Raw genomic sequence first — 60948 nt, forward strand, 5'->3', positions numbered from 1 at the left:
CGTAGTACTATTTTTGTAACGAGTATTACATGTAATTATCGGAGGGTATTTTAGTGGAACAAAATTGAAATGATCATTTCAGCAATTGGTTGTTACGGCAGAGATACATTACATATCAAATGTATTTGCCATGTTTTTAGTTTCTAACCATTATTATTATTATTATTATTATAGGAAAGGCTGTACTCGGCCACACGTTGCTGTGATTCAATCTGGTTAAATAGAAAAGAAAAAAATTAAAGCACCCTCTTCTGATATGTATCATTTCACAATACTTATGAAGCAAATTTAATTTTATAAATCTATGAAACAACAATGCAACCGAAAACATTGAAAATGTTAAGTGACAGCAACTGTCACGAAACCCGCTGTTTATCATGAAATTTCTTAGTATTGTGAGTGTTGCTGTAACATGGTGCTTAACAGATGGTGCTGCCATTGCGTTTTTTTTGTTTTTTTTTTTTTTTTTAAATCAGAAAATACATATTTTACCTCTTAAAGTGTATGTAAACACGGACGTATTCGAATACAACGTTCTGTCAAAATTTCAAAGCAATCGGTGAATAGGTTTATGACCTGTCATAGGCTGGTTGAGTTATCACTTTAAATCCAACATAGATGGCTCTTATGAACTTATATGTACAGCGTTATGAGATCAATGATGTATGTAGAAGTCCAAAAAAATTGAGTAGTGTGGTTGACAATCAGGGGTAGAATGTTGAATGTTGCAAATTCTTAATATTTATTCTTCCATCTTCATCCATGTTGAGATGTTTGAAAACAATGTAAAAATTAATGATGAATATTTACGTACAAATATAAGGTGTATGTTATTTTCCGTAAAATATATTTCAAGGAATTGGTTCGTCCAGTCCTGTTTTCAGTAAAAAGACGATACGTCGCGTCACGTGGCCAAGAATGCTCCTGATGTCGACTTTTTTGATTGGCCAAAAATTTATTGCACGGAAATTCCGAAATGTCCGTAATATTTCCGCTCCTTTATTCGCCTTTTCCTCCATCCCTTACAATTCCGATAGTCCTTTTTTATTTTATCATTTTGTATTGATCAAAAAGAGCATCTCTGCTATAAAAGCAGCTCGGATTAAAACACAATATGAAATATACATTGTGTTTCTTTTTTCACATTTTTAAGGATGATAACTAAGTGTGAATGAGATAAAAAAATGGAGTCAAGTTTTTATGACCTACTCAGATAAATAAATATAAATGTAGGTGTTCGTTTTTTATGGTCTGTTGTATTAAATGACATTGTTCGTTTGTTTAGATTCCTTAATGCTTCATGTTTTATTTTACAGACTTTTTTATTATTATTTGAATTTAATTACATTTTTAAAAATTTTGATAATACTTAAATTTTAATATAAATTTGATTAATCCTTAAAAATAAAAACTTAATTGTTCACAACATTTTGAGTGTGTCCAAATACTTGTTCACAAAATCTGGATTATCTCCAATTACAGGAGTTACTTTCATATTATTTTTTGATATCTCATCAAAGATGAAGAAGAATATGGAAGTCTGGGCATTTACGTTGTTGAAAAGTTAGTTGAAAAAATAATATGAAAGTAACTCCTGTAATTGGAGATAATCCAGATTTTGTGAACAAGTATTTGGACACACTCAAAATGTTGTAAATAAATTATCTGGTCAAATTATAAGCTTAATAATAAAAATGAAAATGGTATTTTCTGGCGTTTCTCATGTGTGTGATTATAATCCAGGATTCGGATCTCACATACTAATATAAGAGTTTCTGCTTTATAAAAAGCTTCTTTACATCTCACCAATAGATGTCTCTAGTGAAGTTCTAGTGATTCATGAACAAGGTTTCTAAATTGGTTCATATATATGGAACTTCCAAGAATTTGAGTAGTGTGGTTGTCAATAATGGGTAGAATTGGTGAATGTTACACGTGTGTAAAGTGATCACTCAAACCAGCCTATGACGGTCGTAAGCCCCGTAAATGCCCAGACTTCCATATTCTTCTTCATCTTTGATGAGATATCAAAAAATAATACTTAATTGTTCGTTAATTCAAAATGTTAAACCTCTACATTTGACTTGATGATGGAATGATTATTCCGAAACTGATAGTCATGAAGTAGTGTCTTTAAGTGGTATTACACAAATTATGTAAGTGAACAAAGTATTATAAGAAGAGTGTAATACTGCTTTTTAGAGTTTTTTTATTTGTTAAAAATATGGGCATACAAATACATACATTCATATGAGTACGACTCCTAACCTGACCACATTCAAGTATTTGGCATCGTGCCATGTTTTTCTCGGTCTTCCTGTGCTCTTTTTTCCACTTACATTCGCCTCATAAATTTGTTTTACCGTTCTATTCTCTCTGCCTACCCCTGTGGAGAAGCGGCGTGATGGTTAGTTAGTTAGTTAGTTATATGAGTACATATATGTACATATATTTTTTTGCGAAGGCCAACCAAACCACCTTATGTACCTCTCTGATGAAGTTCTTTTATCCATACTTTTTCATTATTTTGCATCTATTTTAACGCAAAATATACACAAGAGAAGTTTAAAAAGTATAAATATAAACTTATTATACAATTTTCGCCACATATATGTTCTTACTGCCTACCCTTGCGGGGAAATGGCTTAATTGTAGAAGTAGAAGTAGTCTTACAATTTTTTTAAACATTTTTCGATTACGCGTTCCTTATTTGCCTTTGTTCCATATTATCGTTTGCCCTTTTACCTGCTTATCAACTGTTTTAAAATACTAGAAAAGAATTACTTTCATTAGTTCACAATTTATCGTAAGACTTATTTTATAGTTATTTTATTTTATTTTTTCTTAATAAAATACGGCCAATTAAATATAGGTGACCTAATATACTTATTGATAAACTTAAATCATTATCATCTATGATAGAAATAACGCAAGATACATGTACATTAATATAAAAAATACAGATCCGAATTAAACGATTTTTTAATGTTTTTTTTTCAGTCTTTAATTTTTTATTTAAGTTTTATATTTGGTAATACCTAAGGACATTAATATGTCACTTATTCAATAAAAATGAGAAAAAAATATTTAATGAAAAGACAATATTGGACAGTGGGCGTTCATTTATTTTTTTAAAAGAGATTTATATATTAATAGATTTGAACAATATATAATTCAGCACTGCCTGAATGAACAACTATTTACACCTTCGATAAATGGAAAATTATACTTTTGTTATCTATGAAAATAAAAACTATCGGATACGGACTAATCTACTACAATATTTGTATTAATGTTTATCTGCTAGTTTATCTGTAACGTACCTGCAAGTGATCGATATACCACATGTGTAGATAACAGTGCAATAAATAAAAATTAAAACTATTTACTGTAGATACTACTGTTTACGTACAGTCGTGAAAAGGTCTGGACATGTAGAACGAATGAGTGAGGAAAGAACGGTAAAACAAATTTATGAGGCGAATGTAATTGGAAAAAGGAGCAGAGAAAGACCGAGAAAAACTTGGCACGATCAAGTATGCAAAATACTTGAATGTGGTCAGGTTAGGAGTCGAAACAGTCGATCATACCGCGCAACAATCGATAAAAATGCGTAGTCAAATACACATTCCTTCTAGTCCAATGATACTCAACCTTTTTTTTCTTCGGGCCGCATACATATATTTGTAAAGCTACGCGGGCCGCAACACTATACTGGTATGACAAAAAATATCATGAAACCCACCACCCCCGTTTTTTTGGAAAACCATTTGAGATTTATAAAAATATGACCAAAACAGAATAATAATAGCGCGCATATTTGTCTGTCAAATGTTTGTTTTTTGGGAATAAATCTAGCGTGTGCAGTAGCAACACTCTTATACCAGATCTGATATTGACACGACAACGACCATCCTCTTCGGGTTTCCATGTCTGTACGTCAAAGTCGAAATAAATCTCAAGATATACGATTCTATATTTATAGAATGCCAGATTTTGTAAATCATGTTCCTGATTATAAATGTGTTGGGGGCCGCACAAAAAAGCTTGGCGGGCCGCAGGTTCAGTATGGCTGTTCTAGTCTCTAAACTATTGTAGCCAAGCATACCCTGGAGAAACGCGGTCGGGTAGCGCCAAGGATAATACCCGTGCTCTCTCATATAGAGATAACTCAAAAACCTCTAGTTTTTTCAGGCAAAAGTGCGGAATAACGATGAATAATAAATGTTCAAATGGTGAAATAAGGGAAAAAATGCAAGCCTAAAATAAGTATATCGATAAAATAAATAAAGGAGTGATGTGATGGTTTGGACATGTGGAGCGAATGAGTTGGGAAAGAACGGTAAAAAAATTATAAGTCGAGAGTAGTTGCAATTAGAAGCAGAGGAAGACTGAGGAAAACTTGTCATTATTAAGTATTTTAAATACTTAAAAGTGATCAGGTCAGGAGTCGAAATAGTCGGCGGATATTCATAAATGTGAAAGAAGAGAAGATTGTTTGTAAAGACAGATTGAAGTGGAATTCTTTTCACTTTGCCTTCCCCTGAAAATAAAAGGTGTAGAGGTGAGTTAGTTTTTTTTCATTAAAGGAATAATCTTTGGTTTTACAATATTCTATAAAATTTTATACTTGCGTGTTTAAACACATCGGTCGTAAGTACTAAAAGTAAAAAATATATCGTCTGTAAATATGTTAAAGTTCATTTGTTGGTATTGTTTGTTTTAAAATGTTAATCATTTTTTTGTACTGATATTCTACTGCTGAAAAATAAATCCATAAATATTGATTCTGTATTAAATAAACTAACCATCACGCCGCTTCACTGTAGGGGTAGGCAGAGATAATAGAACGCCACACCACTCTGTCTTTGCAAACATTCTTCGCCTCTTCCACGTTCATGCATCTCCTCATACATACCCGCCGATTATTACGACTCCTAACCTGACCACTTTCAACTATTTGGCATACCTGATCGTAGCATGTTTTTCTCGGTCTTCCTCTGCTCCTTTTTCCAATTACATTCGCCTCATAAATTTGTTTTACCGTTCTTTCCTCTCTCATGCGTTCTACAAGTCTAAACCATCTCAACACACCTTTCTTAATTTTATCGATAATGCTTATCACACCTTTGCATTCCTTCCTTATTTCACTATTCGAACATCTATCATACATCGTTTTGTCACACATTATTCTGTGAGATCGCATTAAATATCTCTGATTATATTAAAGATCTGTATTAAATAACGAATACAAATGTGATGTGCCAATGAAAAACCTTTTCACGATTTAAGTCAGATCATTCTAGATTTTCCTTAAAATTTTGTTCATCTGTAATCGATTGCACTAAAGCTAAATGCATCTGCTTTCTGTAACTGCTATTAGTACCTTGATAATAAAGCATCTACCTACACAAGGAAACCTTTATAAATATACCAAGTATTGAGCTATACCTTATACCACCCGCATGCGCCAATTTCCCTTTCTATTATTACATTGTCTATGAACTCTTTTATTGAACCTGCGGGTAAACCATGGACCACTTCTATACAATACAATCGATTGCCATTTAACGTTCAATGACAATGTTTTGGCGCGCTGTCAAAACACCCCGTAAGTCATGGATTTACTTTAATTTTCGTGGCCCTTTTATGAACAAGCTTAATGTTGGTTTATGGAACTGTTATGAACGCAGCCGCCGGAAGTGTGTCATGCGCTGACCGCAGCGATTGAGATGTCAAATTTGAACGCATTCGAAATTTAAATTATGGCTTCCGCGCTTTTGTCTATGCTCAAATCGTCAAATATGGCTGACCACAATGCGAAGTTTGGAGCGGAATTAGTGCATATTGTCACGAGAGAATACCACCAATAAATCGATGACACGCTTTAATACTTGAGCTTTATTTGCTTTGGAAAATTTGATCTTTCTAAAGGATAATTTCAGACTTTGCGATGTGGGTGTTCTTGGCAATATGTGGGTATTATTTGGATTTTATTGTCAAGTCTTATATTTGTTTGTATATTTCCCATAATACGTATGTTATTTTGTAATATGTGTGGTATTACAAATTAGAATTATGGTACGTATAACGAAAGCAATCCCGTACATTGTTTACAGTATAGATGATTTCAAATATTAGTTTTGAAAATTGACTTTTAGATAAGTTCTGTATTTAAAAACATTTCGCTCACTCCTTTCAAGAACGTCATAAATAAAAAATCGACAATTTTCAGTTGTGCATGTTTTCGAAATGCCCAGAAAATGTACTATATCCCAGCAAAAGAAGCATATTTTTAACTTAATATATACCCGCTACAAAGCAGAAAATGTTTTTTTTGCATTTTGAAGAAAAGGTATTTTTCAAATGGAGAAAAAACCTTCAGATTTTACCTAAAAAATCTGTTGCACAGTAAAAAGTTCAATAAGTTGCTTGATATTTATTTTTAAAACATTGTGTTATATTTTTAAACTTTAAAAACGTTCTCCTGAAAAATCAAGTTTTTTGATTTATGACGTTCTTGAAAGGAGTGAGCGATTTGTCTGTTGGGGCCAAGGCCACTCAAATTCAAAACGGCAGCGCTAGAGATTTTTACGAGCCAGAGAGAACGTATTTTTACGAGCCATTTTTTAAAAACATATATTACTATCAGACTATTTTTTAAATATGTATTGAAAAAATATATTATTTTTTAACTCCTTTCCTTTCAATAACTCTTAATTATAAATTATTAATTTTATTTATTGCATTGTAATATTTTTATTAATAAAGTAATCTCTATTTTATTTCTTAGCGATGAAGATTATTCGATTTTAAGGATAATTCGAGTTGTATTAAATACCACACTACAAATATGTATTCTATTTTGAGAAGGTGAATCTTCAGTAAACAACAACATAGAACGCAGGTGGAAATTTAATTCGGTTAGTAACGGTAGTAAATCTTTACTTATTACTTACCAAATTTTAAGGAGGTGAATCATTTCGTGATTCAGACCGTGATCTGATTATTCTATTTTAAAAGCGATGAGATTTGAGACACCGTATGTTCCAAAAGAAACACGAAATGAATATATGCATATACACACACACACATATATATATATATATATATATATATATATATATATATATATATATATATATATATATATATATATATATATATATTTACATGATTTATTGAATACCACTTAGCAAGCTGTGATAAACATTATCGATAAAATTAAGAAGGGTGTGTTGAGATGGTTTGGATATGTGGAACGAATGAATGAGGAAAGACCGGTAAAACAAATTTATGAATTTATTGGGCGAATGTAGTTGGAAAAATAAGGAGAGGAAGACCGAGAAAAACTTGGCACGATCAGGTATATCAAATACTTGAAAGTGGTCAGGTCAGAAGTCGAAATAATCTGTATAATGAGTTGTATGAATGTTGAAGAGAAGAAAAAAATATGCACAGGCAGAGTGGAGTGGCATTATATTCTCTCTTCCTACCCCTGCGGGATGCGGCGTGATGGTTAGGTGGTTAGTTAAAAACAGCTCAAATATCACCTTTGTTTTTTTATGAATTAATTCAAATATAAACATTTGAACTAAACATATTTTTAAATCGGGCATAACTTTTTTTTTAATTGACTGTTTTGAATAAATTATACTGCTCTAGAATTGTAATAAATATTTTAAAGTATCACAACGATTTTATTTATTTATGAAATATTTTCTGACTACCCGGTTACTTGCTCACAAGGTGAGCTTCAGGTATGAACTCCAAATAGCACTAACTGACAGAAGACCATCTCGAAATAACCAAAAATACAGGGTGAATCATAACCAATGTTGTCTTTCTGGCGACCTTTCGTGTATAAATTCCCCACGCTCATATTGAATAGTGACCTGCGCACCTCGCACTGCGCATTGCACGTTGCACATGACTTCATCGGCATCTCAATGATGTGACTCTTCTAAATATAAAAACATATTTCACAAAATAAATACCAAGTGTAATGCTCCTTTATGCTTCTCAAATCGTGATAAAAAATATTCCTTCTTTTTTCCAATTACATTTCCCTACATCGCTCACTCCTTTCAAGAACGTCATAAAAAACCTGATTTTTCAAGAACGTCATAAATAAAAAAACTTGATTTTTCAGGAGAACGTTTTTAAAGTTTAAAAATATAATACAATATATTAAAAATAAATATCAAGCCACTTATTGAAGTATTAAATGTGCAACATATCTTTTTAGGTAAAACGTGAAGGTTTTTTCTCCATTTGAAAAATATTTAGTATATTTAAAAAAAATAATTAAACAAAACTTTTTCTTCAAAATGCAAACAAAACACTTTCTGCCCTGTAGTGGGTAAATATTAAGTTAAAAATATGCCGCCTTTGCTGGGATATAGTACATTTTCTGGGCATTCCGAAAACATGCACAACTGAAAAATAACGATTTTTGATATATGACGTTGTTAACAGGAGTGAACGATATATTTATTTTCTTTTACTGAGTTTCTCTGTAACGCGGAACTCTCAATGGCAAATTTTATTTGCCTCACCCGTATGAAAAATATTTTCCAAACTTGTGTTTTGGATTGAGAAGCTTCAGTTTGTATTATTTCAGGTTGACAAAACTGTAATAGCGTCCGGCTGCCAACTGACCGGGCCAAGTAACGCAACAGAAAAGCTAATTATGTAAGCTATGTCGCTCTTTGCGACACTTCAGCGTACTATCCAAGAATCGGCCAATCAAGACTACTCCTGGCTGCCGATATTAGAACCGATTGGTGAATGCAAACTACACCAGGTGGATTCATATTATTTATTGATTCGGCATTAACTTTTTGGAATGACATATTGTTTGAATGTTTTTCGCTGATACTTTGTGGCACATTTTAACACCAGTTGGATAAAGTGTACCAATAAAAAAATGGGCTTACGACCGCCTTAGGCTGGTTTAAATGATCACTTTACACGAGGTGTAACATTCACCGATTCTACCCATGATTGAAAAACACACTACTCAAATTCTTGGAACTCCTAAATATATTGATAAAATTTGAAACATATTGTTGAATTCACTATAATTTCACTAAAGACATCTATAGTGAGATGAGAGAAGCTTTTTATTTAGCAGAAGATCTTTCATTTGAAAACTCATGCATAAACTCGTATTGACCACTTATTGAGTTTTATTTCATTACACGCTACTAGTTTCAGTTTTACTAACCACCTGTCGATGTCAACATCTGTAGTTTTCGAAACTAGTAGAGTGTAATGAAATAATACTCAATAAGTGGTATTTAACTAGTGTTTTTTTTAAATAATTAGGTGGATTCATCGCTAACTCCTAATTTGATGACATGGTTTCAGAAATTGATTCGGCAGTCACTTTGTGGTAAAATCTATCCATTTTTAGTTCTACATCGTAAATACCACTATTTCTTTAAATTTATTGTGATAAGTATTAAAAATGATGCGGAATGCATCGAAACACATGTCACAATAGATTTTAAGAAATATTGGTACTTTCTATGTGAAACTTAAATTAAAAATAATGATATGGCATTAAAAAAACAGCTCCTTTGATCTGTAATTAAAATTGATCTATGTACTAAACTTATGAAGATGAGATTGATGTATAATTTGAATAGATTAAAAATAAATATGCCACTCTAAGTCCAAATCCTTGTTCACAAGTCTGGGTTTCTCCGCTTAGGAATAATTTTTACATCTTTGACATCTCAACGTCGATGAAAAGAATACAGAAGTTTGGTTATTTACATAGCTTATGACCTATCATAGGCTAGTTTAAGTGATTTTTAATGATTACTTTTGAGCCTATTAATGTAATGTAATTAATAATAAAACTAAAAATATTCCCTTCAATAGGTAATAATACAAGTAAAATTTGTATTGTATGTAATTTGTAACACTGGAAGCGTTTACAATGCAATTTTTAATTGTCAGTTTGCCACAGTGTAATACACTGCAAATTCTATTGAACGTCATACTTAAAACACGTTTTTTAAACTTTTGGCACCCTTGAAGTAAAGATGCCATATATGTATATCAATTGCGGAAAATCTGTGTTGAAAAGTCGAATGGTGAGCGTATTGTCCCCTCAGGATCTTTAAAAACTATGCTTCTCTGCATTGTATGTATGTCCCTACTAGAACCAACATCACACACACACACACATACACACACACACACACACACACACACACACACACACACACACACACACACACACACACACACACACACACACACACACAAACACACAAACACACACGCACTACCTCTTACACACTTCACACATGCACATTTTCTCTCATAAATACGTGTTCATTTGCTAGATCTACACTAAATATTTTGTACTAATCTTTATGTTTCTCTGGTAAGCTATGATTGGCATATGTTGGCATATATTGGCATATGTTTTACATATGTTGCTGCTGTTAACCCAAATAACTAAATGTACTTATAAAACGACTTTGTAATTCTCACACAGCCCTTTCAATTGTTCTACATAACATTTAAATTGGATATACAATAAATAAATTTGGCAAGTTATTTGTAATGAGTAAGCATTTAATTAGGAATTCTAAGATCTAATAATATACTTACACAATGACATTCCTCTCATTCAATTAAATGTGACGGTAACGCAATTACTCTCCGTCGTGAATATTTGGGCAGCTGCATTTCTTTAATATAAATGAGCAGTCATCAGAAAACACTAACGTATGTCTCTGCATTTATACTAATAATAATAAATTTGGATAATTTACATAGAACCATTTTCAAAACATACTACCTCAAAGGCATTCGTAACATAGAACATTGTTTGAAAATATCATAGAAATTACGACAAACATGAAATTACATTTGTTCATAATTAAAAATACGTTAATAAATAATGATGCATATTAGTTTATGAATATAAAATTCTGGATTGAAATATTTGTAAACAATTATTTGGACACACTCAATGTGTTGTGAGCTTATCCAAATTTTTAAGCACATTAACCTTTGGAAAAAGGTTCCAGTTCTTGTTATATTCAAATATAAAAAACGGTGTTTATCAAAGTTCACTAAACTTTAGAATTCATTATTCGGTTATAAATTGATAATATAAAACCCCGACTGTAATGAACGTCATAAAATCTCTAAAAAGAGCCCATCACACGTCAATCTTAAGAATAATTATTTTTTATTCATTTTCTAAGTGATTTGATTCATCTCCTGGGTGGTTTATTTGAAATTGATTACGAGTCAGAAGCTCTCAAATATATTTCAACTAGCACCTCCGACAAAATATTCTATTCGACCTCCATTACGCCATATTATTTTTATTTTTAGATTAAGCAAATATTAAATACATATTTAATCATGTATATTTATCAATATCACCATGAATTTTCCCCAGTAAAACATCCAGAGGAAAACCGAATAATTCATGGATGATCCAGAAAGAAAACATGGTTCGAAGTGACGTTGTCCATGACAGAGGGACCCACAACCTGAAGACAAGGAGAGCTGACTCCAACAGTCTCGAAAGACGATAAGTTAGAATGGAGCCAGAAAGAAAAAGATTTGTCAATATAATGTTGGATGGAACAAATGAGGGAGGAAAAGAAAAACATAACTTTTATGAAAACATTTTTTTTCAATTGTCGTTTACAAATAGCAATAACGTAATAAACTATGCACTTTTTTTTATAACTTTGTGCATACTGAGCACTTTGTTTTAGCATACTGTTTAAGCTCATAAACGTGTAGTTATAACAAAAAAGCAACTGTTAAAATACCCATAGTATTTATTGATTCGGCATTAGCTGTTTGTAGTTTTCGAAACTAGTCGTGGTTATTAATAAATCTAAATTTGTATAATACCACTAAATAAAACCTATTATGTGGTTTTATACATACAAATGTTAATTTTAAATAGTTAAAATATTCCACATTTAATGATTTATAACAGGTTTTTTGTACCAGACATTTTTAAGTCAATATGTGTTACGCATCAATCTCACAGAAAGAGCGGTTGATGAGTTTTTTTTATTATCTTTTGGAAATTATACCATTTAAAACATTAATTTTTTGGGATTATTACGATATTTTCATAGAATGCTAAGTATTTAAGTTATTTATTAATTATCATAAATTTAATGCATAAAATATCTAACTTTACTCAGGCTTACATTTAAAAATGAGTAAAAAAAATATCATAGTTTATGGAAACCTGTTCATATAGGCGCGCACCACAATTTGGAAGACATTGGATCACGTCTAAGTAGCTGAAGAACGTTATTCCAAAGCCACGCTCTCAATGGGTAGGCCACACATGGTTGTGCCTTTAATACCTGTGATTCTCTCACCATTTTATGCTTAATGTGTTTCTAAGTGCTTAACAATTCATCAAAATCTCTACAGTATGCATCAACAGGCTTATTGTACCGAGGTTGTTGGACCACTGTGAAATACTCCAGAATTTAAACTGATTTATATCGAAACATTTAATGGATCTCCTACTTTTTATCCTACTTTTTCTTTAATTCAATGTCGATCATCTATGATATTACATACGTATAAATTTTGTTTCAAATTATTCAAACACTTTTTTCTAAGCATTTAATTTTTTTTAATTATATAGATACATTATATATTTTATATTAAATATATTTACATCTTTTTACAGTAAACAAAACATTTATTTTTAAACTCTTTCGTCTCTTTTCATTATTCATACATTCAGGCATCTCATCACACATTCATATATTCAAACCCTTATAAATTATTCATTTTTGAGACTTTGTTTTTTTTTTAATGACAGTCTTATTTTATCCTTATTTCTAGTACTATATTTTTGATTTTTTTTTATTATTTGAAACTATTATTATTTAAGTGTATAAAGTGATCATTGAAGCCGCCAGCCAAATGCCAGATAGTGAGCTCTAGAATGATCAATCTTCCATTTTCTTTCATATTAAGGATAGATTCTCCGTCGTAAGTTGAGCTACTAAAACTACTACTACTACTACTACTACTACCATCACGCCGTTTCCCAACAGGGGTAGGCAGAAAGGATGGAACGCCACACTCTTCTGTCCTGACATACACTCCTCGCCTCCTTCACATCCAGAAATCTAGTCATACATGCCCTCCGATTACGCAGACTTTTGACACCGCCAGATTTTTGGTACTGATTGATCTGATCGTGTCAAGTCTTTTTCGGTCGTCCTACATATTAATATAGTATCCGTAGGGTGTATACTCCAGTATCCGATAAAATAAGTTATTAATATCCAAAATACATCACGATTTTTAATGTTAGACTTGTAATATGTTGAATTGAGTAACACTGGTATAGGTGTTTCGTATAAACTAGAGTCCATAATGATCGTAACAGCTAACACCTCATACAATGCTACTGAATGTACAAAGAAATGCATTCAATTTGGCGTGATTGATTGTTTATACGTAACTACCTACTTAGGTCATGGAAAAAATATCTACAATAAATATATATGTATTATATGTGCACACACACATACGACTTAATTTCTAACTGTCTAAATTAAATAAAATCCATTATTTTAAAATACAGTCGGTTTAATAAGTTTAGAACATTCAGTGGTTATCGATGTTGTTAAAATCTATATTCTCATTCAAGCTACCATAAAGAATGTTAGAAATGTGCTTCTTTAGAATTCAATATTTTTGGTGTGTCCAAATACTTGTTCACACTCAAAATGTCAAATAATAAGCTTAAATAATAAAAATAAAAATGATCTTATCTAGCGTTTCTCGTGTGTGTAATTATAATCCAGGATTCGGACCTCACATACTAATAAAAGAGTTTCTGCTAAATAAAAAGCTTATTTTCATCTCACCAATAAATGTCTGTAGTGAAGTTCTAGTGATTCAAGAACAATGTTTCAAAATTGGTTCATATATATAGAACTTCCAAGAATTTGAGTAGTGTGGTTATCAATAATGGATAGAATTGGTGAATGTTACACGTGTGTAAAGTTATCACTTAAACCAGCCTATGACGGTCGTCAGCCCCGTAAATGCCCAGACTTCCATATTCATCTTCATCTTTGATGAGTTGTCAAAAATAATACTTCTTTAGAATAATGCTCAACATATCATGGGATAAAAAATATGATAAAAAACAGAGCCCAGGTCTGTGTTCTGGTGCCTTGTTGAGGATAACAGGAAGCCAGGCAGATGAGAAGGTGGCTTGCCCCTTGAACTTGCCTTCAAAGGCTTTCTGAATATCCTCTGTCATCAATGTGCAAATGCGGATCTCATGAGGCCTGCCAAGGCTGTATTGAAGGCTCCATAAAAGTGGGAATCGTCCCTGGGTATTTTTTATATATTCTCTGTTGGTCAAAGAAAAAAATCAATAATCATAAAATAAAATAAAATCAGTTATTAGGAAAAAATAACTATCATTACTTTTTCTACTTTGTTAGAAAAGAATAATAGGAAATTATACGTTTTCAAGAAAAAAAAATTGTTTTTGTTTTCAAGGAAATTATACGGTAGGTATAAGAGAGAGGCATTGAAAATGTATCAAATAGAGAAAATCCGTATCCAAGCTTAAGAACTTAAGCACTAACTTAATTTTGCCATTATACCTGGAAACCTTCAAAAATACACTAGGTATAATTAAGACTAAATAAACTAAATTAAAAACAACAAAAAAGAGTTTATCAATATATACGAGTATATTTTTTCACTATTAGTTTCATTGTCTTTGATTACACACAACGGCAGAAAGGAAAAATATTGTTGTGAATATATGTATCGCAATAAACGTGTGAAAAATATGCCGAGAGAAGATATTTGGTAACTACTGTCTTCTGTAATAAACAAATTTATGAGGCAAATGTACATAGCTGGAAAAAGAAGCAGAGGACGACCGAGGAAAACTTGGTACAATCAGGTATGTAAAATACTTGAAAGCGGCCGGGTCAGGAGTCGTAATAATCATCGGGTATGTATGAGGAGATGCATGAATGTAGAAGAGGCAAAGAATGTTTGCAAAGGCAGAGTGGTGTGGCGTTCGATTCTCTCTGCCTACCCCTGCGGGGAAGCGGCGTGATGGTTAGTTAGTTAGTTATTAAATTGTAATATTATGTGGTGTTGAATATTTAATTTAAAAAAACAGCTTCATCACACACCGTATGAATTCAATCAAACATTTAATTAATATTTAAATTGAAATTTGCATATCCACACACTTTAATTTCTTTCCGATTAAAGATTAGCTACATTTTGCAAAATATCGAAAATAATAATAATAAAATAAAACAGAAAATATTCTAAATTAATGTATTAGTTTTTTGGTGTTATTTTTGAAAAGCATATTTAAATCATCCCTCTTAATTTCGAAAAGGTCTTTGGAAAAAATATAAATATTTTTTTGTAATACTCACTTTCCCAACAAAATATGTGTATATATTTGTATGTGACCCTATGTTTCCAGTAAAAAGTTGGGTATTCTATCTTGGCGTAACAATTATTTTGCAGGCACATTTCGTGACCCTGTTGAAGACAGCTGAACTGATGGTCATCCCTTAGTTCTATTTTTAAAATGTCCCATTCCCATCTCGTATCCTGTATCGTCTATCTTCCATCTTATTTATTATTTGACCACCCCCTACTGTGACCTAATAAAGCACAGCCCTTCGCGACGACCCTTACACACAGGAAAGAATTTGTCCTCTTTTTACTAAATGCTTTATTTCCAGATGTTTTTTTAGATCTTTTATTTCTTTATTGAATATAGTAATTTTTATTTCCTAAAAAGATTTATACCTTTTAATAAAATATATGAAAGTCATCCAAGCTCTGTTTACTACTAAATCACTCGCATGACAACAGTTACAGATACGAAATATACATATATGTGGACAATATATATATTTAATGTTTTATTCCGATTTCTACATCACTATCATTGGCGAAATTAAATAAAAATAGTATGATCTGTATAGTTGTTGTTTTACTATATAAAAATGAGTTCGACCAATAAATGTAAGAACAAAACTTAAATCTAATAATCTCTTATCACAAAAAGCATTTAAATATAACGCCATATTGGTATCTTACCATTTAATTATATTAGTTACCACATTTCAGCTGTTGAATTTCACTTGTAATATTATATTATAAATATTATAAAAATGTGTTTATAATATTTATAATACAATACATATTTTTTTAAATAAAAGTTATTAATTATTTATTCAACGTTTTTCAGTTCCCCAATATTCCCATTATACCTTGTTCCTTCAAACATGCTTTTAAAAACTTTTTTAAATGGTTGTTAACTCGTTTTGTTAGTGAATCTTAGTGCGGGGACTTTATTTAAAATTTAATCTTAAAATATAAAACAATAATATGAAATTTAATCTTCGTATCTCTAGGATTCATTTGCTAAAGTATGAATGATAGTTTACATACAATACTTCAATTATTTGTTTAATTGTTATATCTGAAAGTGATGGTGTTAATTAAGTTTAAAGTTAATTTAAAGGATTTGAAAAAAAAGTAATAAAAATTATACAATTATCATTCACATTTCAGCAAATACAAATATATTCTTTTTTTGTAATCTTTTATATGTTCACTTTTTTTTATTCTCTCACATTAGAATATAAATTTATACCAAACATCAATTTTGTAATTTCTAAAGAAAAAACGAACCCACTTGTATCTCCAACTTGTTTAGCGGAATAACGAATTATCTGGTCAAATGAACGATTCTACTTTCTTCACTCAATCGACCATATCACGCACTTGTGCACATGGTCGAATTTCACGATTTCAGCAAAACTTGGACATTCTCGGACATTCATGTATCACAATACATCACAATACCTTCACTTACGGTCATCCTTACAAAGTGTTCCGGGACACAGGACAACTATACATTGTACAAACAGGGAAGCACAGGTAACAGGCGTGAAATTAGGGACGTGCGTAGTAATAATAGACGTGAAGAACACTTCTCAAATGCCTCTTCATTCATAAATTCAGAAATATACCTGGAATTCGTTTCATTCATAAAATGCACTTGTATAGTAATAGTACTTTTTTTTATTTACAACTTGTGCAATGACGTCAGATGTGATGTGAAATTTTTTTTTAAATTAAAATGTTTTAAGTATTATGAAGATTTTTTATGCTATCTAAACTAAAGCGAAGAAGTTGTAGGGATAATAATATAATACTCTGGGCACATACAGGGTTTATGACCTACCATTAGGTGGTTTAAGTGGTCATTTTACAAACTGTAAAACATTTTCTAATAATAACCATATTATTGAAATTTGAAAAGTTGTATGTGAATTTAATATATATAGCAGGAACGTTACACATAACACACACATTTAAATGCTGCAATCTATCTGTTAAAATATAACTGATGTAGTGCTGAAAAACTAATATTTAAAAAAAATATTGCCATAACTTTATTGTCTTTCTTGGGATATCAAAAAACCCTTGTAACAACCTTTTGTCTGGTCAAATCCAATATTTGTGCACAAATATTTCAAAACATATTTGGTATATTGTTATACGATCATTTAATATATGTATTAATATACCATTTTGATGCGATGCCCTATGCACAATCTGGGTTCGAATAATGATTGAAAAGAGAGAAAGAGATAAATGTATATCATAAAAAAAAAACAATTTTTATACTCTTAAATCACTTTATATATATACATATAAAAAAAAAATTATACACAAAGTGATTAACTACTAATTTTAGGAAATTCCAAGACTTAAAAAAATATGTATATTTATCGTGTATTGACATAAATCGTGGTAAAAAATAAGTGAAATAGGTTAGAAATTGGTATTTTTTATACAACGCTGTTACCAACCACCAATAAATGTCAGTAGAATTTATTAGAACTATTTTACAAGAACTATTTTATCGCTTATTAAACACTTAAAATATCTTGTTTTAAAATAAAAATAAAAACTTTCAATCTTCGAAATTCCTTGATACAACCGTCTTTGTTCGCATCCAGAAAGGATTCGATTTGCAAGGAAGAAAAAAAATACAATTTCCACCTTTAGAACGTTCCTTCCTTCGGAGTGGCGGCGACAGGCTGTCTGGTCGGCGCGTTTTTTTACCTGAAAACTTTAAGTTTCCGTTAAAACCTTTTGTGAAGAAATTACATTTTGTATAGAAAAGTGTCAAAGGCACCCCTAAAGCTTGCCGCCCCTGGAGATTGAATGAAGGGGAAGATTCTGAATGAAATCGATTATTTGTAGGAGATTTGGGTTTTTATGTCTCCGCGATTGACGAAAATAATTATTAAACGGTTGCAACCCATTTTTTTTGATTTTTGTATTTAATGCAATTTGCGACGATTAAAAATGTGCATGTAATTTATTTTCAATGCAATTTTCCCATAATATCTTGTAACCATATCATTCATTCATTCAAACCCTTTTCTGCACCCCAATGGTGCATAGGTCACTGCATCATGTAAACGCAGTGTTATCTTGATCATTAACATATGAAGGAAAAGTGATCAGCCCCCCGCTTCAGGTACCAGTCCAGGGTAATATTGAGTAAATATAAGAGTGAAAAAATCACTTATATTTAATAGACCCTCCCTGGGAATCGAACCCGGGTCCTCATAAATATAAAGTAATGAAAATAAAAAAGATTTAAAAAAAATATTTGTTTCAGACAAAAGGTATTCTAAAAAAATCAAATCCCAATATATATTCATATATATATATATATATATATATATATATATATATATATATATATATATATATATATATATATATATATATATATATATATATATATATATATATATATATATATATATATATATATATATATATATATATATATATATATATATATATATATATATATATATATATATATATATATATATATATATATATAAATGTTTATATATAAATACTTCCTATTTTTAGTTTGACAACAATGTGAGGACACCTCTTTAAAAAAAAAATTCATCATAATTATTATTTCGTAGGCTTTATGTTATCTTGTATAGTAATATTTTTACAAGTATCGGCCAGATGTCCTGTGCGCATGTCCGGATGGGTATTTATTTGTCCAATTGTTATCCACGTGGTTTCATCGGAAACCACTTCCGGAAGCCCCGTCCTGGGTGGTCACTCGGCCACGTATTGTGGGTTACCGAGTTAAGCCTCTCAGCGGCCGTCAATACAACATGCTTTAATATAAACTAGTCCTTCGGAGATCCTGCTCAACATATTAGAGAAAAATCCTACCTACACATGTACCTTTAAATATATTTGTTGATTTATTTAAGCCAAATTAACAGTTTATAATGTTATAGTTTAATAATAATAAAAAAAACGATTTACTAGATTTATATTATCCACTGACACTTCGTGATGGAATTGCATTTTTAATTTATTATTAGATTAAAACCAATATTTTTAGCTTTTCCACTTTTTTATTTGACCAGCGACCGGGTTTTGTCGTTACCGACATCATCAGACTGGTCAGACCAGTCTGATGATGTCGGTAACGACGAAACCCGGTCGCTGGTCAAATAAAAAAGTGGAAAAGCTAAAAATATTGGTTTTAATCTAATAATAAATTAAAAACGATTTACGTTAAATTGTATCCGCTAAATGCCCATAACGTAACAAATAACTATTTACCTGTATGCCTAATATAAAATAAATCAGTTTAGTAACTCGATTGAATTATACGATACAATTGTTCTATTTTGTTTGGAAAATATTCATATTGGGCAAAATGTTGTAAACAAAAACGAAATTTTTATAAAAAGAAATTAAAGCATAGAGCTTTATAAAAACTTAAATTTGACCTTGGCAGAAATATTCTCTAACTGGGCGATTGCCAAATATTAATAAAAAATTAAAAATCATGTATTTTTGGAATTTAAAATTAATGTAATATTTATTTTGCCTTCTAATTGTTTCAAACATATTTTCATATTTCAAACGCACGAATAGTACAAACATACTATTTATATTAATGCAAAAATTATGTGATTTATTTCTTTAGAATTTCACTTTGTGGCGAGACACGATTAAATTATAAATAAAACACTTGTTTTTTACCACTTGAGTATTATATTATTACAACTAGTTTTGGAAGCTTCAGATGCTTCTATCTACGTGTATGAAAATAAATTTTATGTTCTATCTACGGGTTTATATTTAAACCCGTAGATGGAAGCATCTGTAGCTTCTAAAACTAGTCGTAACAAAATAATACTCAAGTGGTAAAAAAAGTGTTTTATTTATAATTTAATGCAAGAGATCATTACAAATGTATCATGATCAATTTAAATTCAGTAAGAATACTGTATCCTAGTAATACCTAGATTCGGCGTAGTGTGTTTGTGAGAACTAGTTTAGAAAAAACACAACCCATTTTTTCCTAGTGTTGCAAAATTATCTATCAAAGTTATACATACCTATGTTATATTTGTAGGTTTTAAAAAAAAACACTTTATATAGATTTCCTTGGCTACAATAATATCTTAGAATAGCATATCGTTAAGTTAAGATTTTATTAAATGAATTTTATTGAAAAATAACTATTGCGGAGACATATTGTCAGTCACAGTCACATATTGTCAAGATTTGTCTTTTCAATTCTCTCAAAATATTTATTCAAATATTTCTTAGAAATTGTAAAGAATCAGAATATAAATGGCATAAGTAGGAAAAATCATGTTTGTTATTTATCGACATTAGGTGCAACCGTTCATAGTCAAAACCAACAAAAGAGTAAAATATTTCATAAAATCCACAAAGTACGCAGTTCATTTATGACGAGCACAAAACACGAGCTTTGCGAATAAAGGGAGTGATTCTAAATAATCGGTATTTAAAGAAAGTGAAAAAAAACACTACTCGGTCAATATTTGGCCGGTCTATTTGTTATGGGCGAGACCGCAAAATGTTCATCAATGGTTCTCAATACCAACAATGGAGGAGCCTCCGCGAGTACAATGGACCACCGAGTAAATGGGCGGGATGCGGGACAGAACTCACAATTACTAGTAAAACTTCTCGTTATGATACTCGAATTCAATGGACCTACTTAATATGTCACACATTGTCTAGCATAAAAACAGAATCTCACACCCACTCGGAGGCGAATTTCGAGAATCGGACCCTCTAAATACAGGGGATTCTTAAACTTACTTATCGACGACATGCTGCCAACTCGGTGTTAATACGAAAAAAACAACAAAATCAACATTTTGAACCATGATATGCGTAGAGCATTACATCCAATTAATACAGTATTAACTCGATCTTTGATTATAAGAAAGCAGGGTGGTCAGTCCTGCGGTATAGTGGCTAACCATACATCGTTGGAGAGATGCGTGCATTAATAACAACCTCAAAGATATATAAATATTTATACATTCTCTCAGACACATCATGCATAAGACCACCTTTTCTATTTATTTATGAGCCATTTATTTATTTATAAGACAAAGCTCCTTACTGCAAAACCAGAGAGACTGATTTGAATCGGAGATCATGTCGAGGTCACCAATTTATGGCACAGGGGTATATTATTGTCTCAAATAAAATAATTTCTTATTATTTACTTTTCAAATAAAAGAACCTGTTTTAATGAGAAAATGTCAAGTTCATACATAGAATGACATCAAAACCCACGTATATTCCTGACATTAAAATACAAATCCTCAATACGATTCAAAAGTAAATGTTATTATAAAATAAAACAAAATAATTAATAAAATTGTCTTTTTATATATTTTTAAATAGAAAAATTAATGATGGAAATCTAATCAACCTTTACAATCATACTTTTTTTAAAAACATCTACATAAAAATTATTATGTAGTTGATTCCTCATCTACTTTTTAATCGCCGTCTGGTTCATTTTGTAATGACGTTTCTTCAACCAGCTAAAAGTCATTATACGCTTTTTTGTATTGATCACTTGTGAGATGAATAGAGTTTATTGACTGAATTATATTATTGCGAGTTCATATTTCAGCACCGCCTACTTTTTTTAACAAATAGATATTCAAGCAAATAAATTTTTCAAATTTCAAAGATATCTTCGAGTATTTATTTATTCTGAAGTTGTATAGAAAGCAATTTGGTATTGAACTATTTACGAAAGGTAATATCTTTTATTATTTCTCAAAAGTAGGATTTAAATGTTTTTTTTGACATTTGGAAGGCGTATTTTACTTAGCATAAAAATATTTTAATTTTTGAAAACTTTTATAAGTGTGGTAAGGCGAATTGGCATGGACGAGACGAAAAATTGAAACTCTTAAATGAACGCACGTAATATTCTGATTAAAAAACTAACTCGCATAATTATATATCACGTTGCAGTGTTTACAATAAATCTCAACATATCGCTCACTCCTTTCAACAACGTCATATATAAAAAAACTTGATTTTTCAGGATATCGTTTTTAGAGTTTAAGAATATAATGAAAAGTATTAAAAATAAATATGAAGCCACTTATTGAACTTTTCACTGTGCAACAGATCTTTTTAAGTAAAACCCGAAGGTTTTCTTACCATTTGAACAATATTTAGATAATAAAAAAATAGACAATACATTTTATTCAAAATGCTAAAACAACACTTTCTGCCCTATAGCGGGTAAATATTAAATTTAAAATATGCTGCTTTTGCTGGGATATAGAGCATTTTCTGGGGAAAAGACGATTTTTGATATATGACGTTGTTGAAGGGAGTGAGCGATATGCCACTTGTATTTTTTCACAATTTAAGCATTATCGAAATGGATACATATTTATACATCAATACAAATCAGTTTAATGAACAACAATTTCAATAAATTTAACATTTTCCAATATTTCATCTTTCATCATAAAATTTCTGAAAAACTGAGAAAGCGATTATTATCATACGTTGTATTTTTTTGGTTCACATTTAAAAAAAACAGCAGCAAAATTAAAAAAAAAAACTTAAAAAAACTCTTATCAGAATGTAAAAATCAACTCAAAAAGTCATCTATTGTTTATATATATAAATTTTAGATATTTTATTTTAGATATCATGAAATATTTAAAAATATTATTCCTGCTAAATATAACGTATAGCTACTTTATTATGAAATCTCGCATACCTCATTATACTAGAATGATTATAATATATTTAGAAATTATTCACTCCATCAGCCCTGCGATTCAGGTACCAATCCGGGGTAATATTAAATAAAATTGAGAGTGAAAAATCACTTAAATTTATTTGAACCCGGGACCTTCAGTACGGTAGCCTAGCGTGCTGACCAATACACTACAATGGCGGACATTTATTTAGGAAACAAAAATATTTAACTAAAAATCTCAATTTGTACTGGTACATACAGCGCAAAAATAAACCCCATCATTCCCTTCGACATAAATTGGATGTTAATAAATGTTTCGAACTACTTAAGAAATAATCTCATTGGATTACTGAATTTGGGAAATATTTCAAATTAATAAAGTATTAATAAAGGATTTTGTATGAACGATATGGACCTATGCGAAGAAAATTAATATAAACTTCGCATCCCTTAAAACGCTTATCGAAGCACGCGGACCGATGTGCCGAGAACACAACAAAGAGAGCCACCCCTGTAAAGGATTACCTAATCCACTTAGCTTGTATGACAGCCGGTAAAGCGCTAAGGGTAGCTAGTAGGTATGCCACCACCCAGAATCTTGGAGCGATAGATCGATATCGAAATTTATATTTTTAGTTACATTTCACCAATTCACTATATTTATAAATAAATGTATCTCAAGATTAACTGCTATTTACTAAGGCAGAATAATCGCTTAAATCTTAATTTTGCGTAAAAGACCATTTTTGTTTTGAAAAAAAATAAGTATTCTTCGAAATAAATATATGGTTTCGAAAATAAAAGAGTTACTGAAAGGTATATATATATATATATATATATATATATATATATATATATATATATATATATATATATATATATATATATATATATATATATATATATATATATATATATATATTGTATGCATACAACACGTGTGAATTGCCGGTTGAGTACTGAATTGTTTATCTGAAAATACACCCTTGAAATGATTTTTACAGGACATCATACTGAAAACATTTTTACGCAGCTTTTATAGTGTTATCTAGTATGTAGTGCATTCCCTTTTTATTCCTATTTCAATCTTTATTTGCCCTCAATGGTGCATAGGGTACTGCATCGTATAGAATCATAACTATCTCGATTGTTAAATCTGTGCTTTAGATAAATATTACAGTGAAAAATCACATAAATTCATTTTAACCCTCCTACCCAAAGCAACCACCCAAATGTCTAAATTCTTATATTGAATTTAATTAGTTTAACTTTTTCAGTATGTTAAATTTGGATAATAACTAATTTCAAACGTGACTTTAAACATTATTAATATGTGTAAGGTAATTGTCTTACACAACTCCGCTGATAGGTGGTTTTACTTCCTTGAATATTAAATTTCCCGCCTTCCTGTACAGGAACTCTTATTAAAATACAGAGAATGGATGAAGGCGAAAAAGAACATAATATCCTCCCTTAACTCAAAACAACCCCCAGCACAATTCACCCTCCGCCTTCCAATAAGACTTCAGCAAAGCTTTTCCCTGAAAGCTCCCGTATCACTTGTTAACAGACTCCGTGAAAGCCTTATATCGTTATACAGCATCTTTCTCTTTCTTGTACGCAGAGGAGAACATGTAATGAAAGGGATGAAGGTAGGGTGTCTAAGAAACGTAAGTCTTTTTAAGAGCGAGGGCGCAATATCTTTCTGACATAGTTGTTTCCAGAAGCGGAAAACCTGGATTGAAATCCTGAAAATGTATTTTTTTGTTCTGAAATTAAATTTCCATAATAAAAGGCTGTAAAAAAATTAAGTTTTTAATTTTAAGCATTACCAACAAAATTATACATTTTATTAAACTTAACAACTTTGTTTTAACCACTTTTTTATTGGTACACTTTATCCAACCGTTTGGATAAAGTGTACCAATAATAAAGTGATTAAAACAAAGTTGTTTAGTTTTATAAAGCTTATAAAATGTGCCACAAAGTATCTGCGAAAAACAGTCAAGAAAATTATATATTTTTAAGCGTTTTATTTCATTACACACGACCAGTTTCGAAAACTACAGATATTTTCATCTAACGTTAGATCTCAGGTAAGGTTAGATTCTAACTTTACCTGAAATTTGTTATGTAGGGTCAATGTAGGGTACCTGTGAACGGCTTCACTTATTGAAACTACGCATTTCACAAACCTTGCAAAAAAAATTATTAATTTGACACTCCCGGTGTTTTTTCTGTCCCTCAAGGTTGAACAAAATATTTGTTTACAAAAAATATTAATTTAATAATAATTTTCTTGAAATGGATTTATTTTCCTAATGGTTTAATAACTATAACAGATGTGCATTAAGTTTTATCTCGAGAATTACAGAGAATTTATCCACTTACAAAACTTCAATATTTCTATGTCGATAATCCTAAAAATAAAGTATTTTTTTTAATACTAAAAGCATACAAAAACTGGCATTGTAAACATTGGAGTATGGTACGTAAAATACTCAATATTTCGTCGTTATCGTTACTTAAAAACTCTACTTCTCGACTACTGGTTACGGAATAACAATTCCATCACTAGGTCATCATCAGTCTATAGTTGACCTGATGATGGAATGTTTTTTTTTAATTTGGTAGTCGTGGAGTAAAGTTTTTAAGTGGTATTAGACAAACTGAACGATGTATAATAAGGGGAGTGTTAATTAATTTTTTAAAAATTTTTACATAAAAATTAACATCCGATGGAAAATGTTAGCGACCCCAACATATTACACACCAAAAACAATATTGTTGAGCGAGAAATGAGAAACAGAGAGGAACAGAGATATGGGATCTCGCTTTTGTGCGACAGAGAGGGAGCGAGAAACAAAGAAGTCGTCAACTCGAGGCGTGAGAGCTTAATAACGAGCCGTCTCATGGCAGACGTTTTTCTTATATGAGTATCCAACCAGGGTTTCTCAAACATTTAACTTAATTGTTAAAATGTTTAGAAAGTTTTTTTTTCTATCTTATTATGTTGTTCACTGCGTATTACGTTGCTTGTTACCATCAATTGAAAATATCAAAACATAAAAATCGCGACCTATTCGCATTCGCTAAGTTTTATATATTTTTTTTAATTAACCGGAGAATTTAAGAGAACTTAAGGATATTTTTGAACAAACTGACATTTACATTTTTATTTATATAAATATACAAGTATACCCATAATATAAGGTACCATGAACACATATTTTTCATATCGTCATAAACAAGATGCAACATAATTTTTACTAATAATCATTTTCATTATCTGCCATCGTTGTGTAGTAGTTAGGGCGTTTAGCTGCCATGCTGAAGATCTCGGATTCGATTCCTAGGTGGGTCAAGATAAATATTATATAAGTAATTTAATCTATGTCCGCCTCCGTAGGGTAATGCTCAGCACGCTCGGCTACCGTTCTGGTGGTTCCAGGTTCGATTCCCAGGGGGGTCAAATAAATATAACTAATTTTTCCACTCTAATATTTATTCAATATTACCCTGGACTGGTATTACCTGAAGCGGAAGGCTGATCACCTTTCTTTCATGTGTTAACGATCAAGATAACACTGTGTTTATAATTCAGTGCCCTATGCACCATTGGGTTGCGGAAAGGTGTTTGAATGAATTTAACTATACTATTTATTCAACATTACCTTGAATTGTGCCTGAAATGTACTTATGATTAAACTGCTTTCATGTTATTAACGATCTATATAAAGATGCAGTAGCCTATGCATCACTTGTTTTGGATAAGAGTTAGATTTTTTTTTACGATAATCGTAGAATATCAAAACCCAGCTAGTGGCTAGTTTCCGATACTTTTACGCACTTCATAAAAGCGCCAAGTATTAATAAGCAGGCAGTCAAAAACCTACCCCTATTGTGGCCATTAAAGTTAGTATCGGGTTGTAAGTAACCTCCTCCCTCCAGTGGGGCCCGGGGACGCCTAATGAAAACAAACGACGCCTCTATATTACCCTGAAACGGCGACCTAACGCCCCGGCGCTGATACTACCTTCAGCGATGATGTTTACTAAACCGTTGATTGATGACTCATCCGTAAAGTAAAAAGATCGTATGTAGATTTATGAGGAGCAATAATGTCGGAATCATGTATTAAATTATACGGTCTAACAATAGCTTTCGGGGCCACTAGATGAGTCGTAGTCCTGAGAGAAGGGATGAGTCCTATTTTCAGCTACTCATCAACTCGACTTTATTTACCTGAATTAAATTAAATAAAAAATAATACCTGCGCTTACGATATCTTAAAATTGTACGAATGCAAGTAAAGATCAAGATACACTGCGCCAATACGATGCAGTGCCCTATGCACCACTGGATGCAAATAAGGGTTAGAAAAAGAAGAAGTTTTATAAATAGCTACGTACAAGGATATTTGTTTTTTTGCTATTATTATTTTGTAAGGGGTGACACCACTAAAAAATGTTTAAAATGAGTAAAAAAAAATAAAACATTTTGAATATGTTCAAATATATTACTTGTTCATAAATCTCGATTATCTTAAATCTGGGTATTTACATGACTATAGGCTGGTAACGTAATCACTTTACACGTGTGTAACATTTACTATTCTACCCATGATTGTCAACCACACAACTTAAATTTTAAAACTCATGCATTTATCATAAATCTCATCTCGTTTCATGTTTGAGTTCACAGCAGCATTCATGGTTGGGTTAAGAAAGCCTTTATTTTGCAGAGATCCTATTTAGATATATGTAAGATCCTAACCGAACTATTTTACTTACTGGGAGACGCTTGAAAATATAATTTAAAATTTTAATGCAGCGTATTTGACTTGTCATATAATTCACAACATTTTGACTCCTAACCCAAAATGTTGTGTATGTTTATTAGCTTCTTTGACCGTAATGGCAATGCCATCTTTTAAACGTAAAAGCAACACTCCCAACACTAAACATTATTCATGGTGGACAGCGTGCTTCCTGACAGCAACCATCATTTATAATTTTTGATGATTTCTATAGCATTGTTGTTTCAAGATTCTTAATATTTTAATTGAATCACAAGATTTGTAAAATTATATTGTTCATTAACATGTTGCTTTTCTATTTTCTTTATTTTTTATTTTACTAGAATGAACCACAGCAATGCTTGCCAGGGGTACAGCAAACTCTATGTGAATTTTTAATGGAGAGAAAAAATGCCCTTCTACTAATATATTCCCCTGTATTTTCGAATGGCAATATTCACCCCAAATTGACATGTAACAATAATGCAATGAAGCTTCTCATAAATACAAATTTATATTCACCATATAAACCGTTTAGTCTCCACCGGGAACATTGTCACCCCTTTTAATCAAACTAGCTTTATGATGACATTAAAGTCAATCTTATTTGCATTCAATATTGCCCAAGTGTAGCTTTCCACCGAGCTTTTTTAATATATCACATCGGGTTAGGAGCTTTAGAAAAGCTCTCGGTGTTTGTTTTTCTACTAATCACATGATTTATTCAATTATTAAAATCTTCTTTTAATTCATTTTTTTAAATCACATTTTAAGAAGCAATATTTTCAAGCAATTTAAACTTTGAGTGTGTCCAAATACTGGTTCACGAATTTGGATTATCTCCAATTAGGAGCTATTTTTAATATGATTTTTTGACATCTCAACATAGAATGATAATTTAGTAAAAAGCTTGCCTCAGCTCATCATAGATGTCTCTAGTGAAATTCTATTAAAATCTAGCACTATGTTTGGAGTTTTAACAATATATATATATATATATATATATATATATATATATATATATATATATATATATATATATATATATATATATATATATATATATATATATATATATATATATATATTATAAATATATATACATATAATTACATGGAAGTTTTAAGTATTTAGTGTGGTTGTCAATCATGGGTAAAATCGGTGAATGTTTCACGTGTATAAAGTGATAACATATAGCGGTCGTTAGACCAGTAAATGTCCAGACTTTCATATTTTTCTTAGTCTTTAAAATAATACAATTTAAATTTGGTATATACCACTATGACACATGTTTTGATGCAATCCGCATTCTTTTCAAACAACGCATCATCTTTAAATACGTACGGTGTTTTAGAAAAGGTTGCGGAATGCATCGAAACACGTGTCCAGTAAAACTAAAATTAAAAATGCATAGATACTACCTCAAAGTGACTGCCGAATCAATTGATTACGTAATTTAAAACTTGTGGTTTTCAAATACTATAATTTTGTTCTAATCTCGTCAGGAATAGATCTGTAATTTTCATTAGAGGATGAAAATCATAATTATTTTATTATTATTTAAAAAAAAGTTTAACTGTTCATTTTTCACTTATTTTTATTATAAATAATGTAACTTATGTAGCATAGAGTTATGTTATAGTTACACGTGTTCGTTTGTTGAATGACAGCAATAAACCTGGTGAAGAATGGCAGGCGTGATGGATCGGACACCTAATGACGGGGACTACGAAAAGAAGAAATATTATTAAAACTTCATAGTTAATGCAGAGTCAGTGGCGACACATCTGTTACTATCTATTCGTGCACCTTCAATGTATACACACGAAACTCCGAAAGTCCGACTAATTAAAGTTTAGCTCGAATGTTAGTAATGGTCATGCCACAAACTTGATGACCCTTTAGCGTATTTCTATCTATGAAAAATCATTCGTTTTTCATGAATATCTCACCATAGACTCTTTACATATTAATTATAACAAATAAGATTAGAATTTTTGCAAAAATCTGATTGCTGTTATTAATATTTCTGATCATTTTTTTTCTTTATTTTGAATGTTTTTGTGATATCTAAAATAAAAATTAAATATTGAAATGTAAAGATGCTCTTGAAATATGAATTACATCATATTTTTTGAGTTCCACTTCTGTGTATTAGATAATTTAAAATATCAATTGCATGTACCCTTTTTAAGCAAATGAGAAAAAAACATTCACTAAAATAAACTTACTTTAAAATAGAATAAGTTAAGTTTAATTGAAATATGTATTAACTTACTCTTAATGCAAATATATAAAGTAAATAAAATGAAATAATTTATATTTGAAGCACTTAATTTGTGATTTTCCATATTATTATTAAAATGTAACTTTGTTTTCAAATCACTATATTTTTTTTTCATAACTTTATTAAAATGTCTACCGGTTTCGAAGCTAACCGCTTTTTTCTCAAGACTGATTAGTACTTAGTATTAATCAGTCTTGGTTAAGAAGCGGTTTGCTTCGAAACCGGAAGATATTATAATTAAGTAATAATAAAATATTTATGGTGATTTGAAAACAAAGTTACATTTTCATTATAAATAAAATAAGTTTAAAAATGGATATGATATTTTCAGGCGTCTGTTAAAAAAAATTGTGTGTAAAAAATTCTGGAGAAAATCTTACATAAGTTTTATAAAGGTTTCAGTAGTAAAAAAAACTTTCTAATTTTATCCATAGATATTCCCAAAAAAGAAACATATAGTTGATATTTGAAATTGAAGTATAAATACTTTGATAATTTCATTATTTCGATATTGTGGTTGTCAATTATGAGTCGAATTGTGAATGTTACAGTAAATAAAGTACCTTAATAAGAACTGTAATAGACTTCTTCATCTTAATATGTTGAGGAATTAATAATAATAAAATATTTCACTATTTGGTTTTATCCATCACATTGACTAAGTTTGCAAAATGCAGAATCCTAACTTTGGCATTGGATTAATGATATCAACCTTCTCCCCTCGCAATAAAAATAATACTTTGTATTTCAATATGCTAACAAAATCCCTACTTACTTGTAGCATAGCCTGTCCACATCAAATATCTCTATTTGCAGTCGTTTATGAAGATTTATAGCTTACTGGTTAATGTCCTAATACATGCAGTGTTATTGATTTCTTATTTGTCTACTTACATGCAATTACACAGGGGTGAGTTTGGGTGGGTTGATTTAATATATGTACGAATCCACCCACCCCCTTCATTCGGAATGGCATAGTATTAAAGTAACTATTAAAACGAGGTTATAAATTCTTCAAAAAATGGATTGTCCGCTTTTTATTATCACACATCGTGGTATAAATGATTTACGGAAAAAATGCACTATGTGAAAATTCCGCATATGATCGACATCACACAACAAGAAAGAACCATATTTATTTTTAATTAAAAAGATATGAATACCTGAGATTTATTAAATGTATCTCCAATACTGCAAAGCCTCTCTGGTTTCAGTATTGAACATTTGAACTTTATTTATATGCACAAAGACTTTAAAAAATACTATCACAAATTTCTAAATGCTTTCATAAGGAATAAACATTTCCTATTAATGCATTTTTACAAATTTTTCATTCCAATAGGTATTATGCAATTACAAATACCTTAACCAAAAGAGCTCAGGTTAAAGTATGTTAATACTATATAGGAATGAGAGTGGATAAGGAAAAGTATATAAAACAAGGAGAATAACGGTAATAGAGTACTTGGGGTTGCATACAAGTATGTCTAGGATTATCAACTTTTTTGTACATTGCACAATATTAATGTGTATTCTCTTGAGGCCAAATATGTAGGTCAGCTCTAAACAATATTTATTATGTATTGATTTAAAAATAAAAATAAAAACAACCACAATCTTTGTATTTCCCATTGATAAACACATCAATATAAAAACCTAAAAAAAGATGCTCGATTTTATTTATCAAAATGGTCATCTTATGCAATCTCTCTACATTTTTACGGGACACCCTTTTATCATTTAAGGGGTGACCGTTGAATGCTAATTCATTTAATGACGCGTTAGAAAAATGGTCGCTCAACCCTTTAGGGAAGCACATAGTAGCTTGTGCGCTTCGTGTGTGTATTTACAACCCAGGGAGAAGAGGAGAGAGTCAAGGAAGTAACGTATGTCCAGTCGCGTGTCTGCACTCCCTACGAGAGGCTTTAATATTACTCCACTTCGTGCATACTCCATTCACTCCATACATATCTCAAATAGTCTTATCATGCTTGGATTGACTTGATATTTCACGAATTTATTTGTTCAGACTAGAGCTTTGGTGCAATAAAATGTTATGAACTGAGAGTTGTAGAATTGAGTTGTTCAACAATCTGAGTTTTCGAATTATAATAACCTGGACGGAGGTCAAGGGACTCAGTTTATTATTAAATGTATCCAAATTTTCAAAACATCACTTGTATCAACAGAATATAATATAAAATAACACATAATTATTATTCATTACACCCATAATAATTTCATATCCCAAGTAGTCAACCTTTTTTTGCAAAGCACTCAAAATGAGTGATAAATCTCAAGTTATCAATCTCTATATTTTAATTTTTTAAAATTTTAAATGAATGTTTTGTTAATATAGTCTTGTCCTAGAATCGGTAACATCAATCCTACATGGAATAGGTTAATTTCAGTTTTCCTGGAAATTAGTCAATCTAGATTTAAAGAATTTAAATAATGTATTTACATTGGTTTTCTAAATTTTTCCAGTACCTCTCAGCTCCATAAAATTTTTTACCATCAATATATTTTACCATTCTTTAATCGTTAATTACTTCTTTCTACTAAAAACCTTACTTTTAATATTACTACTACTACTACTACTACTACTACCATCACGCCGTTTCCCCGCAGGGGTAGGCAGAGAGGATGGAACGCCACACTCTTCTGTCCTGACATACACTCCTCGCCTCCTTCACATCCATACATCTAGTCATACATGCCCTCCGATTACGCAGACTTTTGACACCGCCAGATTTTAGGTTCTGATTGATCTGATCGTGCCAAGTCTTTTTCGGTCGTCCACGTTCTGTTTTCCCTCTCACATTCGCCACATATATTTTCTTAGTCATTCTCTCGCTATCCATTCACTCCACATGTCCATACCACCGCAAAGAACTCTTTCTAATCTTTTCAATTATTCCTCGTTCAGCCTTACATTCCTTTCTTATATCGTCTTTTAATATTAAGTTTTATAAAATTGTACAATTGTTTATTCCTCACAAAGTTCCTTTATGTCATCATACACGGTTACAAGCTTTTATGCTGGAGTATTTTGTATTTTTGTTTCATAGAATTGTCAAATGCGTAATTCACTTTCTCCCCCACGTTGTGCTTGCCGCAAACTGCCATTAAATTAAAAAGTGATATGACTTTAAAGCTGGCAACCCGCCGCAAAATTCAAATATTAAAATACTCGCGCTGCACCCTAAGACAACCCCTGTTACATATGAAATGAATGAAGTTTATCCTTGTCAACATATTGCCGGGGGATGGTTTTCGGGTGATAAATCACATAATCCCAGTTTTGTTTTTCCAAAAGATTGATTTTCATGGTTTGTTGTTTCCTTAGGCAATTTGTTTGGTTAAGTATGCCGTACATTTTTTATGTTTTTTCATTTTGCAAATGCATTCAGAGCGATGCCATGTAGGAATGTTCTAAATTGCACATGTTAATATAATTGTTCTTATAATTGTGTTTTTTATCAGTTCTTACAAACTAATCAATTCTAATAAGGGCAGGTATTATTTATTATACTAATCTCTATACTTTTCATTTATTTGTATAACTTATTTTACTATATGCTTTAATAATAATAATAATAATAAAACCCTTATCCGCACCCCAATGGTGCATAGGGCACTGCGTCATATAACGCAGTGTTATCTTGATCGTTTACACATGAAGGAAAGGTGATCAGCCCTCCGTTTCAGGTACCAGTCCAGGGTAATATTGAATAAATATGACAGTGAAAAAATCACTTATATTTATTTTACCCCCCTTGGGAATCGAACCCGGGACCTCTGGAGCGTGCTGACCATTACACTACGGAGGCGGACTGATATGCTATACCTTTCATATACTTTTCTATACCTTTCGTGTATTTGGCTTCCGTGCATAAAGTCCTGAGTTTTTACTCAATCATTGGCAGATTAAGTGATCACTTCATAAGCCAATGATACTTGTTAACAAATCTGAGTTTTCTCCACTTGGGAGTTGTTTTAACATTTTTAACATCTTCACATAATTGAAGAAGAATAAGGAAGCCTGGGTAGGTCATTAGCCCTGTAAATAATCAGATTTCATACTCTTCTGTGTTGAGATGTCAAATATGTCAAAATAACTCCGGAGTGTATTAATAAAAGTAGAGAAAACCCCATTTTTATGAACAAGTATTTGAACACTGTAAAAATGTTGTGAACATATGTATTCGTTACCTCTGTATACATGGTATTTATTTATTTGTGTCAACATTGGCAACATTCGTAAAACAAAACATTTAAATAATATAAATTAAACAAGCCAATTATATTATTTATTGATTCGGCATTAACTTTGTGGAATGACATGTTAATTTTTTTTTTGTTGATAAAACACTTATAATCAACCTCTATATATACCCTTAAATATTTTTTGCTCGTTGGTTTTAATTTTCACCTGTAGATGAAAACATTCGTCAGTTTTCGAAACTAGTTATGTATTATAAAAATAAAACTCATTAAGTGGTTTATTACAAGTGTTTAATTTTTTTTAAATAAGCCAATTATAGTTGACCACAGAAACATAAAGATTAGTACAAAATATTTAGTGTAGAACTAGCAAATGAACTCGTATCTTTGTTAGAAAATGTGCATATGTGAAGTGTTGATTCTAGTAGGGACATATCGCTCACTCCTTTCAAGAACGTCATAAATCAAAAATCGTCAATTTTTAGTTGTGCATGTTTTCGGAATGCCCAGAAAATGTACTATATCCCAGCAAAAGAGGCATATTTTTAACTTAATAATACAGGGCAGAAAATGTTGTTTTTATATTTTGAAGAAATGGTATTGTTTAACTATTTTTTTGAATTTACAAAATATTTTTCAAATGGAGAAAAAAGGTTTTACCTGAAAGGTTCTGTTGCACAGTAAAAAGTTCAATAAATGGCTTGATATTTATTTAATACATTGTGTTTTATTTTTAAACTTTAAAAACGATCTCCTGAAAAATCAAGTTTTTTAATTTATGACGTTCTTGAAAGGAGTGAGCGATATATACAATGCAGAGAGGGATAGTTTTCAAAGATACAGAGAGGACATTATGCTCACCATTCGACTTTTCAACACAGATTTTCAGCAATTGGTATGCATATTATTCCTTCGCATAACCGAATGTTAAACCCAGAATAGGATATCATTCTGAGAAGGAGTCTCAAGCAATATTAATACAGTAATAAACCGAAACCAATAGGCTAATTGCTCAGGTAATAATTAAACATATTTCCCCTTCGATCGCAGGGGCGCATTCTGTAATTCCCAGGCGTCTATTTTACGCCCTATAAACCTACAGCAGCGGGGGTCAAGCCAAATTTACCTTAGAAACATTGAACTACCCTGTTCAATTAGGGTGCGTTGACAACATGTAACTAAATATTATTTGATGTGCAAGTAATGTTAGTGCGACAGTTAAGGCGTGATGCGTTTAATAAACATAAATATTTGCTTACATTTCATGCGTGTGACTTTTACAATGGGAACTCTTTTTCAAAAACTAATGAAGCCCTAATACATTTTCTCTCATTATTATTATTTTTAGTTTTATTGTTTCATCGATATACTAGTAACATACATTAAAGCCTATGTTGTAAGTGAAGAAACGAATCTTTTTTTTTTCGAAAAGTGAATATAGAATACTGTAATATTCATTATTAAATAACCGAATCCTGGTTACGAGTGAAGCATGGAGTTAGCAAACGAAAGGTAAAATTTTACTGAATGCTGTCGAAATGCGATCCCTCAGGCAAATGTGCTGTAAAACGATGTACGATAGACGTTCGAATGGTGAAATTAGAAAGAAAAGAATAAAAAACTTAAATAAGCATTATCGACGTATGGAAAGAATGACTGAGGAAAGAACGGTAAAACAAATTTGTGAGGTGAATGTACGAGAAGTTAAAAAAAGAAGCAGAGGAAAACCGTGGTAAACTTGTCATGATCAGGAATGTCAAATACTTGAAAGTGGTCGGATTAGGAGTCGAAATAATCGGCGGGTATGTATGAGGGGATGCATGAATGTAGGAGGCGAAGAATGTTTACAGAGTGGTAAAGCGTTCTATCCTCTCTGCCTACCATTGCGGAATAGCGGCGTGATAGTTACTTAGTTATTTTCAGAAATATTTTTACAGAACTTTTGGCCTATTGATAAGATACTTGGAACCAGAATTAGTATGTACACATATTTAAACATACTCTACTAAAAAAGTTTCTAAAACTTCAAAAAACAAGTGATAAATTTGAGACGAATTTATGAAGGGTATTTTTAATATGCATACATATAAAAATTATCCGAAATAATAATTTAATTACTTAAAAGCTTGCAAGAATATGCTGAATGCATTTTGATATAATTCAATTATAAGTAAGCGATTTGCAATGGAGAACCTTCAGCGTACATTTTCCCTCCCTTTTTCCGTCTGGCGCGCCATTTCCACGTAGATTGAGTTGTTAGTCTATGGAAGCGCTTCAATATCCGCTTCCGGTGTTCCCAGTAGGAGAGGGTACTCTCTTCTGATTGGCCGAACGGCATAATATAGTGTTGCTGTGATTTCTCAAATTTATTTCTTCATCGAAAGGTAAGCTATTTATATTCTGGTTTTAAAACATTTAAAAGAGCTGAATATTGATAAATGAATATATATTTTATGAGATGTAATTTGATTAAAGGTACTAGTCCAGGGTATATTTATGCAATTTTTTATTTAAGTTTTACTTAGTAAATACCACTATTTCTTAAAATCTATTATGACACGTGTTTCGATGCATTCCGCATAATTTTCAAACAACGTATGTCTAAATTTTAGAAAAAAATCCAAATTGATGGATTTTACCACGAAGTGACTCTTGAAGCAATAATCAATAAAACTACATTTAAGTATTTTTAAAGTAAGATATTGTAAAAGATTCATTTGTGACTTTCTGAGATCTGCCCTAAGGCCCTCATAAATGGTTATCAAACGATCCAACCAGAATGCCATGAAGGTATTATTCAAAAATTAATTCAGTAGCAGTACATGGTATTTTTTATTTAATTTAAATTTTACTTGGTAAACATCACAATTTAAGAAATAGTTGTATTTACTATGTAAAATTAAATGGAAAATACATATAGTTAATTGACTCACTTACTGTATCTTTAATTCAATAAGTAATCTACAAAGTAAACTCCACTTTAATTAATAAATTAAACTTGTTAGTTGGGAATATTCCGGAACCACTAATTTATAAATGAAGTAATTATTGTCTCAACATAATATTAGTGGAATTTAAACAAACCGTTTTCATGATATTTCTGAGTATTCTGACCTGAATTTCGAGAGGATCAATGAATTCCGAGTATAAATTCCAAAGTGGAAAATTCGCTGACGTCACGCAACACCGCTTTACTTTCAGAAGTCTCCTTCTCCATTCTACATTGTAGGAACTATCAACATATAATATTATTATAGCGGACACGCCCCATAGAGTGTCTTCTCTAATAGTACCTACGTATATTGATCTATTCATGGTGCTGTCCTTGTCGCTCTCGCTGAAAGCTAAATATATCCGTCGCAAGCTTTTCCGATCGCTGTTACGCTCGCTAATGGCAAAAACTTGGGAAATAAAGGAAGGTTTACACCACCCTTTCAGCATTCATAACAAAAAATATTTTTTGTTTGTTTGCATTTTTTAATTAAATTTATATTTTTATTTATATTGATGTAATTTATTGTTATTAAGACATTAATTTGTTGACCGATATTTGAATGCTTTATTTTGAAAATTATACATATAAAAATATTGTCAAAAGTGGTTTCCGTAAAATATGTATTATTTATACCAAAATTTCAGTACGTAATACATAAAACATATAAACCCTGAAAACAATATCAATTGACAAACTGACAGAACTTTTATTCACTTTAAAAAAATGATAAATAACGTTTTAAACTTCGCTTTATACTTTGGATACTAAAATAAAATACTTGAAAATATATTTTCGAAAATTTTGGCTTCGTGAAAGAGTAAGTAATAATTTAGTCACAATAGACCTAATATGGTCGCATTGACATAAGGGATGCAAGATCCCTTGACCCCAAAAAAAAACATATAAATATATGTATGTAATTTAACGGGAAAAAACGTGATGTATATTCTCTTTTTCATTGTCATTTATTTATATATATATTTTTTACAGTTTTGTTTTACATATTCAAGGAATCAATTTTTTTTAAAGACTTGCTTAGCTATATATGTATCTGTGGAAATCTTCTCTTACACAATTTTAGTATTTTTATATTATTTTTTAATGACACTATAAATACAAGAAGAATGACGATAAAAACTAAATAAATTGATTGATTGCTTTAGTATCTTTTAATGAAGTAGAGATGACACTGTATTATTATTTCATATTGATATCCATATTTTCACATCATCAACCATTTACATACTTAGCCAGCTCTATACTATATCTCCTTGCAGTTCTGAACTCTTGATGATCATGTGTATGATGATTTTTTTATATAACTGCAGTATATGATTAACATAGGTGAAAAACACAAAATGGAAAATAAAAGTAACATAAAATACAACCTAGACAAATAAAAATTCGTGACTTTGCGTATTATTAAGATCTTCAATTTCAAACATTTTGACTTAATCTATATATATTATCCTTGTAATTGACTTTTATCTTATTTTACAATTCTTGGTTTAGACGCACCCTTAGTTCCGCTAATGGCTAAAGTTGGAAGCATAAATTCCGGTTTAAAAAGCACTCCGATATTATTTGGTCGAAATTTTCTAGAGGCGCCTAGAGGTAACTTTTACGAACGGATGTTTTTGAAAGCGGTTCATAAAACATGATGTTATAATACTCAATTCTAAATGCGAACATTCGGAGAATTGATGCCATCCATTTTGCAATAAAACTTTGCGGAAATGTTATTTTCCAAATTGATTCATTCTTTGCAATAATGTCCACAGTATAAGTGAACTTTTATTCTTATTATTTTGCTATTTGAACTGAATTGTTAAAAAAATGCATGAAAATTATTGAATGTAACCTGACATGATTTTTTTTGTAAGCATCTGCTCGGTTGTTTTTTTCTTTTTTTTCTTTTTACAGCTTTTTTTTTCACCAAACTAACTAACCATAACATAAATCTCTTCATAAATATAATTTGACTCCTGATCTGACAGCTTTCAAATTTTTAACACACATAATCATTCTAAGTTTTTCCCGGTCCTTCCTCTGCTCTTATTTACAACTACATTCATTCATTAAAAGCACTGCTTCATAACTGCCGGTTTCGGAATAACCATTCATCAGGTCAATACAACATTTCTAATTCAAAGTCTACATTTAACCTGATGATGGAATGGTTATTCCGAAACGGGGCGAGAAGCATTATTTAAAGTGGTATTAAACAAAGGTAATTATAAATGATAAGTAAGGTTTTATTTTACCATGCCACGAAGTTTACAATGCTTTCAATCTACAAAATTTTAAACTTGACTGTTATATTAACAGGCGAGCTCAATTTTAACCGACATGATTTATTTAAACCACTGGAACAAAGAAGATAACTTTATTTTTTAGTCTAATTATAAAGAAAGTTGGATTTATTATTCACAGAGAATTTTTCTAATGTCTTGTTATTATCAATTTACAATATCTTGTATCCCAAGCCAACTCTGATGTATTTTTATAAATTCGCTAATGCTGATGTGAAATAACAAAAAAAAACGACAACCGAACAGATTTAATCTGAACACGTCATAGCTAAATGTGTTGTCAAAAATACATAAATCAGTACAAATTACTTCAAAAATATGTCATGTCATATTCGGAAAACTGGATAATTTAAAGTATAGAGTCCTCGCTCAGAATCTATTTATACATACATATAGCATAGGCATATGTTATATAAATATCGTTCAGTCGTTTATGTTAGTGATAAAATTACATAATAAACCAATTCATTCCAATTATTTTTCCTAGCTTCGTACATTACTTATTTACTTACAAAAATATTCATTCAAACCCTTATCCGCACCCCAATGGTGCATAGGGCACTGTATCATACAAACACAGTGTTATCTTGATCGTTAACACATGAAGGAAAGGTGATCAGCCCTTCACTTCAGGTACCAGTCCAGGGTAATATGGAATAAATATTAGAGTGAAATAATCACTTATATTTATTTGACCCCCCTGGGAATCGAACCCGGGACCTCCAGAACGGTAGCCGAGCGAACTGACCATTACACTACGGAGGCGGACAAAAATATAGTGTATCCAAGTTTTCATTAATAACTTCTGAACATATTCATAATATATCAATTATATTCATTATTCTGGATCATGATCCCTTAGGAGTTATTTATATCAAGATTTTCTTTATTGATATCTCAATACAAATGAAAAATTATATGGAACTAAGTGTATTTACAGTGCTTTTGAGCTGTTGTAAGCTAGGTGGTGATATAAACGAATGAAATAAGTAAGTTTTTATTAGATATAAAAGTTAAATTATATTAATTTATATCTATCTAACTAACTAACCACGGGGTAGGTAGAAAAATAGAGTGCCACATCAATTAGTCTTTGTAAATAATCTTCGTCTCTTCTACATTCATTCACCTCCGCATACATGCCGACTCCTGACCTGACCACTTTCAAGTATTAAAATACTTGAAAATGCCAGATTTTCCTCTAATTCTATTACCAACCACATTCAACTCATTTTTTGACTATTCTTTCTTCACTCATTCGATTCACATGCCCAAACCACCTCAACATACCTTTCTTAATTCGATAATGCTTATCTCTTTTTGTTTTCTTTAAATTACCTAACGTCCAAGTGACTCTGAAATCTAGCTACGGCTTATGCAACACCGTTTATCATGTCCCTACTCAGGCTTCAACTTTATAAGTGAGTGGATTTACTCTTTATGTTTAAAGTTACTATAATTTCATGTAATTCATGAGTGAAAATTCTAGGCAAAAACACTCGCTCTAGGTAAAAACACTCTTGCTTATCTCAGCATTACATTCTTTATTCATATCACCATTCGAACACCTATTTATCACATACACCGTTTTGCTCTACATTCGTCTGAGAGAACGCATTTCGACTGCATTCAGTCAATTTTCATCCTTATTTTACCAACAACGCGTGAATGTTTTACGTTTATAAAGTGTTCAGTCTATGATAGGTTGTAAACCCTGTAAATACCCAAACTTCCATATTCTTCTTCATCTATGTTGAGATGTCAAAAAAATCATGTAAATGAATTTGGAAAATTATTTTTCTACTCCAGCTGCTTGCAAATGACGTATCGAATATAAAACGCAACCACAAAGTTATCTTCAGCATCGAATTTAGGTATTTACTTTAACTTTTTAATGGCTGGAATAAAAACATATCTAGGAATGTTGGCAAAAGAAAACAATATTTTAATGCTCCTTTTGATGGCCGCCCTAAATATTTGATGTTGGTGATTTTGTTATTTTATAACGCCAATCGCCAAATGTCATAAAAATCTGACATTGGGAAAAAACAACATGCGTAGTTATAAATACAATGTAATACGGGTTCCCTAGTTTCAGAATACAAGTCGAAAATAGTCAAACATGAAATTTACTTTAAAATTCAGAATATCTTATCGATTTGTTATTTTCTCAGATCGATCATATGCGAATTTCAAAGTAAAATTATAAAGTCAACGCACGTATTAACAGTACTGAATAAAATATGTCATGTACTAGATGCATCTAAAATCAATGATTAAAGACATTTTTGCTAAATAATAAATTTTACCATCATGGCCACGTACATTATGGACTTAACTAATTATTTTTTATCTTTTTTTTCAAACCATGAGGAAATGTGTGTTTTTCTAAGATTAATTTTTAATGAAAATTATCTAAAATACGATGAAAAAAAACTATTTTTAAGATCTCAACATAGATAAAATGAATATGTAAGTTTGGGAATTCACAGGGCTTACGACCGTCATAGGGTTGGTTAAGTGATCACTTGACACACTTGTTACATTCACCAATTCTACCAATGATTGGCAACCAAACTACTTTAATTTTGGATGTTATACATACATGACTGATCTCAAGACATTCCGTGATGGAGTTCATATATACCCATCTTTCATTGGATTTAGAAAGATTTTATTTAGTAGATTCCTATTATTCGCATGCAACCGATGTCAAATATGTAAAATTACTCATAAGTGGAGAGACCTAGATTTGTGAACAAGTTTTTGGACACACTCAAAAAGTTTATAAATGTATACACACACACACACACACACACACACACACACATTCCTCGCCTTCTTCACATCCATACTAGTACATACATCCATCTAGTCAGATTACGCAGACTTTTGACATATATATGTAGATATATATATATATATATATATATATATATATATATATATATATATATATATATATATATATATATATATATATATATATATATATATATATATATATATATATATATATATATATATATATATATGTATATATATATATATATATATATATATATATATATATACATATATATACATGTATATATATATATATATATATATATATATATATATATATATATATATATATATATACAATTATGGTCTTCTTCTACCATGTCAAAAGGTCGCAATTTTTTCTTTGTATGTCAACAAAAGAAACACGACGTCTGTTCTTTCATGTGTATCTAGTACATGGTCTATGGGCTTTACATTGTTCCAACACAAGCGCAACGTTTGGTCCATTCAGCTTGACAACAGCCAAGAGAATGTCCGGATGTGACGGTGAACCAAAGGATCTGACGCAAGTACACAACAGATTATCGGAGGGCAAATCTTGCTGATTATTTGACTTATGTAGGGTGACCATCACTGGAATAAAGCTATGTAAGTATTTGTCCGGTTCCATAGTGTAGTGATTAGCACACTACTGCTGACTACTATGCATGAAATCCCGAGTTCAATTCCGAGGGGATAGGGCTGAAAACAAATATGACTGTATTTTTACTTTTTTTTAGGAAAACCAACAGTCACAAATACAAAATTATAAACAAAATAATAAATACATAGCTAATTACAGGTCTTCACACATACTCGTAGGTACATGATATATAACAACATTTATTCGCAAATAAACACACTCACACATAAATATACTCTCACATGAAATTTATTACTACCCTGGACTAGTACCTGAAGCACATATTGCATTCCATTCATAAAATAAGCCATCACATTAATATTGCATTAATTTGATACAGTACCCTATGCACCACGGGCATGAAGACAAAATAGTAGTAGTAAGTTCTTCATACTTCCTTACCAGACTTGAAATTCATTGTTCTTATTTATGCATGTATGTATTTTTATCCACAACAAGGTTTTAGGATAAAATGTAATTTTTTTGGAAATTTCAACCATAATGGAGGGAGGATAATAGAGCATTATTTTATTCAAAATCAATACAAAACCAATCATTTTGATTACTTTTTAAAAATTATTCATAGACTGGGCGTTTAATTTGTAGAACCCCATAATTTATATTTTAAATATTAAAAGATTTTTAGGGTCTACTAAATTGTATTTTAGTATTCAAAAACATACAAATTAAAATTAAAATTCATGACAATTGTTTAGCCTTGTTGTTGAATACATTATCAAACTGAGACTACTGACTCAGTTTGATAATTCCCTAACAAGGCGAAATAATTTGAACGATTTTTTTTATGTGTTATTCAAATAAAGTTTACAACTTAGTACACCATAAAATAGACCATCAGTTTTTGATTTTGATATTTAAAATACATATTGATTACATTCAAATATTTCATAAAAAAATCTAAATCCCTCTCTTCTATCATGGTCACCCTCCAGCGGCATGATGCCATCCATCAATGCCACTCCAAACAACACTCTCCCAAAGAAGCCAAGAGGATGTTTCCACCCACAAACCTGTAAACAAGCTCAGATCCGAACTGCGACCCATTGTGTCAGCGCGCATTGACTTTACCCACCGAGCCGACTGAATGCAGTCAAAGACAACACCGACCGACTTCTCCGTGCACTTCCGTCGCAGCTATATCCCTTTTGTGCAACACCGTGTCATTTCTGTACCCTATGCATTATTATATCACCTTAAATGAAGTCGATACAATAACAAAATGGGAACAATACGAGAATATTTTTATAAATATCTTAACAGGAGTCTCGACATATATGTACGGGGCTCAAGACCTTTCGTTGGTTGGTTGACTGGCTGAGTGATCATGTATTACGCTTAGTAACATTTACCGTAATGCCCAAGATTGGATCTCCATACCGTATGTATGTAGAGTTCATAATACCATGTATTGGATTTAATAAGAAGTAAATAAACCTGAAATCTTAATTAAAAATGTTGATATTTATAACACATTTTTTTTTGCCAATAATTTTTTTTGTTTATTTTTTTATTCAGTTAAAATGGTTTTTATTACATACTCGTACTTACAAATTAAGTAATAAGAAGTTACAAATAATAAAACTTTAATGCGAAAAAATAAATAAATATTTACTATAGACCTCAATTATTTTAAACAAAGTTGTTTCCGTAAAAACCGTTACCGAATTGTATCTAATATGGTTAACTAATGGTAGTTAACCATTTGTCTTAAAAAACAAGTTTTTATTTAAAATTCGATACAAATATGTCAATTTACACACGTAGTATCTAAATACGTTTGTAAGATAACATCTTTTAACACCTTGATTCGTACACTGAAATAAAACTAATGTGATAAGAGACGTTTTTTCAGAGAAAAAAAAAACATATTTAACCCATGATTACGGGACATTCATAAAATTTACAACGGATTCTTCGTGATTTTTCATTCATTTTCCTCCTACAGTATGTAGATATCGGTCAATGCGAGACGTCGTATCTTTTAAATGTGACAGCTATTTCTCATCGGTGTCGTAAATTTTACAATGATTCTGTATTAGCGTGGGTTGATTTTCAAGCTTATTGTTTTCTAAGAGAAAAAGAGAAAAACTTTGTCCAACTAAAAAAGATGGATAACAACGACGTAATGTGGACAGTGCAGGCATCCAATCGGTGGAGAGCACTGAAGCAATATACATATATAAATAATTTAGTGATAACTAGCATGTACATTAATTTTTTAATAATATTTTGTGTTAGTATTTTATATAAGGTTCTTAAATAACATTGTACTTTTGTTGTACTTTTGTTGTACTTTTGTTTTAAGTTTTAATAAACGTTTTCGGAAAAATGTCAGTCTTTCTTACCGTCGGAAATTTGACGATAGTCCTTTATTAACATATATTAAAACAAGTCCTGTAATCTAGGGTTAAAAAGAAAATTGGCGCTGAAACATTTTTGTTTTCTTTGAAACGACGGTAAATTATCAAAACACCACGGCCGCGAAGAACGCTGAAATGTGTTTCATTTTATTTTTACATTTTATTTTTCGCAAGTTGCATTGGGAGTTTCAGCGTTTATGTTTTGATGCCCGACCTTCGAACAATGTTCTGGACGTTGTCTGTTTCCCGTCATTGAGTTTTACGAACATCAAGCCCCGTGTATTTCTGTACTGATGAAGGTCTACGCGAAATAACTGAGCACACTTGAAGCGTCTCATAAGCCTTTGCGAATTCCTTCTCGAACATCAATTAACATACTTGAAATCCTAAAAATCTTTCTTATTTCTACTTTCTGTGATCTAAATTAATTGTCTAAACCACATATTTGTAGAGATTGACTTACATTTCCAACATTTTGAGTGTGTCCAAATACTTGTTCACAAAATCTGGATTATCTCCAATTACAGGAGTTATTTTCATGTTATTTTTTGACATCTCATCAAAGATGAAGAAGAATATGGAAGTCTGGGCATTTACGGGGCTGACGACCGTCATAGGCTGGTTTAAGTGATCACTTTACACACGTGTAACATTCACCAATTCTACCCATTATTGACAACCACACTACTCAAATTCTTGGAAGTTCTATATATATGAGCCAATTTAGAAACCTTGTTCATATATATAGAAGGTTTCTAAATTGGTTCATATATATAGAACTTCCAAGAATTTGAGTAGTGTGGTTGTCAATAATGGGTAGAATTGGTGAATGTTACACGTGTGTAAAGTGATCACTTAAACCAGCCTATGACGGTTGTCAGCCCCGTAAATGCCCAGACTTCCATATTCTTCTTCATTTTTGATGAGATGTCAAAAAATAATAGACTTACATTTCTGTTATTAAAATTTTATACAGTCCAAATTTGTATCTTTTAAATGTTAGCAGAAATAATCATAGCCAAAATATCATCTCTTCATTAGAAAATATATGCCTTATTCACTTATATTTAGTACTAGTACGCGGCCACGCGCTGATGTGACTCAATCTGATTAAATTAAAAAGAAAGAACAGAAAAATAGCACTTGTCTTCCAAAGAAATCGATGAATAATTTGATGAGATTTTGAACAAACGAATATCTGCATTTTTATTTATAAAGATATTTGAGTTAGAAACAATAGTAGCTAAAAATAGTATGATTTATATCAATCAAATTCTTCATAGGAAAAAATCTAAGAATATTTCAGGAATAATGATTTTTAATTTAAAACGTATAGATACCTACGCAGAATGTTTTCAAAAATATGACACTCACAAATTCACCTTTTTCCAAAGCTGAGCAAACAATTTGCATCATCTGTCCATCTTCAAATATGATTCTCCAAAGTATTTCATAATTCTAAAACTTGTTAAAGACGTTTCTATCGAAGCAAGTATTTATGCATTTTGTAATCTTTTATACTGAACGCCCATGCCCCCTCGATAAAATCACAACAGTAAACAAAATGCAAAACAACAACGAAACATTCCACAAAAGCATCTTCTAGATCGCGTACACCTGAATCAACTTGGAATAAAGGATCCTAAGCAAATAAAAAGGAGCGCGTCCACTCTTAATCGATTAAAGTACGATCCAAATCAATAATAGTCCCTATGGAGACCCTTCCAAAATAACATATTTCGCACAATTTGTACAACTTTTGAAATAGCCCATTGTAGGTACAAACTATGAAATCATTCTCACGCCGTGTTTCCGTTTAAGCTATACATTTTACATTAAATGGTATCTGAATCCGAGGACTCTTTGTCGAAATCGTGTTACGTCATTGTTGGCCAAAAATAAAAACGTGTAATGTGTTTGCCGACTGCGGGATGAGGGGTTTTGTCAGTTGGGGTAGCGGAAGTAAGACTGTATCAATCAAAATAAAGCAGGCAGTATGGATGAGAACGGACAATTGATTTTGACTTCCCCGATATGATGGGGCAATTTGTATGGTCGGTAAGTCTTGTGATCTCTCCATATAAGACCGGACTGCTCTTTTTAAAAAAAGTGGGCTTTAACACTGGTAGAATTATATTTGAACGGTTGAATTATATTTATTATTTGTAGCTACTAAAAATATGAAAAAAATAGTACTCTCGATAGAAATTATGAATAAACATTATTCAATATCGAAACAAAAATGTCAAATTTAACGGAAAGTTATTTATCTGTGAATTTAAGAGATGAAATTTTATTTTATTGTGAAATCGTGGTTTGAAAATAAAAAGACGTGCTTTATATATTGATGGAATTATTAAATGAGAAAATATAATTATTAAGTAGAAATCAACCACACAAATTTGTTTTTCAATACAACTAAATTACTACGAAAATTATTTTATTGTGGATTTCAGAAACGATTTATTTTGTTTAAAACAGATATAAACAGAGTATAATTATTTTAGTAAATTGAATCAATTATATACTCTAAATCATGGCTTTAAAACTAAAAAGAAGTGTTGTATATATTCATGTAATTATTAAATGAGAATTGCCAATTTAAAAAATACAATATTTAGAATTTTAAATACAATGATCTAATAAAAGTATTAAAATCGATTGAAGAAAATCCAGGTGCCTCCCAGTCGCTCTTGTACTTTATGATATATATATATGTATATATAAATATATATATATATATATATATATATATATATATATATATATATATATATATATATATATATATATATATATATATATATATATATATATATATATATATATATATATATATATATATATATAAATATCGATATATATATATATATATATATATATGTATATATATATATATATATATATATATATATATATATATATATATATATATATATATATATATATATATATCTTAAAGAACAAGAAACGACTGGGAGGAATCTGGATCTACATGTCTGTGTAAGTAAATTACTGTGGATAGTGATAATAAATAAAACTAGTATAATGTAATGAATATAAATTTAATAAAAAATATAATGAGTTTAAGTGACTTATTTAAATTGAATAACTAATAGCGAAGTGCAGATTTGCTGGTAGCAAATTATACCAAAGCATCATCACTCTGTGCACTCGAAAGCACATCTCATGCGGTTGCACACGTGATGTTACGGAAAGCGTTGCATGTCCCGCTAACTAATAATGATAAAGACCGTGATCGGTGATTGTCTATCGTCCGCGGCGCTAGGGGAGGGGGTGCATTATCCCCTTGTTTAAGCAGGTGAACCGGCAACGTGTGAAGACGCCAGGTGTTTGGTTTATTGCCAGCTAAATGGTTCCAATGCGATTATGTTCGTCCGACTATCGAGAGAAATGCAGGGTGTTGTTTTGTGAAATGATTAAGCCGAGTATCAGTGCACGAGTAGTCATCACACGCAAAAATACATACATGGGAAAAATCATTAAAACGTATTTTAGTCAGTATACATATCTTATATTATTGTATATAATAATTTCAGTTGCAATGTTAGAATTTTCTAGGAAAGAATATTGTAATAATCACGGTTTATATTTATTAACTATTCCGTAAAAACAAAATGTCGTTGTTGTAAGATTTATTAGGCATTTGGTTCCCGCATTCTACTGCGTCCACTGGTAACAATTCGTTGGAAGTTCTTCTCTGGACTTCACGACGTAAATCTAACTTGGGTGGATACAAAGAGCTTTCAGCCAACAGAAGAACCTGAAAGCAGCTTTGAATTCTAAATGCTAAACATGGGAAGCGGATACGGAAAAGAAAAGATTATTTACTTTTTATTTGGAATTTAATTTTTACTTGGGAAATATCACATTTTCAAAGCAGGCAAAAGAAACATAATTATTATACTCACATAATAGTTTTTTTTTTTAATTGGAGAATTCCTCTAATACAAAATCTTCATGTTCAAAAAAGAAATAGTGGTATTTACTAAGTAAAACTTAAATAAAAAATGGATAGATATTTCCACAAAGTGACTATCGAATAAGATAAACTTTTCCTTTCAATCAAACTTTTCACATGGTAACAGAATACGCTTATAAATGTATGAAAATTTAGGAAAATTTTAGTATTATGTACTAATAAGTCGGGAATTATAGAGGATACGATTTGTTTTAAATTGTTTTACGTTCTTTTTTGTATATTTTTCAATAAAATAAACACAGCGTCCAACAATTACAACATACTAGTGTTTTAAATTGTGGGATATATATATATATATATATATATATATATATATATATATATATATATATATATATATATATATATATATATATTGAATAATATTTTTTGATGCATGAATAACATGTCACTAATTTCAGTCTTTAATGCTCTCTGTTCATAAAAAATATGATTTAATCATTTATTTACTTAAAAAATCTTTAATAAAATAAAAATAAATAGCGAAAAAGTACGAAATTAATACATTGATTAATGATATAGATTTGTGAGTATCCTTAGGTACGGATTGTTCAGAATCATTCATATTACTTTACAAACACCCTTTGAGTCTACAATTTTAGAAACACCCTGAATACACGAGACATTTATCGTTATTAATCGTGATGGTTTCGATCAAATACAAACATTAAAGTATGTAGTACCATGAAAACTACCCAATCGTAAGGGGAAGTTACAGCTGTGATGAATTAGAAGCAATTTTGAACAATTGGCTGGTACATGACATCGCAAGTATAAATACATAGAACAAAAAGATATTTAAATGCACAATATCATAAATCACTGCATTTCTATGAATATACTAATTTTTGTATAGGTACCGTAAAGTCTCCATAGATATTTCACATGTCGCTCACTCCTTTCAACAACGTCATATATAAAAAAAACGTCAATTTTCAGTTATGTATGTTTTCAGAATGCCTAGAAAATGTACTTTATCGTTAATTGCGTGAAGGCAATGTGATCAGTCTTACGATTTTTGCACCGATCTATAGTTATATTAAATAAATATGAAAGCGAAACTCACTTGTATTCATTTTGATCATCCTGGAAATCGAGCCTGGGACCTCTAGCATGGTAGCCAAACGCGTAGCTTACCACTCTCAGATAATACCGGTGATAAACTAAAAAAATCAAAGACAAAATATCAAGTAGGCAGCGTTTATCAAATGAAAATTAATGAAATAGAAGAAAATCGTGATTTTAACTTTTTTTCATTTTTAACGAATAATTTATCAATATATTAATTTTTGATCATCAAAGAAGAAGAATAATATGGAAGTCTGGGCATTTACGGGCTCGACGACCGTCATAGGCATATGGTTTAAGTGATCACCTTAGACAGGTGTAACGTTCACCAATTCTACCCATTATCGACAACCATACTATTTAAACGAACCAATTTTGAAACATTATTCTTGAATCACAAGAACTACACTAGAGACATTTATTGGTGAGATGAAAAGAAGCTTTTTATTGAGTAGAAACTCTTTTATTAATATGTGAGGTCTGAATCCTGGATTATAATCACACATGAGAAACGCCAGAAAATATCATTTTCATTTTTATTATTTAAGCTTATAATTTGACCAGATAATTTATTTAGAACATTTTGAAAATGTACAAATACTTGTTCACAAAATCTGGATTATCTCCAATTACAGGAGTTGTTTTCATATTATTTATATAAATAATATGAAAATAACTCCTGTAATTGGAGATAATCCAGATTTTGTAACCAAGTATTTGGACACACTCAAAATGTTGTAAATTTATCAATACCTAATTCTTCATGGCATGACGAGATAACCGCATATTCATAATGGAAGCGTGTTTAATGATTTCCAATCACAATCAAATAAACAGTTGAAACTGACAGGAACAAAATTAACGATGCAAATTTTCCACTGACATGACATTAAAGCTTAACACTTGTGTCAGCCATCACAATGCCAGACATTCATACTGTATGCAGAAAATAAAATTCCACTTTGTAAAAACGGATTAACAAACTATCAGCCCTCTTCAGGAGTTCCTATTTCAGAGATGACGACTTCGATAAAGGGGTTAATTTTAAATGTGATTGGTCTATGACTCAAATTGTGATTGGTCTAACCACTACGGTAGAATTAATTGCACTATTGCGGTGCATTTCACTTCGCTGTTGAGAGAAATCGTCAAACATGAATTAATAGCTAAACTATTATTTGTGTGCATACAAATATTTATTGTCATGTTGGATGGATATCATGGCACATATGTTTCGATAAACATATTTGTTTTACATGATAATAATAATAATAATTTAGATATTCATATAGCATCATTTTCCTAAAATACTACCTTAAGGGCACTTATAAATATTTTGATAATAATGTGATGAGATAATATATCAGAAAAAAAACAAAAAAATCGTCGTTAATTGGTCTTGGGGGGTCGAGCAGGCGGAGTCTGGAGTGGGGAAAAAGATGATCTGTACGCCTTGTTACGCCTTCTTCTTGATCTTCTTAGGCTAAAGAATGACCAAGATGTTGGATAGGTCACCTTCCTGAGCGATGGTCACGATGGAGAACAGCTTGTTGAGCTTCTTATCATTATGGATGGCCAACTTCCAGCTTCCAGACTACCACAGTTCAAACGGGACTTCGCTACAAATTCTTCGATGAAATAATTTCTTCAGGGAAACCCACGGATAAACGTATGAATAGGTAAGCCAAAACATCTTGTGTTTTAATGAAAAAAGATGTTGTTGGCTGTAATCGAACCTGAAGTCTCTGCTTCCTCGTAAATGAACACTTACAGCGGGACAAATGACTCAATAATTAACACAGAGAAATTAATTATCATTGAAAATTTATGCTTTTTTAATCGCTTAGCCACACTGTGGTACATGTGTTACCATTCTGGTTTGATGCAGCTTTATCTGCATAGTGACAAAAAACAGTAAAAATTAGCATATTCAATCATAAAATGCGCTGATTATCATGCAATACTTTTATTTAAATTTATATACTCGATAAATAGGCAATATTTTCAAATGAAGTTTTGAATTTTTCTCGGAAAACTGATCTAAATTTAAAAAGATTAATAACGATTGAATCTACTACCAAACCTAACACATTTTCATCATTAAATGTATTGCAGTATGTTTATATATTGTATGCAAAGACGTCACCTCAGAATTTGTTTCAATATTTAAATAAATACATAGTTACTACTCATAAAACCTTAAATAACCCAATGACTTTCCGATGTTGAGATTACGACGTACCCATATATCTAATATTGAAATCAATTTTCACTCTTCTTATTCAATTTATTTCAAATTTAAGAATATTTTGTAATGCATTTCAGTTACAAATTCATGAAGAAGAGGCGTGAAAGCAGCTGTTCTGTGATCTAAGACAGCCCATAGACAAATTGCATTGATATGACAATAGATAAAACCACGAAAGTAACAACAATGGCGGGAAACACAATGCTCCTGACAGATCATTCAAAGGAATGGCACGCTTTTTATATCAACGAAATCTTTAATGTTTTCCTGCCTAGTTTAATGGATATTTAGAATATTGGGTCTTTGTAGAAATAGGGAGGGTTAGAAGTTAAGAATTATGTATTTAGCACGCCCTTAAAGATATTTTTATTCATGCATTAAAAAGATATTCAGAAATATGACTTGAAAAATATTTTTGCATTTGTAGGTACTTACATAATTTTGTGAATAACTGCCATTAATAATTGCCAACAAAACCGTAGTTAGATTACGCATAGTGTTTTTTTTTTTAAACTTTGAAAATCTGTAACTTTATATTATTATCTTTATGGTGTATCAAAATATCAGTTGCAGTACCATTGAATAATTATTTAACTGATTTTTTTAAAGTATTTTCTGAGTAAAATTTAACAATTTAAACATTTTATATTTTTTCCTACTACTTGTTAATTTTTAACCGCATGAAAATTTTAGAGATACCTTTTTTTACCATATCGCAAACAACAATGTTCTGGTTTTTATCTTAAAAATAATAATTTTACATTGATTTTTTAAACACACTTTTGTTTAAATTTGTCACCTAGCATTTCCAATATTTTCGATTGCATCGTTGTTTCATAGATTTTTAATATTTTCATTGCTTCACAGCAATGCGAAATCAAACAAATGGAAAATGTGCGCTTTCCGTTTAATTTCTTTTCATTTGACCAGACTGAGCCACAGCAACATGTGGCCAGATAAAGGTAGTAACTTAAATAATTTATATTACAGCATTCATAAATTTTATATTGCATCAAATAACACTGAAAAAATGTTTAAAAAAAATTTTTAAAAATTATTTGGGAAACATCATCATTTTTACTACAATTACTGGGAAATTACTTTTTCCATCAGCAAATATATATTTTTGTTACTATAAATATTGAAATTGCAAAACCAAATTCATTTCTGGATACGTAAGACGAAACGATTAACAGGATTTATAGTTAATGATTTAATATCTAAGTGAAAATTCCAGCGCAGTTTCCGAAAATAATCATGCTAATGGACTTTCAATCACTAAAGAAAATTAATTTTCGTATAAACCTCGTTTATTATTTCCGCTTGAATTATAAAAATTGTCGAAAATAACGTAAAATTGGCATATCAATCAGTTTCGCCTGCTTTGTGAACGAGGGCGTCACGTTGTATATTAGTTAGCACACGTGAGGTGGGTGTTAGATTCGATTCCCTGCCACCCAATATATTTTCGTGATATGAAATAATCACGAGACAAAATTATTAGATAAAGTTATTATGTACCATCGCATTATAGTTTCACATTTAATGGACTTAACTAACATGCCTGTAAGTCTGATATATCGATACATTGGCTAGATATATCACAAGCCCAAGAAGTCAAAATACTTACTCAAATACTCTTTTATTAGTATGTGAGGTCCGAATCCTTCTAAATATTATAAAATATTCATATTCTTCTTCATCTTTGATGAGATGTCAAAAAATAATATGAAAATAACTCCTGTAATTGGAGATAATCCAGATTTTGTGAACCAGTATTTGGACACACTCAAAATGTTGTAAATAAATTATCTCGTTAAATTATAAGCTTAAATAATAAAAATGAAAATGGTATTTTCTGGCGTTTCTCATGTGTGTGATTATAATCCAGGATTCGGACCTCACATACTAATAAAAGAGTTTCTGCTTAGTAAAAAGCTTCTTTACATCTCACCAATAGATGTCTCTAGTGAAGTTCTAGTGATTCAAGAACAAGGTTTCTAAATTGGTTCATATATATAGAACTTCCAAGAATTTAAGTAGTGTGGTTGTCAATAATGGGTAGAATTGGTGAATGTTACACGTGTGTAAAGTGATCACTTAAACCAGCCGATGACGGTCGTCAGCCCCGTAAATGTCCAGACTTCCATATTCTTCTTCATCTTTGATGAGATGTCAAAAAATAATATGTATTTTTGTTAATTTATTTATTTTGAAATACGAATTTCATAAATTTTAGGATTTAAAAACAAAGTAAAAAAAAAACCTTTAAAAAGCTCCAAACGAAAACTCAAATGTATTATTTTCCTTTTTTGTTTAACTAGCGCTCGTGTTTAAATAAATGAATCACAATTTTAATACAAAATAAAAGCCAAAGCAATAAAAGCTTTACAATTTTAAGCTGCTGTCGCAGAAACAGAATTTATTCGCAACGACAAAACAAAAACGTTAACCCTTTAAATTTGGAATATGCGGCGGAAGTTCTTCCTCGGTTTCATCTCACTTCCGGAATACGTTATATTGTTTTACTGGATGATTTTTGAATTCAGAGCCGCATCCATAAATTGAATTACGCAACAGGGAGCTTTTTATTCGAATTATTTTTTTAAATATACGTATCATATGTGAAGATTGCATTTTTTTCTGGAAAACTGATTCAATGGAGAATTAATCTTATGGAAACGCAGGTTATATATTTTTTGCACTATAAATTTAGCAGTATGTTTTTAATTTAATGTTTTCTTATTATAGTATATCATAAATTTTTTTTTTAAGAAATCAATTGCTTTTTAATAAGTATTTATGTATAATTTACATAATATTTTTCATTATTATTTTGAGTTTTGAAATATTTAGATATTTATTAAATATTTTTTTAAATATTTAGATTTTACCACAATTTAATCGGTAATGTATATGCCGTGTATAAACATAAATAGGGTTGAATTAGCTACTTCTGGGTTTGGAATAAAGAATTAATAAATAAAAAATTACCGTAAAGGGATGTTTTTTTCAAATAAAACAAAAACAATGGCGGAAAAAAATATATTTTTCTTTAACGTTACTGTGTTTTCGAATAGTTTTAAAAAGAAAAAAAACAAGTCACATAATAAGTACCCATAAATCAACAATTGCAAGAAAGATTTTTTTTTTTAACATTTTTTTTTACAAAAATGTCAATTTTTAATAAATAACTATTTATTTTATAAATCAATGATTGAGTATCATATTTTTTATTTGAGAAAACATTCGTTTTTTTTAATTCGTACCTGGAATTAGTAGAAAGAGTAAAGAGGAAGTTACACAATATTTTCAAAAGATTTAGGGGAGAGTCGTTCAATTTTGTTAAGATACAATCTCAGAAATACGAATAAATTATCATGAAGTTATTTTTCTTGTTTGTTTCCAATAAGAGAAGTAGAATTATTAACACACATATACACACTCGTATTTATAAAAACATACGTATTTATATATGTATATATTCTTCTTTTGTATACTTTGGTCTGTCATGTCTTCAAACGATTGTTTCTCCTGCTTATGGACTTTCAAAATTGCTTCCATATCTAAGCAGTCTGGAAGACGGTGTCAGAAATGTTTGAAATACATTATGAGACTTTTTTCGCCATTCTTTCCACAAACTCCATGCCAGTTTCTCTTTGTCTCCTCGATTTGAATATGTGCTTGAATATACTTATGAATTTCAGAATCTGCTCCTTACAGTATTTCCTGTAATGGATCATAAGATGTGTCCGCCCTTGTTGTAATTCTGTGTATCATGATAGAGTGTAAAAAGGATTTTTTGTTTCTCCTAATTAACTCGTTAATGCATTAACCATATGTATTGAAAATCTCCACCTCCGTAGTTTAATAATTAGCGATTTTGCCTACCGTGCTGGAGGCCCCTAGTTCAATTCCCAGGAGGTTCAAAATAAATCGAAGTGATTTTTTGAAAAAGGCGTAAAAGTTTTAGTTAATTGAGTCTGTAATACATATGATTATTTTGCATCAAGTTAAAGTTAAAAACAAGCTTTTTATTAAGCTACTTTCATATTGGAATTAAGAACCTATATATCGTCCCACGACTAACAGGTTTCGTACAAGAATATCACCATTAATAAATCGCATAAACACATACATAATCAGAATGAAATTAAATTCACAACATTTTGAGTGTGTCCTAATACTTGTTCACAAAATCTGGATTATCTCCAATTACAGGAGTTATTTTCATATTATTTTTGACATCTCATCAAAGGGGCTGACGACCCCGAGTATTTGAGTAGTGTGGTTGTCAATAATGGGTAGAATTGGTGAATGTTACACGTGTGTAAAGTGATCACTTAAACCAGCCTTTGACGGTCGTCAGCCCCGTAAATGCCCAGACTTCCATATTCTCCTTCATCTTTGATAAGATGTCAAAAATAATATGAAATTAAATTCATTATTAAAATAAATAGAAGAATTATGTTTAAGAAAACATTTTCTTATGATTGGTTGATGTTAATGTGGTGAATAGATTTTTTCATATCCATATCCAATGATGCATAAGACACCGCATTGCATCAAGATCATACCCAGGGATCTAGATAATTTATGAGGAAATTAAGATAAAGGATATCGCTGATATATGGAACAGAAACGGATGAAAAACATTTGGTTTATAAAAATTAATATTATAATAATGAAGATAAAACAGAGAAAAGCTTTGGGAAGGCTTAAGCAGATTTAAAGGTTCTATTCACTTACTTGCACGTGTAAGTTGGATAATATACTGAAAATTAGTACGAGTTCTCAGGTAATTACACAATTTTAGTAAAATGTTATGTGAAATTGATCATTGAAAAAAAAACCTGTATAAGACTACTTTTTTTAGTTTATTAATGTAAACACGACTAGTTTCGAGAACCACAGATGTTCTCATCTATAGGTGAAAATTCAAATCAGTTTTGTATTTTCACATATTAATGAGAACATTTGTTGTTCAAGTTATGTAACGTTAATAAACCTAAAAAGCGGTTTCAATAAATGTATTTTTTATATTTAAATTATAATATTATTCCACAAAATTAATGCCGAATCAATAAATAAAGCAATTTTAATCATTTAAAAAAATGCTTATAATATTTTTTACATTATCAAGCTTCTGAATTCACGATTAAAAGCCAGAAAAATTACAATAACCTAATTGAATTATAAGGGAGATGGCGTCGTTCGGTATTCTCCCAGTTTCCCGCCCGATGGATGACTTCCGGTGCGCAGTTCCCGCCGAAATGGATCGTATCCGGACCGTATTTGTCATATCCTTCTTTCTGTCACATATTTTAGTGTTTATGCAAATATTTTTATTATTCTAGCTACATTTTGCAACAAACTGTGAAATTATTTTTATTATATAAATATATATATATATTTTAAAAACTAAACATTACAGTTTAATACCTATTTTCTTGAGTTTTTTGAGATGATAAAATAGTAGCACAAAATGCTTACTGGCTAATGTACCTGCTATATTCTTTTTATGATAGAATTCTGGTATTTTTTAAATAATATAAATAATAAAATAATTAGGAAGCACTTTTTTTTTAACTTACATCTTAACATAGATGAAGAAGTATATGGAAGTCAAGGTATTTACGGGGCTTACGACCGCCATAAGCTGGTTTAAGTGATCACTTTACACGCGTGTTACATACACCATAATAATAAGAAAAATAACTCCTATAATTTGAGATAATCCATATTTGTGAACAAGTATTTGGACACACTCAAAATGGTTTAAATGTATTTACGAGTATGTAACTGTTCTGTAAAATTTCCATATAAAATAAAGTATGAAATAATCTGAGTTCATACAACTAGTTAGCGTCCGGGGGTGTTTCAGACATCTAAATTAACTCCCTAATTATTTCAACTATGTAAAACGAAATGCGACCATGATCCGATTTGAAGTTGTGCCAATGATTTAAATACTTTTTTATTGGTCGATTAAACTCCCCAATACGAAATTAGACTTATAAGTCGTGAGACAATTAAATGGACAATAAATATCCTCAATGCCAAATTTATATGCCAAATAACATTTATAAAAACAATACGCGTTCAATAACATAAAGATCTGTTCATTTTTATTTGAGAATCGCCCTAAATTAAGTTAAAAGGAAGCATAACAAATCGTAAACCACTTTTGTTTATTCAAATAATCATTAGTAATTAATGTGTTCTGTATACATATAGATAAGTAGAAGATAATTTCGTTGACTTTTTTTAACGTATACGGTGGGTGATAACGGGTGAAATTGAAATAGTAAGGAATCAAAAAAATATTTCCTAGATCTTATGTCACCGCATTAAAGTACACACTTTAATATAAGTTAAAAATAAAGCATCCTCAAATTTTTCAATTAAATCTGGAAAAATAATTTTAAACGTAGATATTGTTAAACAAGGCAAGAAATGGATATTTCAGGTGTAATTTTCTAAAATAAAATTATAGCAGTTTTTTATTGAATCCATATAATATAATAATATAACTTGATTGATAATAACAAAATCTTTACCCGCACCCCGATGGTGCATAGGGCACTGCGTTATATAAACGCAGTGTTATCTTGATCGTTTACACATGAAGGAAAGGTGATCAGCCCCCCGCTCCAGGGTAATATTGAATATATGTAACAGTGAAAAAATCACTTATATTTATTTTACCCCCCTTGGGAATCGAACCCGGGACCTCCAGAACGGTAGCCGAGCATGCTGACCATTACACTACGGAGGCAGACAAAACATATAACTTGATTAGTATGTGAGTTTGAAAAGATTATTGAATATCTTTGTCAAATCCACACAATTACAGAATCAATATTTTACTAACATATAAATACGTCAATAAGGGTGACAGCGTTTAAAATTTTCCAAACGGGAATATAAAACAACGGATACTGGAAAAAAAAAATTGAATACTTGTTTGTTATTATTCTCATTCGTTTATCATTTTTTGAAAGTAATAATCCCACTTCTTATAAAGGGCATTACATAATTGCTACAGGAATCGAATTCACCAGAGGTAAACACCAAACACCAAACAGCAAACATCAAACAGCTATCTTCCCCCGCGTGCGGAGTCCAAACATTCTTTTGACTTCCTCGTCCCGCGAGCGCAAACAAGGGGAAAGGGCGGGAATGAAAGCGCGCGCAAACAAAGGGTTTCCCGCGCTCCGGACGCGCACAATGGCGACCGGAAGTCGGAGGTGCTGCCACGCGCCGCCATTAGCCGCCCGACTGCAGCGACTAGCCTGCCCTGGCGACCTTTCCCAGCCAATTGTGGAACTTTTTAAAGCACCAATTTTCCCAAAAGGTTAGATGACCTGCAGAGAACCAAACGCTTACTCGTAAACATGCAAACGAAAAAAAAATGAGCCTCAAATGATCCCTCAATTTAGTCATACCCACTTTCAGTTGAAAAAAACTTGTTATTTTATTTTATTTGGAAAACTCACAGCATATTTACATAAATCAAGTCTTTTACTCTTTTAAGTCTTTTTTGTCTTTTTTTCCTCCAAGGCAACCCTGAAGGACCCAGACCCCCAGGCAGACCTCCGAAAAGATGGAAAGATAGTTGGGAGTCAACATCCCAAGAGCGACATGCGCAGGCACAAACAGATCCCTAGGATCTACAAAAAGAAGAAGAAGAATAAGTCTTTTACATAAAATGAGTTACACAAAGTAGTTGTACTATTCCAGTTACAAAATTCCACAATTGTTAATTTGAGAAAATACCTAAAAGAGTAACGGGAAGGGGGAGAAAAAAGGGAAAGGGAATCAAAGATAAGGCTAAAGTTAAAGACAAATTGAACAATATGAAACAAGGGACAAATCAAGATATAAATGTCGTATAGGCGATCTCAGATGTTATAACGATGTTATATGACCAAATCTGGTTAAAATCTCAAATTCTGGCTGATTTGTTTATGCCAAATCTTTC

The 60948-nt window shown here is 30.7% G+C and overlaps 1 long non-coding RNA gene across 1 annotated transcript; it reads right to left on the minus strand.

The window, feature by feature from the left end:
* Positions 1–18125: 18125 nt before the first annotated feature.
* Positions 18126–60490, minus strand: LOC148310445 (uncharacterized). The gene is made up of 3 exons (XR_015837396.1): positions 60464–60490; positions 50715–50811; positions 18126–18178 (listed from the first exon to the last, which is right to left on the minus strand). It is a non-coding gene; the product is annotated as an uncharacterized LOC148310445 (long non-coding RNA).
* Between the last annotated feature and the right edge of the window lie 458 nt (positions 60491–60948).

Source organism: Brachycentrus maculatus, unplaced genomic scaffold (genome assembly GCF_059751285.1).
Source record: "Brachycentrus maculatus isolate JH-2025_06_01 unplaced genomic scaffold, ASM5975128v1 h1tg000095l, whole genome shotgun sequence".
NCBI lineage: Eukaryota > Metazoa > Arthropoda > Insecta > Trichoptera > Brachycentridae > Brachycentrus > Brachycentrus maculatus.